The following is a 72089-nucleotide window of genomic DNA, read 5'->3' on the forward strand; positions in this document are numbered from 1 at the left end:
AGAATATCGAGCCAGCGTCAGACTCCAGCTGGAACGGATCGGAGCTGGTTTGGTCAACCGAACAGAGGGATCGGTCGACCGAACGTCCAAGATTCTTATAAAATGTGCTCGAAGTCAGAAGCTAATAGAACAACTTTCTGATCAATTCCTGTGCTACTCTGCAAGCTGCTCACGCTACTCATCTCGTCACCTCAGCAAGCAACATCGTCCGGAGTACCGACCTAAGCTTCATCTGCAATACATTGTCGGTATAATTTAATTAAAGCTTGCTTTGTACTTTTATTTAAGCAAGATAGTAGGGTGTTACTATCTTGCTCAATTGTACGATTCACTTCTTTCCGAGGATTTCGGAAAGAAGGATTATAGTGCTTTGCCCATCGGTGAGGTCAAGGACCGCGGGCCTTCGAGTAGGAGTCGAGCTAGGCTCCGAACGAAGTAACAGAATTGTGTCTCTTTCTTATTTTCGCTGCACGACTTTGATTTCAAAAGGGTAAAAGAAAAGTTTTAAACGCGCGATATTCACCCCCCCCCCTCTATTGCTTCAAACGATCTATCAATTGGTATCAGAGCCTCGTTAGCTCTGAAATAACTTAACCATTTTTCAAAGCATTTTTTAAACTTTTTCTTTTCTTCAATTTATTTTCTTTTAGAATATTTTTTTTCAAGCACTACTAATCCCAAGACGAAAGTCTTGGAAATCGGTTTGTTATTTTTTCTTTCTTGCAAGAATGATGACATCTTATCAAGAAGAGAGAAGTATCTACGACCCTCCGCTGTACAATCAAGTCTACTTCAATTCCTGGAGGCAAATGATGGAATGCTTCATTGGAAGCAACGATTTCGACAAATGGATCGCACTGAGACAATTTTCTCAAAACTCAGAAGCAAACACAAGGGTAATAGATATTTTAATTAGTGTTTTGACTAATAATGTTTTGTGTCAATTACAAGATTACAAGAACGCATTCGAGATGTGGACCAAATTGATCGAGCTTCACGAGACTTCGTCGAGGCTAGAAGATCAAGGCGAAAATGAATTCGAACTTGAATCCGAATCCGGAGAGTTATCCTCAGAACCAGATCTAGACCAAGTCAACTTCATCGCACTAGTGGCTGAGGAGGAGGCTGATGGATCTAAACCCGAGCCCGACAAAACACTCGAGCCTGATTTCGAAATGGCATTGGTCAAGGGGGGAATCCTAATGAGGGTTCAAAAGGTAATATTTTAAATTCAAAATTTAAAGAACACATAACATGTTTTAGTTACAGAGAAAAAGGACACTACAAAAATAAATGTCCGATGAGTCGATCTGCACAACCGGAGGCAAAGGAGGAGTCGAAGCCTAGAGTACGGAAAAGGAAGGACCACATCGAATGTTTCAAGTGTAAAAAGATGGGACACTACAACTCTCAATGCCCGGAGAGAAGACCCAAGGATTCAGGGGGAGCTAGTATGGTAAATAAATTTAAATTATATGAAAATTTACATGATTTAAATCCGTTTTGTTTGAATTGTAATATGAAATTAAAAATGCATGAAAATCCAACATTAAAATTACTTAACAAAAATAATCTAACTAATAAAAACTTAATTAATTCAAATATAACTAAAATTAACCAAATCAACCAAAAACTTAATCAAGACCCAGATCCAATTAATCAAAATTATTTAACAAAAAATTTAAATAAAAATAAGAAACTGAACTATAAATCAAAGTTTAGAAAATTAGAAAAATAAAATAATATTTTGAAAAACAAAATTAATATATTAGAAAATATTATTAATAATTTTATCAACTCACAAAATCTAGATTTAAGTTATAAATCAAAACCAAATCTAAAACAAAATCTAATTATAATCATGTACCTTTTAATTATGAAACTAAATAATAATAATAATAATAATAATAATAATAATAATAATAATAATAATAATAATAATAATAAAACAATAATAATAACAAAAATACTAAATAATAATAATAATAATAACAACAACAAATCAATAAAAGAACAGCAATAAATCAATAAAACAACAATAACACAATAAATAAACAACTAAACAATAATAAATCATGTATGACTTGTTTGAATTGTATGACTTGCCATGTTCATGCATACTTATCTATTATTTAACATGTCATGCATCTTTTCTTTATGCTACTAGTTTAGAACGGTTAGTTAAAAAGGTTTACCAAACTCTAACAACATAGCACCGGAATGGATTGGATGATAGTACGTCAAGAAAACTTTGTCGAAGGCATGTATGGAATTCTACCTGTTGCACTAGACTTAGTGGATCTGACCGAAACTACCCCTGTTAAATATGGGCTAGTTAGACCAAAGTTTAGTATTAAGTTTTTTGGGCAGGAACAGTTTGGAAAGTCTTCAGCAAGTGGTCTAATGATATTCAAGTAGGTCATATGTCTCGCCACTGAACTGAAACTTATCCTTAGGACGCCTGCTTGATTAACCCAAAGCTAAGTTTGAATCTAACATGGGTTCAATAACCTTTTTCAATAAAATCTAATTCAAACTAAATTAATTCAAATTCAATTTAATTCTAACTAAATTCAAACCTAATTTAATTCTAACTTAATTCAAACCTAATTCAAACCTAACTTAATTCTAAGTTAATTCAAACCTAATTTAATTCTAACTAAATTCATACTTAATTCAAATCTAATTTAAACCTAATTCAAATATGATTCAAACCAAATTATTTTTAAAACTTAATTAAAATTATTTTAAAAATTTAATTAATTTTTTTTAAAAAAAAAACTTAATTAAAATTATTTTTAAAACTTAATTAAAATTATTTTAAAAATTAATTAAAATTATTTTTAAAACTTAATTAAAATTATTTTTAAACCTTAATTAAACTTATTTTAAAACTCAATTAAAAACTTAATTATTTAATTATTTTAAACTTAATTAAAAACTTAAAATTAATCAAAATTATTTTAAACAATAAATAAATTAATTTAACTTTAACCTTTAAAAAGTAATTAATTAAACTTAAATAATCATACTCAATTGAAACTAACTTATGTTTAAACCAATTATTAATCTAACAATCAACTTGCAACCATAGCAATTAAAATCAATTCTTAACCTAATTAATAATAATTGAATTTTAAACTAATCGTTTATTAATTAGTTAATAAATTTAAAATCTCTAAACTAAATATTAGTTCAAATAATGTTATCATTTTAACCCAAAATTAATTTAAGTTAAACTAAAATTCAATTTAAGTTTTTTTAAAAAAAACTCAAAACTAATAAAGTCATCTCACACAATTATAGGATTACCATACTTGAAAATTTAGAATGGATGAGATGCTAAGAAAATTAAAATTTAAACTATTTTCATAAAAAGGATTTTGAAAACTTATAAATCTATTTTCTTATGAAATATTTTTCAAATCTTGATTGATGATTGATTGGTTGTATTATATATATATAATTATTATTATTCACTGCCTAAGTCTTTAGAACCTTAAGTCAATCATGACCTTTAGACACACATAGAAAAGTCTTCCTTGTGGGTAATAAAGATATCTAAAAAATAGTGTCCAGTTAAGGGGGAAAGACTTGGTTGAAGGACATATTTTTTATTCAAAATCATGCTTTTGAAAACATATTTTTTTAAAAAAATGTTTCAAAATACTCTTTGAAAATTGCTTGATAAAACTTCTTTACAAATCTTTTTGAAAAATATCTTAAAATCTCTTAATCAAATATTTTTTAAAATATATATATTACTTTTACAAAATTCTTCTTCAGGCATTATCTTTTCAAAATCATATTTTTCAAACTCATACTTTTTGAAAAATACTTTGAAAATTCCTCTAAAATTTTATGTTTCATATTTTGAAAAATTCTTTGCAAATTTTTTTTAATATTATGACATTCATATCTTAGTAAACCAGTAAGAAAAAAGAATTTTTGACAAAGTCCAAGCCTTGGAATATCTTTGTAAAATCCTTGAAAATATTTTTAGCCTTGAAATATTTTATATTTATTTTGAAAATGGTATTGAACTCAGATTTGAAATACTCTTTGAAAATAATGCTTGATAAAAATGCTTTACAAATATTTTTGACAAGTATTCTTTGAAAATTTTTGAAAGAAATTCTGAGAAATTTTTGCAAGCATTAAAACTTCTATATCATGGTTTTGCACAAATACTTTAAGTTTTGAAATACTTTTTGAGAGATTTTACATAGTGCATTCTTCCAAATTATTTTGAAAAAGATATTGCAAATTTCCTCAATTTTTTAATGGAATGAGGCTCTATGACTCATTTTTGAAAACTCTATTATACATCAAATGGGTGAGAGAATACCTTAGGTATATCTTGAAAATATTTACAAGTATTCCATCATTGTTGGTGTAAAACTTAGGGATCCTTAACAATTAAAGCCATTTATGGAGAATTCTTTTTGTTGTATGACAAAAGGGGGAGAAGAAGTGTTTAAGTTAGAAATCTAAATCTTTTTGAATTGACCTAACTTAAACATATTTGTCAAACATCAAGGGGGAGATTGTTGGTGCAATCGACCTCCAAGGTTTTAATGTCAGACAAATATGTTTAAATATGCTTAAGTATGTTTAAGTATGGAGTTTGATCTAGGGAAGTCCTAGTTATAGGCTAGGCAAGGGAAGTCCTAGTTGGAGGCTAGGTAAGGAGAGAAATCTCGGTATATCGTGGAAGCCAGGTGGATAGGTCTGGAGGACTTGATCCCTGGGTAGCCGAATACTGAGTCCTAGTTGTAGGCTAGGTAAGGGAAATCTCGGTATGTCGTGGAAGCCAGGTGGATAGGTCTGGAGGACTTGATCTCTGGTAGCCGAATACTGAGTCTTGGTGAGTGAAGCCAAGTGGAAAAAAATCCTAGGGGGTGGTAACCTTAGGTAACGAGAAGTCTTGGAGGAGTGAACTCCAAGCAAGGTTGATCAGATGGTTTCTGGTCAACCGCGCGCGGTCGACCGGACTAGCGGATCTCATTAAATCTAGGTTTAGGTTTACTATTGTTTTCTGTATTACTATTATTGTTGTTGGATAATATGGTATTGCAGGGAAAGTCTTAGTGGATCAGGCGATCAGACACTGAGCAGACAAAAGACCAAACATGTCTGGAGGATCATGTTTGGCAGGTAAGTTAAGGTATGCAACTGGAAGAGAGACAGTGAAGTCAGGTTCCTAAAGGGAACAACTTAAGGTCGCTGATCCAACTAAAGAAACCGGGAAGGTTTCCAAGTTGAGATCAAGACAGTTCTAACTGTCATACTCATGCATTATATATTACTGTGCTAACCTTTGTGTTGCAGGGATACTTTGCTTAACACTGTGTTGCAGGTTTGGCTGGATCGGTCGACCGAACCAGAGGATCGGTCGACCGAACCAAGATGACTCAGCATAGATCAGTTTAATCAGCAACGATCAGATGTAGAAGGAAAATACACTGATCGGTCGACCAAAGCTGAGGATCGGTCGACCGAACCATCAATATTAAAGGCGCAGTAAATGCAGATCACGGCAAATCTCGATGAACAGAGAAGGAGCATGTTCGGTCGACCGAACAGAGGGATCGGTCGACCGAACCATTGAAGTCCAGTTAATGCAGAATATGGAGCCAGCGTTAGACTCCAGCTGGAAGGGATCGGAGTTGGTTCGGTCGACTGAACAGAGGGATCGGTCGACCGAACGTCCAAGATTCTTATAAAATGTGCTCGAAGTCAGAAGCTAATAGAACAACTTTCTGATCAATTCTTGTGCTACTCTGCAAGTTGCTCACGCTACTCATCTCGTCACCTCAGCAAGCAACATCGTCCAGAGTACCGACCTAAGCTTCATATGCAATACATTGTCGGTATAATTTAATTAAAGCTTGCTTTGTACTTTTATTTAAGCAAGATAGTAGGGTGTTACTATCTTGCTCAATTGTACGATTCACTTCTTTCCGAGGATTTCGGAAAGAAGGATTATAGTGCTTTGTCCATCGGTGCGGTCAAGGACCGCGGGCCTTCGAGTAGGAGTCGAGTTAGGCTCTGAACGAAGTAATCGAATTGTGTCTCTTTCTTATTTCCGCTGCACGACTTTGATTTCAAAAGGGTAAAAGAAAAGTTTTAAACGCGCGATATTCACCCCTCCCCTCTATTACTTCAAACGATCTATCAATGCAGACCAAAGCAGAGTAGAGTCCGATCGAAGTCTGATCGGTCGAATGAATCAGAGGATCGGTCCACCGAACTTTGATGATGTGATACATATCAAACCGAGCCAAAGCAGAGAAGGAAATGTTGGTTACTACTCGGAAAGCCTAATGGTTTCACTGTACAAAAATTTTGTGCAAAGGTCTGAACCTTTTCCTAGCTACCATGTGTTCTTTTAAATTAAACTTGGATCGCCTGCGGAACTTAACACGTTTGATCCAAAGTTTAATTTATTTGTTCTTTTAGGTTTAAACTTGGATCTCCTGCGGAACTTAACACTTTCGATCCAAATCACCTAGGTTATTAATTCTATTAAATATTAATTTCCAAAATTGGCTTCCAGTACTGACGTGGCGAGGCACATGGCCTTCTTGGATATGGGAACAACCACCACCGACTAGACAAAACCTTTTAAGGAAAGCTAATATTTCATTTCCTTAAATAACTTTAAGTCAACCAAAAAGAATAATCAAATCACAAGGAAAAAGAAAAATAAAAGAACACAACATCGAAAATAAATTCGAAATACTAGAATCGCATGCCTCTTGTATTTGGTATTTTTACAAAGAAATAAAACTAGCATGATGCGAAAAAACATTACTAGTTGTACCTTTCTTTTGAAGACAAAGACCTCTTGATCTTCTACCGTATTCCTCTTCTAACCTCGGATGTTGTGTGGGCAACGATCTTCCGAGATGAGAACCACCTTTCCATCTTCCTTCTTTCTTCTAGATTTCGGCCACAATAAATTTCTTCAAGGATGAAGAATTTCGGCCACCACCAATGCTCCAAGGGATGCTAGAGACGAGGATTGCTTTCTCTTCTTCTTCTCCTTCCTTGATCCGGCCATAAACAAGAACTCCACCAAGAAGATAGGTTTCAGCCAACAAGAGGAGAGGAGAGAAATAGGGTCGGCCACCAAAGAAGAGAGGGAGGAAAAGAATAGAGGTTGTTCACCCATGAAGGCTCCTCCACCTCCTCTTTTATAATCCTTGGTCTTGGCAAATAAGGAAATTTTAATAAAAACTTCCTTAATTCTTTTGCCATGAAAAGGAAAATTTTATTTAATTAAAAATAATTTTTCTTCTCATTATTATAATGGCCGGCCAAACCAAAACTACAAGCAAATAAAAATTTTAAACACAAATTAAAACTTCCTTATTTGCTTCCAGAAATTTTATAAAAAATTTCTCCAATAATTTTTATCCCTTCATGATTGGTTAAAAGGAAATTTTATAAATTAAATCTTTCTTTAAACATGTGGATAATTTCTGGAAAGTTATCTCTAAAAATTAAAATCTCCTTTCAATCTACAAATAAGGAAAGATATCAAATCTTTTCTTAATCTTTTGTAGAAACTAATAAAAGAGAATTATTAATTTTTTAAACTTTTAAATCATGAACATGGTTAAAAGGAAAGTTTTTACCAAAATTAAAATCAACTTTTTAATCTACAAATAAGGAAAGAGATTTAGCTTTTCTCTTAATCTTTTATAGAATCTTATAAAAGGAAAGATTTAAATTTTTAAACTCTCTTTTAAATCATGTTATCCACATAAGAAAAATTTTAAAAATAAAAATCCTTTTATTTTAATTTGGGTCGGCCACACCAAGCTTGAACCCAAGCTAGGGCCGGCCACCTTGAAGCACCCATGAACCAAACTTTGGCCGGCCCTAGCTTGGTCTCCAAGCTAGCTTGGCCGGTCCCTATGGGATGGGTAAGAAGGTGTGTATAGGTGGGTATAGTACTCTATAATTAAGAGGCTACGATAGGGACCGAGAGGAGGAATTGGTTTTGGTCTCCCGATAAAATTAAGCATCCTGTGTTCGCCCCGAACACACAACTTAATTTTATCAATAATAATTCATTCCACTAGAGAACTATTATTGAACTACCGCACCAATCCCAAATTACATTTTGGGCTCCTTCTTATTATGAGTGTGTTAGTCTCCCTGTGTTTAAGATAACAAATGTCCACTAATTAAGTAAGTTACTGACAACTCACTTAATTAATATCTAGCTCCAAGAGTAGTACCACTCAACTTCATCGTCATGTCAGACTAAGTCCACCTGCAGGATTTAACATGACAATCCTTATGAGCTCCTCTTGGGAGCATTCTCAACCTAGATCACTAGGACACAGTTTCCTTCTATAATCAACAACACACACTATAAGTGATATCATTTCCCAACTTATCGGGCTTATTGATTTATCGAACTAATTCTCACCCATTGATAAATTAAAGAAATAAATATCAAATATATGTGCTTGTTATTATATTAGGATTAAGAGCACACACTTCCATAATAACTGAGGTCTTTGTTCCTTCATAAAGTCAGTATAAAAGGAACGACCTCAAATGGTCCTACTCAATACACTCTAAGTGTACTAGTGTAATTATATAGTTAAGATAAACTAATATCTAATTATACTACGACCTTCCAATGATTTGTTCCTTTCCATCTTGGTCGTGAGCTACTGTTTATAATTTATAAGGAGCCGATAACATAATCTTCTGTGTATGACACCACACACCATGTTATCTACAATATAAATTAATTGAGCAACTACATTTATCGTAAATGTAGACATTTGACCAATGTGATTCTTATTTCTAGATAAATGTTTATACCAAAAGCTAGACTTTTAGTATACATCCTAACAGGAAACCTAGTAGATCGGTAAACTGAACCAAGGGATAGGTCGACCGAACGATCATCACATTAAAGGCGCATTAATGAAGGATCTCGACAAACGGGGAAAGTGCATTGTTCGGTTGACCGAACATGGTTATTGGTCGATCGAACCATTAAAGATTATAAATGCTCGAAGATCGGATCTCAACGAAGAAGGAAGGGATTGTGTTCAGTCGACCAAACCCGAGGATCGGTTGACCGAATGGTAACGATGCTTATAAAAGAAGAGCTCGAGATCTAAGGTTGAGCATCAGTTTTCCAGTTCACCTATGAGCCAAATCCTTGTTTGTACAGCTACTCTGCAACACTTCTTCAAGCAAGCTACTACTCCGATCAAGTGTCGATGATCCGCAACGCTTCTTAATTGTTCGGTATATTTTTATTTAGTTTGCTTTGTACTTAACTTCAAGTAAGATAGTAGGTTGTTACTATCTTACACATTCCATTGTACAAATTGCTTCTTTTCGAAGATTTCGGAAAGAAGAGTTTTAGTGAATTGTCCAACGGTGCGATTAAGGATCGCGAGTTTTAGAGTAGGAGTCGACCTAGGCCTCGAATCAAGTAACCGAAATGAATCTTTTATTTTCCGCTGTACTACTCGTACTTTAAACGCTTCAAAAGAAAAGTTTTTAAAAAACGATATTTACCCCCTCCCCCTATATTGCATCTTTCGATCATTCAAACCTTACAATTTTTATAATTTTTTTTATTATTCTTAACTATAATAAAATCAATTTATGATTTATTATTCATATTTTTAATGTGATCAAGTATTTTTTAAAAAAAAATGTATTAATTAATATAAGGTTATATGTTATAGTAAAATTTAATATAATTTTTCTTTTTTTGTTTCTTATTCCAAACTCATAACCTCATGGATCCCTCTCATATTTCTTATTTTTTATTGGATATATCCATTTAAATCAATTCCTATTAAAATCATCTTATATTATATCATTATTATTTGAAAAGCTATAATTTTAACTAAGCTTACATAGCCCAATGTGAGAATTGCCTACGCTGGGCCGGACCAAGCAATCAACTGTGCCCTGTCATTCTCTCTTTCACTACGATCTTTCTCGATTAGAGTTTATCTACTTTCGTCGATCTGCTTATGCGATCTTGGAGATGAAGGACAGGAGCAAGAGCACCGCCAGAGCCTCCTTCGACACACCAGCCTTCTCCACCCACAGTAGTGTCGGCTCAGGCTGACCCTCCACTCGGATCGAACCTGTGGCGACGACCACGCCCGCCAAAGAGAACACCTTGGTTATGCTGAATCATTTTGAAATTCACGGGGACGACTAGGGAACGCCAGAAGTAGCCGTCGGGTTATAGAGGTTGTTTCCAAAGTTAATCTCTTTTTAATATTTCTTGCTCTGAGCTGCTCTATCCAATGAATGATTTCGTTGGGTTCTTGGTCTAGACAAGTAATTTTCGGTGTCAGCGCATGAGTTTTTCAGGGTGCGGATATTGGTCCAGGATGGATTTTTGGTCGGGTGCAGACTGGAATTTTGATTAATGCGTCAGTAACGAAATTCCATATAGGAATTTTTGCCTAGATCACTGAAATTGCAATAACTTCTGATATCTACATTGTTAAAAAATAACGACTCTCCATTTATTTTGTTACCGCAGAAGATTTTATTTGGGAATTTTCAGGATACTGAGGATTTTCTTAATCATTGTTCTGAGAAAAATTATATTGGTATAATGCTGGAACCTCAATAAATTATTGTGCAAACTGTTTCTGTTACAGGCCTGATTACTGATATTTTGATGCATACGGGAGTAACTATACCCTTGCCAATTTAATCTTGAATCAGTTTGTTGCAAATTTTTCCTCAATTTGTGGATCTTTTCAATTGTACTATATCTTGTGGATTTTATTTTTATTCTTTGAAGCAATCCACACCTCGCTGTTTTGGGTTCATTTTGAAGTTGCATATTTACTTGTCTAAAATACAACATGAGTCTATTGGCTAAAATGCCACCGTATATACTAACATTATTTGTGTCCGGTAATGATGGTGCTATTTGGTGTGATCTTTCAATGAACATTAAGTGGCTATAAATTTATATAAACTATATGTATGACATATATATACTTACACAATCAATTGGGTGATAATTTAATAAATGATAATCTTATTATTATCTAGGTAGAAAAATATATTGCTATTTGAGAAAAACATGAACATTCCATAAAAAATAATTGTAAGATAATTATTTTATGATGTTTTATGATGATAAGATTTATATTTTTATTTTATCAAGATCCTAACTTATATCTTTTTTTCAAATTTCTTTTATCATTTCATTTTTTTAATGAATTATCTATCACTGTACCTAATTCATTTATGATTTTTTTATCATCTTTACCTTCTAATCTAGGTATTTTGTTTTTTATACATATAAAATATTAATTTTTTTAATCATTGTATTTATTATTTTCATTATTTTATCATAGATGATTTTTAAATTTCATCTACCAAATATTAGATCATTAATTTTTATATAATATTTATTTTTATCTAATTTATAATTTGAAAACTCTTACCTATTTAATAGTGTTCTCAAGTTTACATATGAAAGTAACGGTCATACTTTACCATTAGACTCTATAATGAAACTGTTCTATTTTTAATACTACATAATACATATCTTTTGAGGAACCATATAAATTTAATATAATAATTTAATAGATTTATTTATTAAATATTTATCTTAATACTAGTTAATAATATAATATAATTCTCCTCATTTATCCGAATTTAAAATGATCTCCTCTTTATCCGGATTTAAAACGGGCTATGACCGATTAATTCATCATGCGCAGAGTTATATAGAAATTAAATTTACAGTTATTCCAAACTTAGTCCATTAGTCAGATGCTTAAAATTATAACACACTTTCTGTAGAGTGATTTTATTGCGTTTCCTATGTTACGTTGATAGTACATGAATCCTCTTTATAAAATGTATTGTACAATAGAAAATAATAAATTTTCTGTGGTAATTTATCAAATGGCACATCTAGAAATCTTAATTGACCAAAAGATATATGTTATTTTGGTATTTACCAAAGGGCACACTTTTTCAAGTGTACTTCTCTTTTTATCCTTCTGACAAATCTAATTTCTTTTGTCGTTTTTCTTTTCTCCCTCTTCTCTTTCCTATCTCTTCTCTCATCTCTCCAATGCATACTGCTTCTTTTATTTTTCCTTTCCTTTCTTTCCTCTTTTTTATTTGCATGCATGCATAACATAGGTCTGATATACAAATCATATCAGTACAACGACATTTAATATTTAGTTAATTATTTGATAACATTTTAATACATTTAGAGAAACTAAAATAAATCATGAATAACAAATTTAAACTCCTTGTAATATCAGAAATCCACAGAAATTGAAATAAGTACAATCAAAGCTCTCTAGGTCCATTAGTGAGTTTCGGTCAAACCCCACTAATGGAGCTAGAGAGCTCCGATTGCACTCATTTCAGTTCATGTGGATTCCTGATATTGCAAGAAATTCAAATATGCTATCCATTGTTTATTTTGACTTTTAGAATGTATTAAAATATAAGAATAAAAAATCAATAAAAAAACCTCCACATTAGGTCTGATATGAATCATATCAGGCCCACGTTGGGCCTGATATGGAATCATATCAGGCCTAACATGGGTCTGATATGAATCATATCAGGCCTAACGTGGAGATTTTTTGCTGATTCTTTCTTCTTATATTTTAACACATTCTAAAAGTCAAAATAAACAACGGATAACATATTTGAACTCCTTGCAACATTAGGAATCCATCGGAACTGAAATGGGTACAATCGAAGCTCTCTAAGTCCATTAGTGGGTTTTGACCGAAACTCACTAATGGACCTAGAAAGCTTTGATTGCACTTATTTCATTTTCTGTGGATTTCTGAGATTACAAGGAATTCAAATTTACTATTCATGGTTTATTTTGACTTTCAGAAGATGTTAAAATATAAGAAGAAAGAATTAGTAAAAAATCTCCACATTAGGCCTAATATGATTCATATCAGGCTCATGTTAGGCCTGATATAATTTCAAATCAGACCCAACGTGGGCCTAATATGATTTCATATCAGGCCTAACGTGGGCTTGATATGATTTCATATCAGGCATAACATGAGCCTGATATGATTCATATCAGGCCTAACGTGAAGATTTTTTGCTGATTCTTTCTTCTTATATTTTAACACCTTATAAAAGTCAAAATAAACAACGGATAACATATTTGAACTCCTTGCAACATCAGGAATCTTTAGGAACTGAAATGAGTACAATCGGAGCTCTCTAGGTCCATCAGTGGGTTTCGGTCAAAACCCACTGATGGACCTAGAGAGCTTTGATTGCACCCATTTCAGTTCCTGTGGATTCCTGATGTTGCAAGGAGTTCAAATATGCTATCCGTTGTTTATTTTGACTTTTAGAAAGTATTAAAATATAAGAAGAAAGAATCAGCAAAAAACCTCCACGTTAGACTTGATATGAATCATATCAGGGCCATGTTAGGCCTAATATGATTTTTTTTATAGTGCATTCTTATGTTTAGCTTGCAGTAATTGTACAAGTGAAAGAATGTACTACAGACTCAAACATAAAAATCATAATGAATTAGAGAAACAAAATACAGTATTTATGAAGAATTACAAAGACAAGAAGAATTGGAATTGTAAATTAAATACCTCTTATTTTCTTACAATGATACAAGCTGAAGTCCTCAGTAACATACCATAAGCTAGAAAGCATGCATGAGATAACATCTTGTTACTATCTCCATTTCTCATGAACTGAAGCAGCTACAACCTTGCTTTGACATCTGCCCTGTGGCATGATATTTAGCCGTACTTTCTTCTGACTTCAATAGCTCTTCACAGCACATAGCCTCAGTCGTTGCTCTCTTCTCTTTGGCTTCTTTGTGAGTCATAGCAATTTTGTTTTTCATTTTCTCAGCATATTTTGCTTTTTGTTCTCTAATTTTTGCTGTCCATATAGTGTTAGAGCAATCATAGACACATCCATTATGAAATGAAGAGTTCCTAAAATAGTTGAGCATTCCTAATAGAGTGAGACCCACATGGGTCTGATATGAAATTATATCAGACCTAACATGGGCCTAATATGAAGGTCTGATATGAAATTATATCATGCCCAACGTGAGCCTGATATGATTCATATCAGGTCTAACGTGGAGGTTTTTTATTGATTTTTTATTCTTATATTTTAACACATTCTAAAAGTCAAAATAAACAACGGATAACATATTTGAACTCCTTGTAATATCAGAAATCCACAGGAGCTAAAATGGGTGCAATCGAAGTTCTCTAAATCCATCAGTGGATTTTGATCGAAACCCACTGGACTTAGAGAGTTTTGATTGCACTTATTTCAATTCCTGTGGATTTCTGAGATTACAAGGAGTTTAAATTTACTATTCATGGTTTATTTTAACTTTTCTAAATGTATTAAAATGTTATCAAATAATTAACTAAATCTTAAATGTCGTTGTACTTATATGATTTGTATATCAGGCATATGCTATGTATGCAAATAAAAAAGAGAAAATATAGGAAAGGAAAAATAAAAGAAGCAGCATGTATGGGAGAGATGAGAAAAGAGATAGGAAAGAGAAGAGTGAGAAAAGAAAAACAAAAAAAGAAATTAGATTTGTTAGAAAAATAAAAAGGGAAGTACTTGAAAAAGTGTATCCTTTGATAAATATTAAAATAATATATATCTTTTGGTCAATTAAGATTTCTGGATGTTTCATTTGGTAAATTGCCGAATTTTCATGGTACAAAATTTATGACAGTAAAATATAATTAAAACTAGAAAATAGAAAATTCAAAATTTTCAGTTTCGAACGAAACCCATTCTTAATTTTTTTTTAAAAAATATTTATGAAATATTTGGGGCAAATTGAAATTTTCACTTTTCTCAAAACTGGAAAACCCCCGGAATATTGGCCGAAGGGGATAAGGAAGACCGAAGGGAACGAGAACGATGACGGCATCCATCTGCCTCCCCGCAGCCGCACTCCTTCCTCCTTCCTCTGTCTATCCTCCAAATTCCCGCCGCTTCTGTCACCCTTCTCCCTTGTCTCCATCAGCTTATTCGAGTCGGAAGACCAGGATCTACGCGGGGGCCGAACGGCCTCTGGAGGAGGTGTATAACGTCCGGGTGGAGCGAGGGTTATCGCCGGAGCGTAAATCGGTGCTAGGCGTCGGCAAATGGTCGATCTGGAAGACCGGCGGGCCTTGCCACCTCCCCTGGGACTGGCACGTGGACCAGCAGGTGTACGTGGTCAGCGGCGAGGTCCGGGTGGTTCCCGAGGGCGCCAAATCCGGCGAGCGCTACATGCGCTTCGTTGCAGGAGATCTTGTACGGTATCCAAAGTGGTTTGAGGCTGACCTCTTCTTCAACGGCCCTTATGAGGAGCGTTACAGATTCCTTGCTTACGGTGACGAGTGAAGCAGCCCTAAATGTTGAGGTAACCATTGATTACAACCTCCTAGCTCGCTTGGTTCCTCTGCAACAAACAGCTACAATTTCGTGCTTTTGAAATAGTATTTATTAGATTTTTTAAATGTTCTTTTGACATCGCGAACTATTGCGTTTACTAAGCCAATTTTATGGGTGTGTTGACAGGATATGGTATGTAATTCCGTTTATTTGAATATGATCGTTGTTATTAAGTGTGTTTTTTATCGTATACATATTTGCTTTTATTATAGGTAAAACTATAATTGAAGGTTCAGCTCAAAGAAAAAAAAAGGTTTCAGTTTAGTGATCACAATCATAATAAGTTTGAAGTTGTTGGGAGTGGTATGGTGAGTGCATATATAGAAAAAGCAGCTGAGGATTTAGGTTACAGAGTTAAGGAAGAGATACTGCCTACTAAATTACATGTGCTAAAATTGAAATGAGCCTGTGGATCCTGACGGAAATCTAAAAACTCATTATTGATGTAGCAAAATATCACCACCTTCAATGTTGGCCCTACTTGTTTTTACTCTTGCCAAATGAGTTTTGCTATTATAATTTTAGGTGGGTATTGAATGCATTCTGAGACAGTGTCGAAGTTCCTCATGGTTTCCCCTCAGGCATCGTTTTGAATAATTTGTGGAGTATGTATAGTGTTTCTGTTCCTCATGGTTTCCCCTCAGGCATGGTTTCCCCTTCAAGGTACCAGCTGAGACAATTTCTTTTTCCATTGCATTACTGGTTATTCCAATCATTTGCAAATGTTGCTAGAAAAGAACCAAATTAACGTCATTGGAGTCCTATCTTATGTTGAAATTATTTTTCCTGTGTGCTTGCTCTTCTAGGCTGATGTATCTTTCAAATGACCAAACTATCAGACAAGAAAGTTAGTTACAAGTTGAAAAACTGATAGAAGTTTGCTAGGTATACCATATCCATTCGGGCTGCCTTTTTTAGTACCTTAAATTTTAAATAAGCTTAATTTATATCTGGGCCTTGTTTTTCCATAAATGTAATGTTCAGAAAGGATTTTGTTGGTAGAAATACTAAGTTTCCATAGTTGCATGGGAGTTGCCATATTAGTATCAGTTGCTTGGTGGAACAAGGATTTTATCGATGTAAATTTTACTTGGATGCACATAACTCATCTAAGACAATATAAGACCCCTCTTTTCAATAACTAAACTTGATCAAGAAAATAGGAAACATACACAGATTAAGTTCCTTATATCAAACTGAATGTTGATGTAGGTGATCCAGTAGAAATACAATACTGTGACTAACAAATTAACAATTGCCTGATTGTATTGTGCCCAACTAAAATGGGCTCCTTGATCTGTTTATATAAATTATTATCCAACCCAAAAAATGATGGTTTCGTATTATTTTGCTTATCTTATCAAAGTCAGGACCTAGCTCGTTGTCAGATTTATAAAATGGCCAGGGAATAATTCTCAAAGCATTAGCAGATTTTATTCTGTTTAGGAATTTTCCTCTTGTAAGCATTGTTTTGTAATGTGCTTGTGTATACTGCATATCATCCAATAACTAGCTACCTAGGTGTTGACCTTTGTTCACAAAATTTTCCATGGATCATTCATGACAAAAAAGGAACTTCGCCTACTAATTTCTCCATTTCCAATGAGGCAACCCATGACAGAATCCTGACACTGTTATAATATTAAACAACTTATACAGTGTAGAGAGGATCAAAATTCAAGCCACTTTAATGATCTTATCTGGTATTGCCAAAATCTCAACGATTATTATTTAGCTTGAAAATTTAGGCAGGTACTTCCATTTTCAAAGCTTACAACCTTTATTGTGCATTTGTCTTATGCTAAACGGTTACTTCTATAAGATTGATACAGACTTGATCACACTATTAGATGGTTACAAAGCAATACATAGAAAAAGTAAATGTATTAGAGATGAAAATATGAAAATGGAGGTGTAAAGTTATTAGAAAGGATAAAGTCATTGAGTACTAATATCCATAAACAATTAGGTATAGTTTCAACAATAACAACAACCGAGCCTTATCCCACTAGGTGGTGTCGGCTGTATGGATCCTTTTACGCCATTGAGCTCTATCTCTTATTATATCATCATCTATACTTAAACAAATTTTATCTTGTTATATTGTTGCTAACCAAGTCTTTTTTGATTTTTTCTCTTACTCGTTTGATATGTGTATTTGTCATAATTTCACATCGCCTAACTGGAGTATTTATTGGTCATCTAAGCACATGTCGTACCATCTTAAACGTGTCTTAGAGTTTTCCCTCAATAGATGCAACTCCGACTTTCTCTCTAATGCTCTCACTTTTTATTCTGTTCATCTTCGTATGTTCACACATCCACCTTAGCATCCTTATCTAACTCTCATCTTCTACTCATGTGCTCGAGTCATAACCCAACATTCAGCTCCATATAACATAGTAAGTCTAACTGCGATTTTGTAGAACTTTCCTTTAAGTTTTAGAGATACTCTATGGTCACGTAAAACACCCGACACTCCCCTCCATTTCAACCCCCCTGCTTATATTCTATGTAAGACATCTCTCTCAATCCCTCGTTCGTTTTGCAAAAATGATCCTAAAGCTCTCGATTCCGGGCAACTCATAATCTCCTATCTTAGCAATTGTCTCATTACATATAATATTGCTAAACGTAAATTTCATATATTATCTTTATTCTACTCTAGTGTTCCCCACTAAGATTCTAGTTTAGCATTTACTCCTTCACGTGCTTCATCTATCAAAACAATATCATTTGCAAACAACATGCACCACGGTACTGTGTCTTGAATGTGTGTAGTGAGTTCGTTCATAATTAATGTAAAAAGATAGGGATTTAGACTTGAACCTTGATGTAACCCTATCTTTATTGGAAATGTTTTAGTTATTTCGCCTGAAGTCTTTACTCTGATTGTTACATCCTTGTACATATCATTAATTAGTTCAATATATGTTATATTAACATCTCTCTTTTCTAGAATTCTTCATGTAATTTCTCTTGAGACTCTATCATAAGCTTTTTCTAAGTTAATGAATATCAGGTGTAGATCTTGTTTTCACTCCTGATATTTTTTAATTAGTTGTCTAAGAAGATATATAGTTTTTATATTGTCGACTTTCCAAGTATTAACCCAAATTAATTTTCGGTCACCATGGTCTCATTCTTTAATCTTTTTTCTATTATTTTTTCCAAAGTTTTATGGTATGACTCATTAGTTTAATATCCCTATAGTTTGCACAATTTTGTACATCTCTCTTATTCTTATATAAGGGAGCTAGAGTACTTACCCTCTATTGATCAAACATTTTTTTCGCTTTCAATATCATGTTAAATAATTTTGTAAGTCATTCAATACCTTGTTTCCCTAGGCACTTCCATACCTCTATCGGAATATTATCTAGTCCAACGGCTTTTCCATTGTGCATCCAATTTAAAGCTTGTTCTACTTCTTAAGTTTGAATTCTACGATAAAATTTTTAATTTGTATATTCATTTGACCTATTTAAATTATCTAAGTTAAGTTGGTCATCTAAACCTTCATTAAAAAGTTGATGAAAATACCTCTTCCACCACTATTTTATTTCTCCATCGTTTACCATTACTCTATTACATTCATCTTTAATACATTTTATTTGGATCAGATCTCTTGTCTTCATTTCTCTCATTTTAGCTATTCTATAAATGTCTCTTTCCTCTTCTTTGGTATCCAATTTTTAATATAATCATTTAAAAGTTTCATTCTTTGCTTCATTCACTACTTTCTTAGTCTCTTTCTTGACTGTTGTATATTTTTTAAAATTTTTCTCATTCTTACAAATACATAATTCCTTATAATCTATTCGTTTTCCCCTCACTTTCTTTTATACTTTTTCTCATTCCATCACCAAAATTCTTTATTTAGTGGTGCATGTCCTTTTGACTCATCGAGCATACTCTTAGCTACTATTTTCAACTTTGATATCATTTTATCCTATATTGTATTAGAGTCACCATATATTTCACCTAATACTTGTACTCCTACCTTCTCTTTAAATGTATTTTGTTTTCCATCATTTAACTTTCGCTACTTAATTCTATGAGTCGTATATATTTTTTTTCTATTGATATTATGTTTGAGACGTATATCTAACACTACTAAGCTATGTTGGATAGTTGAGTTTTCTCCAGGGATGACCTTGCAATCTTTACAAATCTTTCTATCCTTCTTCTTAACAATAAGAAAGTCAATTTATGATTTATTATTCCCACTTTTGAACATAATTAAGTGTTAATCTCTTTTCTTAAAAAATGTATTATCTAATATAAGGTCATATGTTATTGCAAAATCTAATATAGCTTTCTTTTCTTCATTTCTCATTCCAAACCTATAACCCCATGTACCCTCTTATATTCCTCATTTTTCAATTCGATATGTCCATTTAGATCACCTTCTATTTAAATCATTTCATTTGGCAGAATGTTTTATAATACTTCATAAGTCGTTCCAAAACTTTGATTTGGTAACTTCATCTAATCTCACTTACGGTACATATACACTAATTATATTCATAGTATCTTTCGCCACTATTATTTTAAGGGTTATATTTCGATACCCTTTTCTAGTTACTCTAACAACTTCATCTTTTAACGTACTATTTACAACAATACTTACTCCATTTCTTACTTTACTCTTTCCTATGTACCATAACTTAAAATCCGAGTTATCTATCATCTTTGCCTTCTCGCCTACTTATTTTGTCTCTTGTACACATAAAATATTAATTCTTCTCCTAATCATCGTATCTACGATCTACATTGATTTACCAGTGAGGGTTTCTATATTTCATGTTCCAAATCTTAAACTATTAGTTCCTTATCATATTTGTTCTTATCCAATCTATGATGTAGCGGTCTTTGTTGATACGTTACAGTCGGATCCTGTAACGGTAATTCTTGCATATTTAACACTACATCCGAGTTTTGGAGATATAGTGGCCCTTATCAAGACATTACAATCAACCCTATTGATCCTGTCCGAGTCGCTGAATCGACGGACGCTGGGCACGTGGCGCTCTCCCCTATCTTCGGCCAGCTGCATCGACCTCTGGCGAACCTGCACAGAAGTCGGGCCGGGGAGGGGTCCCCGGCGACGACCCTCCGACGCTCAAGTCAGGCAAGCAGACAGTAGATATGAGGCTCCAACATGCGAGAGAGCGTACCTCCGGCGAAGGGTGAGGACCCTTATATAGGGCTGTGAAGAGGCATGTGCACTCATACCGAGGTGCACACGTGTTATGTGCCATACCTTAGTATGGGCTCGTGACGGGCTTGCCTCGACCCCTTTCATCGAGCACGTCATGATGGGACAGTGAGCCCATGCCTTAAGATCCCGCGATCTCCGCCAAAGGATGTTTCGTCCTTGTCTCCACGCCGAGCGCCCCGACCGGTCGGCGGTTTCTCACGTCCGACCGGCCTGAGCTTCGATCCGCCGGAGCTTCGGTCGCGTGCTGGACTGCTCGCAGATGTTTCATTTTTCGCCGAGCGGCCACCCGCCGGCTCTACTATACCGCTCATCATGAGCGCTTGAACCCGACTCCCGGGGTGTATCGCTCGCCGAAGATTCAAATTTGTTATCACCATCATAATCGCCCGCCAAGCTTCCGGTCAGCCTTTTACCTTCGACCTCCACGTGGTGTTGACTCTGCTAAATGGGGTCCCCATTCTTATCGCCGGATCACTTGCCTTCCCTTCAAGTCTAGTCGAAGGAGGCAGTGAGTCCGACACTATATGTGTCCGAGCGGCGGTCGCCGCCTTTCCGTAGCTTATAATATCCCGGGCCGTTCGGCCCTTCTGCCAAATTCAGCATTTTGGTTGTCTTGTCGCTCAACATGGATGTTTGCTTGTCTAGATCTTCTCGAAAATCACGCAAATCTTCTCCATTAAGTCGAAGCATGCGCGGTATGGGCGCATTAATTGTGCCTGGCGACAGAGCGCCACGTGGCTCTTCTCTCGTGGCGGTGATGACTCGTACGATGGGATGCTGGTCATTTTGAAACGGACGGCTAGATGATGGCTTCGTCTTCTGTGACCTACATCTGACGGACGAGGCTGACCAGCCTCGTTCGTATAAAGCCCTCATCTTCGCCTTTTACGCCGCATTTTCTGTTTCATCGCGTATTCTCCGTCGAAGGTGCCCGCTGCTGCCGCCTCATTCCGGTCGTCCCAGCTTTCGCCTCTTGGTGGTCTTTGGCTCTTTGGTGATCCTTCCTGTCTACCTTCCCTCAGTAAGCTTCTCCCTTCCCTTACAAGGCCTTCCCAACTCGTTCTGCCTTCTTTGTTCCCATTCTTTCGATTTCTCGCTGTCTTTTTGCTCCTTCGAGATGGCAAGCTCCTCCGAACCCGCTGTTGGTGTTCACGGCCCTTGGTACCTGATCATGGAGAGTCGGTTTGATGAGGAGGGTGCTCGGCGTCTTGTTCGGACGTACGGGATTCCCGATAACTATGAAATAGTTGTAGCCGACCCGACTGACCGACCACATGACCCGCCGATCGGCACAATCTGTTTCTTTTTAGACCAATTCCAGGGTGGCCTTAGATTTCCTACCCATCCCTTTATTTTAGAGGTTTGTAACTACTTTCGCATCCCGCTCGGCCAACTTGTGCCGAATTCCTTTAGGCTACTGAGCGGGATGGTCGTCCTCTTCAAGCTGCACAGTATCCCTCTTGACCCTAAAATATTCCACTTCTTCTACCCCAAATAATCCGAGTTGGGACTTTATTTTCCAAAGTAGAATAGGCTTTAAGTTTTTGACAATATAGCCACCTCCAATAAGCATTGGAAAGAAATTTTCTTCTACATCCGACTTCCGAGGCCACCTTTTCAACCAAATGGCAAACCGCCGACTCTGAACCTGAGCTCAAATTAACCAAGATATCTCCACGCAATGAATCGGTTGTCCGGTGGCCACAGACAAGATGTATTGCTTCTCGAGGTGTTGTATATTTTGGGTTATCTCCTGCTCGGCCAATCTTCCCTACCGTATGGGTAAGAGACTCTTTACTCCCTTCACCTTTTTATCTAACTGATTTTAATTTCTTCTATCAAGTCTAGCTCCAACTACCCCCATTCTAACTGCCGGTGGAGATCGAGGCGGCCACCAAAAAGAGCTCGCCGAGCTGGGTCTCATCCTCACCGCCCGGCGACGCGGAGGGGGGGCGCAATCAAACATGACGCCCCATCCGCTCAACAGAGGTTGAGGCGGATCCTGTTTCCTCGGCTCCAGCCGAGCATTCACCACTGGAAGTTCAGCGGAAACGTCGAAGGGACTCCACCTTCCGCCACCACAAGAGGGAGCACCACAGTGCCGATCGGCGAATCTCGCCCGCCGCACGCCATCACAGATCGGGACTCCGGCCCTCGCCATCAAGACCTTCCCGGCCTCCTCCCGGACTCGCCGCCACGTCGGTTGGGTGAAACTTCCACCATGGGGAGTCCTCGCAACAAGCGGCCGCAAGACCGGCCATCCAACCATCAGACCACCCTCCGATTCCCATCGGAGGAATATTTTGTCTGCCGACCGGCCATCGAGCCCCGTCCACGAAATAACCCTGACTGGTCCACTCGCCAAGCTCTTCGAGGACGCCCAGATCCAGGTGGCCCTCATGACGCCCAAGAAGCTCGGTGATAACAAGCCACTCGGTAAACCCATCTTTATTCCTGCGTACTGCTATTGTTCGATTCCCGATTTTATTATTTCTCAGTCACTGGTCGAGCAATCGCCACGAGCCATCTACCGCCGAAATGGAGGATCTCCGAAAACTTCAAGTGTCGGGGTCCGCTACCGAACGGAGAAACAAGCCTTGCCAGAAGTGGCCGATCCGGCCGCAGAGGTGGCCCGACTCAAGACTGGTGAAGAAGCGGGACGGACGTCAAGGCCGCTGGCCTAAGAGGCGAGCGATTCGATCCGGATAAAATGAAAGTCAAGTCCGCCCGGATCGCAATCTAAAAGCTAGAGGCCGAGCCGCACGCCGAGCGGGAGATCCGCCTACCAACACACCAAAGTCGCGATGGACTCAAGGCACCAAGATTCCCTAATTGCCTCCCGGCGGTGCTTAAAAGGTATAAGGAGGAGAGCCGAGTCGATTAGCACGGCCAAGAATATCTCCACTGGAGCGGTTCGGCGAATTGCGATGTGTCTCTTCTACATCACAAGCTGGTCAAGGTCACCAAGGCACTCAAGAAGAGTGGCCACCTTCCCGAGGGAATGCATATTCTCGCCTCCGACCTGGCGGCCATGATTGATGACATCCCGGACGCCTTTTTTAATTTTGAAGACCCGGAGTGAGGCGAGTTATCTCCAGTGCTTTTTGTATTTCATCCGCTCGGCAGATGCAAAAATTTTATTGTACGTGCCGTTCGGCATAATTTTTCTTCTAATGAAACGATGCTCCTTTGCTTGTCTTCCTACTCATTGTTCATAATATTCTTCTGTTTGCTTAACGTTCATGCTTAGAGTCAATCCTGCTCTTAAGCGTTCTCCCTCACGCGTCCGACCGGCTTGGCCCGTTGCATAAAGTCCGAGCGAGGAGGTCTACTCGCTCTACACGTATCCGGCCTGCGTGAAGTTAACAAACACCGAGTATCGAAGGACCAACCCCCGATCGGGCCTGAATGGTTTAATATTTGTAGTTTCCGCGGTTTCTTACTCTGATATTCGTTCATCGGCGCGGCTCTCGATCTTTAACGACGGTGCTCGTCGGCGCGGATGTTTATAGCCGATCGGCGCGGCTCTCGATCTTTAACGACGGTGCTCGTCGACGCGGATGTTTATAGCCGATCGGCGCGGCTCTCGATCTTTAACGACTTGCTCGCTTGGCCTTCCGCCGGAGGGTTTACTGACGCCTACTGCCTCGATATTTAACGCGTCGGTGCTCGGCCGATTATTTATAGCCCTACGGCTCGATGTTTAACGACGGCGGTCGCTCGGCGCGGATGTTTATAACCGATCGGCGCGGCTCTCGATCGACGGTGCTCGTCGGTCTTCCGCCGGAGGGTTTACAAACGCCGCTCCTCGATATTTAACGCCGGTTCATGGCGGTTATTTATAGCCACGCGGCCTCGATGTTTAACCACGACGGTGCTCGCTTCATGATGTTTATAGCCGATCGGCTCTCGATCTTTAACGGTGCTCGTCGGTAGCGGATGTTTATAAGACCGTCAGCTGCCTCGATTTTAACGACGGTGCCGTCGGCCGTTAAGGCTAATTTTAACGCTCCCGTTCGACTTAAAATATACAAAATTAGCGCCGTATTACACCACTTTGCTTCCCGCACGCGTGGCCTTCGATTTTGTGTCGATGATGGGTATCGTGACGTCCTATCGAATCCGGACGGGTCTTCGATCGTCGAGCGCCGACTTGATATTATACCTCCGGCCGAACGGCTCGGGGCCTGCCGTTCCAGCGCTGGCTCAATTTATCCCTCGAACGGCTGGGCCTCGCTCACGAGCTGCTCAGATATTATACCTCCGGCCGAACGGCTCGGGGTCTCCGAATTTTCGAGCGTGTGGCTTGTTCAATATACCTCCGGCCGAATGGCTCGGGGCCTTCGATCGTCGAACCTTTGGCTCGGATAATTTACCTCCGGCCGAACGGCACGGGGCCTTCGATCGTCGAGCCTTTGGCTCGGTTTATGCACTCCCGGCCGAGCGGCACGTGGTCTTCCCATCGAGTTCTTGGCTCGGTTTATACACTCCCGGCCGAGCGGCACGTGGTCTTCCCATAGAGCTCTTGGCTCGGTTTATACACTCCCGGCCGAGCGGCACGTGGTCTTCCCATCGAGCTATTGGCTCGGTTTATACACTCCCGGCCGAGCGGCACGGGAGTTCTTAAACTACCAATCTGAGCAACAGGTAATTGAAAGAACTGACCTATCGATCGACACGACTATGACCCAATTTCTCAACTCCCGAATACCCGTGGAGTGAGGAGCATACGTTATACTTGTCGAAACTTATTGGCCAGTTGCCTCGCCTGATGAAGACCCCTTTGTCGGACCGATATCGGGGCAGGAGTTGCTCCCACCTGAGGGCCGATTGGAACCTTATTTTACTCCCATTTCTAATGTTTCTCCGGTCAGTCCTCCTGGGTCGCTCGGATATCCGCTCAGCTTGAGCCTTTTGTCTCTGTTGCTCCACGAGCTTAGCTGCTCTTGCCCCCATTAGAGCGTCGAGTTTCTCCTGGGGGGGCATCACGATGTGAGGTCATCCAGCCTCGTCCATCTATTCCGCTCGGATACAGGCGCGTTCCCACAGACGGCGCCAAATTGATCCTGTCCGAGTCGCTGAATCGACGGACGCTGGGCACGTGGCGCTCTCCCCTATCTTCGGTGTAAAATACCGGAAATAGGCGGATATGAATAAGGGAATTTTCCGGAATTTTTGGACATTTTTCGGGAATTTTTCGGAGTTCGTACGGATGAGTTAACGGGGATCAAGATGGGGCCCGGAAAAGCCTGTTTAGGCTATCCAGTTTTAGTAAGGAAAAGTTTTATTTTTCTTTTCCTTTTTACTTTTCTTTTTCTTTATATTTTTCTTTATTTTCCTTAATCCCTCCGTTTCTCTCCCTCACGCACCCGAGCCCCATCCCGACGCCGCCTCCTTTCTTCTCCTCTCTGCCCTAACCGCCGGCCGGCGGTTTCTCTCTTCCGAGCGCCGACCGCCATCGCCTGTGACTTAACACCGTCGGGTGTTGCTCTTCAGCCCTCGCGTCGGCCTTCCCTCTCCTTTCCGAGGCAGCGCCGCCCACGGGAAACCAAGCCACCATCATGACACCCATCTCCTACCGTGCCCTAGACTCGGCCCGACATCACCGCACGGTTTCCGGCCGCTGTTGCCTAGATTCACCACGACCACCTCGCCTTAGCTCTTCACGCCACCGCCGGTTGTTGTGCCCTAGGTATCGTCACGGCCACTACGAGTTCTAGCCGCCACTACAGATTTCCTTCCTCTCTCAACCCCAGGCCCACGCCCACCGCGAGTTTGATCTGCCCTTTACCAAGTCTGGCTCCTCCTCACCGATGTGGTGATCTCAAGATTCTACCTTGATTTCGATCAAATTCCAAGAATGTGCTATTCGTGGATCGATGGTTCCAAGATTACCAAAGGGTCGGATCAAGAGCGAGGTTCAATCGTAAGAAGCGAGTAATTGTTACGTGTGATGAGTTTGATTCATGTATCGATTAGGAAAATATCGATTAATCCATGTTTAGGTATAATTGATACCTATTGATAATTTATTCATCATTAGGTTGTGTAGAATAATTATGTTATATGGATTTAGGTTTTGGAATCGATCTAACGGTGGATTGGGGATTAGGTAACTAACCCTAATTTATCGTTAGACTTTATTTAGATAAGTTGATGATTATTATTTAGGGTTTTTCTAAATGGTTTTAAGGATTTATTTAGCAATTCATTCAATTTTAGCTAAATAAAAATATATTTATCGATACAGGACTTTGACGCGAGACTAGTATCTCGATGTCGGATTGACATTCTATCGGAGGCGGGTACTTTCGACTTATGTCATTTGATATGCTTAGTAATTAAATTAACGTGTTGCATTAATTGTGTTTCTTATCTGTTTTGGTTAATCACTACCCAAATCTTACACGCTTGATTGATTGATTGGTTTTGCATCTGTATATTTTACCTGTTTATACATCCTTATAGGGGTAGTGATATGCCATGCTGACCGTGTTCAGACCTAAGTTTTTATACCTTCGTGTACCTTTGATTCGATATGATTCGACCTAGGTGCACTTTTCATATATACGGATTAGGTCGATGTTTATATGGTTATCACACGATCAGATGATCGACGTCTTTGCGATAGTCCGCTCCATTATTGTTGAGCACATCGCCATACATGGATCTGCACACACCACCACCATGGGTTAGTGGTCGATTCGGGATGAGTGTGTTGCAGCAGGGACTCCGCTGGTCCGCTCACGGGTAGTGTGACACAACGTGTTATCCTACAGGATTCCTCCCCGTCTTCGTGCACCGGAGTCGAGAGCATTAAGCTCCCCCATCTACGATTTGGGGTAGGAGGATAGGTGTACTCACAAGATCCCGTCCACTCGGTCACTCGTCAGGTAGTGACACAGTTGTCACTGTCCTACCCACTCGGCCTCACTTTTGTATGAGATGATCGACCGACGTTAGGGGTGACCAGACGATCATCGCATCATACGATGATCGTTTATTGCTCAGGTTTGTGTTTCACGCGATTTATACGTCAGATATTGTTGGATACCTATGTTTGACATGCATACAGGATTCCTTATCCCTGACCGTTTCGACCTTATACTCGGGACCTGGTTAGTAAGATTCTCTATTTATTTGGATCGTTCTTATCTTTCTTATCGGAGACCTGACGCATGATTAGTGCTAGGTGTTGTTTCTTTACTTTGCATATCAACTGCTAAGTGTTGGACTCACCCCGCCTCCATTGTTGTTATTTTCGTGTTGATCTTTGTCGGAGGGAGTTCCAATGCTAGTCCCCATCGCGTAGTCTTCTCCATTCGGTTTTTCGAGTTGTTTCATTTTAGCTTTTCGCTATCAGACTTTATGTTAGTTTTATTTTGGACTTACATATGGATATTGTATGGAATCTTTCCGTTGGATGAACTTTTCGTATGATTTGGATTTACTCTACTACATGCCTGCCTGAACGGCAGAAGAGGTAAGAAAAAAATCGGATTTGGGCTTTACGAGTGTAGTTGAGTAGGATGGATTTCGAGTCAGAGTGTTATTACTGCGTGATTGTGTCAGCCAGAGGCTGAATATATATATAAACTGCGTGGTGATTGATTTTATTTATTGTTATGATTCCAGCCGCCTGTGGCTGAGTATTTAGTGCTTGTAGAAATTTTTGATTGTCCGTCGTACTGGGGAGATATTGCCGAAATTTTCTCGGACAGGGACTCCTCTGGGGGCGTGACAATTTAGTGGTATCAGAGCCAAGTTTTACGATCTTTTGTTTCGTAGTTTGGATTTTGAGGATTTATCTGATACCAATTTATTTGGTATCAGAGCGGGTTATGATACCTGCTTTTGGTGTTCTGGAGATTTATCGGATACCTGTTGTTGGTATTCTGGATATTTGGGTTAGCCAGGTTTGCGAGTCAAACTGGGCATTATCGGATTTTCGATATGGTTATGTTTCGTTATTTATTCGATATATGTACGCTCGAATTTTGAGGTCAAATGGGACCGGTGACGGAACATCTCCGACAAAGAAATAGGTATGTTGTTATTTTGTGTTGGTTATATTGGTATTGATATCCGTAATTTAATTTAACATATATGAGACGATCTACTCAGTATTCGCGAGACGTGGTCCGGTCGACCACGCGAGGACCACGGATCTCCGATATGCCGAGATGCCCATTGTTAGTGAGCCCGCTACCGTGATGACTCGGGATCGGGAGCATCGGGCTCAAATCCCGATAGCTCCGTGAGATACCTACTGGCCACACCGAGCGGTATCCACGCCTACCCCGCTTACGCACCATCGTGAGTACCATCAGGTACCCGACGCTCCGGCAGCCTCACGGTGTATTCGGGACCACCGCCACTGGACCTCAAAGCAGACACGGTGGCACTGTACCTCCAGGTTTACAGAAATGCACCATATCCACCTTATTCTCACCGCACTCCTGCCACCACTTTGTTCCCTGTGCAAGACCACCGGCTTATGCTCCCAGATATACAAAGAAGATCGGAGTTCCTCCATGGATTTATTCAGCAGTACCACCTGTAGTATCGCCTCAGTGTTTCCGCCGCCTCGTCCGACATACCATCGATATTGCCATTGCGACGAGCTAGGATTCCAAGATCGGCCGAGTCGATGAAGACTCGTTTCACTCTTTTCCGCGGAGATCTCGATCCGAGTATGGCTCTGTCATGGATAGAGACTATGGAGCGACTTTCTTCTATACGGCTTGCTCCGAGTGGGAGAGCTGGCTGCTACCATTTACTGGATGAAGCTAATGCCCGGTGGGTTACTCGGCTCTATTATTGGAGCGCAACGTCACATGGACCAGTTCGTAGAGGCTTTTGAGAGCCGCTCTTTCCATCGCCCTATCGGATGTCTCACGACAGATTTTATGAGTCCGAGGCGTAATAATCGCCGATGACCGAGTATATCTGAATTCCTCCGGTTGGCTCGCTTTGTCGAGCTAGTCATGGAGGACGTAACTCGCATGATGCGGTTTATGATTGGATCGATGGTTATCTGCGTATACGACTTGGGATTAGGGATTACATCTTACTCGATGCATTGAATCGAGCTTTGATGATAGAGTTAGCTCGGCGAAGATATCCGGACGAGAAAAGAAAGCATACGGTCGACATCGTGGCGTGTCCAGCAGACTCAGCAGATGCCTCGAGTAGTCGCAGACGGTCGGTCGAGTTCTTCCGGGCGTCTCGTGAGGCCTCGTAAATCGGCGGTCTTCTTGGGACGTTCCTTTTCTCACAGAACCCAGAACCCCTTCCTGATACTCATTGTTTCGAGATGTAGATCCGAGATCACCTCACCCCTTGCTCTGGGGCGATCGGTTTGCTTTTATTGCAACCTGCCGGGCACCAGAGCCAGATTGTCATCAAGGCTCGGCCTCCGGAGGTCGGTCGGAGGGGGTCTAGTCGATCGGGCATATCGAGGAGGGCGAAGCCCAATCTTTCGGGAGCAGCTCCTCCAGAAAGATTTGGCATGCTTGGACAGAGTACTCTGCTTCTTTAGCACCCGAGTTTTGCTCCGGGACCTTATTATCCGACTCGAGACTCGATTCTGACCGGTGCAAAGATCACCATCATCCTCTCGCCTTATCTGCACATAGTCCAAGTGGCGAGCTTACCGGGCAAGATTACCACCTCCTCCTCCGCCGAGACCGGTCGTGTTCATGCTATTACGAGAGGATGCTCGGTGGGCCGGATCTGTTTTCCATGATCGATTTCCATTTATGCATTTATGATATTTTGATTGATACTGGTAGTTCGCACTCTTTTATATCCCGTACTTTTACGCGGAGATTGGTAGATTTCCCATCTGTTAGGTTGCGGCGATTGTCTCCTCACCGTCTGATACTTTAGACGCCACCCAGAGATCGAGGTGCCGTTAGACTTTGGCAACATGATACTTACGGTAGATCTTCTAGTATCGAGATGGTCGAGTTTGATATCATTCTTGGTATGGATTGGTAGTGTATCATGCTACCGTTGATTGCCGGACGAGGGTGGTCACCTTCCGGCCCCCGAACCAACCCTCGTGGAGTTTCACCGGCATTAGAGACGACATCTCGATTATTTCGGCGATTCAGCGCAGGTCCTCACTACCGCCATGGTTTTCTGTTGTCGCTGATCGACCGAGGGAGAGTAGTTCGCGACTCTCCGCGTTCTGCTGTCCGGAATACCGGATGTATTTCCAGGAGCTGTGTTTGCCTCTAGAAGGCCGGTGGAGTTCGCTATTGAGTGATTCCGTGAACCGCCGACATCGAAAGCTCCGTATCGTATGGCACCAAAAGAGTTGAACGAGCAAGGTTCAACTGAGCTTTTGCAGGGATTTATTCGCCTAGTGTTTCACCGTGGGGTTTTGTTTGTCAAGAAAAGGATGGTACACTGAGGTTGTGTATTGACTACAAACAGCTAAATATCCATTACCTCGGATCGAGGATTTGTTTGATCACCTCGGGTACATCACAGTATTCTAAGATTGATCCGCGATCCGGATATCATCGCTGAGAGTCGAGATTCCGATATCCGTAAGATGATTCCGCACTGATATGGTCATTATGAGTTTTGGTAATGCCATTTGGGCTTACCAATGCTCGGGTGTTTATGGACTTGATGAACGCGATCTTTCCGGAGTATCCTGGATCGGTTTGTTATCGCTTTCATTGATGACATATTAGTCTACTCGCTCCGAGGAGCATGCAGCATCTTCGCACGATCTTAGAGATTCTTCGACGACATCACGACGCCAAGTTCAGCAAGTGTGCATCTCGCCTATCCTCGATCGGTTTTCCGGGACACGTGGTTTCTAGCAGAGGTATTTCACTGATCCTCGAAGATCGATCGTCACCGGTTGGGAGCAGCCGAAGTCAGTTCCGGAGTGGATTGGCCGGATATTACCGACGATTTGTCGAGGGCTTCTCGCATTGCTATGCCACCGACACGTCTTACCCGGAAAGGCGTGAAGTTCATATAGTCCGAGGATTGCGAGACCAGCTCCAGAGCTGAAGCGGAGATTAGTGGCTCCGGTTTTGGTTTTACCTTCCGGAGAGGATGGATTTGTACTTTACACCGACATCTTTTGGGTGCTGTTTTGATGCAGCACGCAGAGTAGTCTCTTATGCTTCTCGTCGGTGAAGGAGCATGAGAAGAACTATCCAGCTCATGACTTGGAGTTAGCTGCCATCATTTATGCTTTATGGCGCCATCATTTATACTGTATCACATTTGAGATTCTCACCGATCATAAGAGTCTCAAATACATTTTCACTCGAAGGAGCTTAATCTCCGACAGAGGAGATGGATGGAGTTCTCAAGGGACACGATTGTACCATTAGCTACCACCCAGGAAAAGCTAATGTGGTTGCGGATGCATCAGCAGGAAGTCCAGAGGACTTTGGCTTGCACGGACCTTGATCACGGACTTGATTCGAGCTTTCTCGAGTTAGATCTTGAGGAGCGGGACCCAGCAGGTGGTATTCTCGTTACCATGGTTGCTCGATCGTGACGAGGATCCGAGAGGAGCTAGTGATCAAGATTTGCGCTTATTAGCAATCGAGATAGCTTCCAAGGCGTGATCGAATTTACACGAGACGAGGAGGGTATCATATACTTCCGAGGCAGATGCGCACCTCGGCCTCATCCGGTCTTACAGGAGTTATTACAGAGGCACACCGTTCTCGATTTGCGATCCATCCAGTGGGACCCGTATGTATCGAGACTTGAGATGTTCCTATTGGTGGAACGGTATGAAGAAAGACATCGCGGTAGCTAGATGTCTTGTTTGTCACAGGTGAAGGCTGAATACCAGAGACCTGCAGGATTACTTCAGCGGATTCCTATTCCCGAGTGGAAGTGGGATCACATTACCATGGACTTTGTGGTAGGGTTGCCGAGGACACGAGGAGGACGCGATTTGGGTAATCGTTGATCGATTAACCAAATCGCGACTTCTTAGCGATTCGGAGGACCGATTCCCTGGATCGATTGGCCGATCTATATCAGACTACATGGTGTTCCATCGAGTATCATTTCGGATAGAGATCCACGGTTCACGCGTCTCGTTTCGGCGAGTCTCGCAGCAGCCTTGGGCACACTCCGCTTCAAGATCCTTTCCATCCCGGATGCATGGGCGATCAGGCGGACCATTCAGACTTTAGAGGACCCTGCCGAGGTCATGTTATGGATTTGAGGCGCTGGGAGGACCATCCGCCATCGTAGAGTTTCGCCACAACAGCCTTCCATTCGGCTATTCGGATGGCACCGTTTGAGGCGTTGTATGGTAGACCTTGCCGGACACCCGCCCTTGGGATGAGGTTGAGAGGCCCAATTGTTGGGACCTCAGAGTTCAGCAGATGCAGAGTTGGTCCGTCTTATCAGACGGAGGATGTCGAAGCGCAGGACCGCCGGAAGAGTTACGCCGATCGGAGACGCAGACCACTAGAGTCTCTGTGGGCGACCATGTATTCTGCGAGTTTCACCCACGAAAGGGTGAAGAGATTTGGCCTCGAGGTAAGCTAGCTCCAGTACATCGGTCCCTTCGAGATCTTGGAGAGGATCGGGGTGGTAGCACTACCACCGTCCCTGTCAGGTGCGCGATGTATTTCATGTATCCATGCCGAGGAGATATGTGCCCGATCCGACGCATGTGCAGATATCCAGTTCCAGTTCAGCCGACATTACTTATGAGGAGGTTCCGACGGATTCTCGACCGAAAGACCATCCGGCTGGTTAAAGTCGGATGGCAGCATCATTCGGACGAGGAGACTACTTGGGAGCTCGAAGACACTATCCGAGCTCGATATCCCCATCTTTTCACTTGAGGTATGAGATTTATTTACCGTTCAGCATTTATACTCTATAATTGTTGTTAGTACTTGCTGATGGTAGATAACGAAATTTGGGGACCAAATTTTTATAAGTGGGGGAGAATGTAAAATACCGGAAATAGGCGGATATGAATAAGGGAATTTTCCGGAATTTTTGGACATTTTTCGGGAATTTTTCGGAGTTCGTACGGATGAGTTAACGGGGATCAAGATGGGGCCCGGAAAAGCCTGTTTAGGCTACCCAGTTTTAGTAAGGAAAAGTTTTATTTTTCTTTTCCTTTTTACTTTTCTTTTTCTTTATATTTTTCTTTATTTTCCTTAATCCCTCCGTTTCTCTCCCTCGCGCACCCGAGCCCCATCCCGACGCCGCCTCCTTTCTTCTCCTCTCTGCCCTAACCGCCGGCCGGCGGTTTCTCTCTTCCGAGCGCCGACCGCCATCGCCTGTGACTTAACACCGTCGGGTGTTGCTCTTCAGCCCTCGCGTCGGCCTTCCCTCTCCTTTCCGAGGCAGCGCCGCCCACGGGAAACCAAGCGCCGGCCACCGCGACACCCATCTCCGGCCTGTGCCCTAGACTCAGCCCGACATCACTGCCGGCACCGGTTTCTCAGCGTCGGCCGCCGTTGCCGTGCCTAGATTCACCGCCGACCACCTCTGCCTTAGCTCTTCACCGCTGCCACTGCCGGCCCCAGTTGTTGTGCCCTAGGTATTGGTCACGGGCCACTACGAGTTCTAGCCGTTTTCACGGCTGTATTTCCTTCCTCTCTGCCGAACCCCAGTGCCCACGCCACCTTGCCTGCTGAGTTTGATCTTTGCCCTTTACCAAGTCTTGGCTCCTCCTCACTGATTTGTGGTGATCTTGAAGATTCTACCTTCGATTCTGATCAAATTCCAGCAAGGTGCTATTCTGTGGATTGATTGGTTCCAGCATCACCAGTGGTTGGATCAAGAGCAGAGGTTTGAATCAAGGTAAGAAGCAGAGTAATTGTTACGTGTTGATGAGTTTGATTCATGTATTGGATTAGGAAAATATTGGATTAATCCATGTTTAGGTATAATCTTGATACCTATTGATAATTTATTCATCATTAGGTTGTGTAGAATAATTATGTTATATGGATTTAGGTTTTTGGAATTGATCTAACGGTGGATTGGGGATTAGGTAACTAACCCTAATTTATCGTTAGACTTTATTTAGATAAGTTGATGATTATTATTTAGGGTTTTGCCCTAAATGGTTTTAAGGATTTATTTAGCAATTCATTCGAATTTTAGCTAAATAAAAATATATTTATTGGATACAGGACTTTGACGCGAGACGAGTATCTCGATGTCGGATTTGGACATTCCTATTGGAGGCGGGTACTTTTGACTTATGTCATTTGATATGCTTAGTAATTAAATTAACATGTTGCATTAATTGTGTTTCTTATCTGTTTCGGTTAATCACTACCCAAATCTTACATGCTTGATTGATTGATTGGTTTTGGCATCTCAGGTATATTTTACCTGTTTGTACATGATTATAGGGGTAGTGATTCACCATGTTCAGGACCTAAGTTTTTATACCTTCTCTGTACCTTTGATTCGATATGATTCGTTGACCTAGGGTGCACTTTTCTATATATACGGATTAGGTCAGGATGTTTATATGGTTATTGCCATGCATCATTCATGTTGTGCGATAATCCGCTCCATTATTGTTGAGCACATCGCCATTACTGGATCTGCACACACCACCACCATGGGTTAGTGGTCGATTCGGGATGAGTGTGTTGCAGCGAGGACTCTGTTAGCACCGTTGGTCCGCTCGGGTAGTGTGACCAACGTGTTATCCAGGATTCCTCCCGTCGAGTACCGGGAGTTGAGGCATCAAGGCCCCCATCTATGATTTGGGGTAGGAGGATAGTGTACTCTGAACATCCCGTCCACTCGGTCACCCATCGGGAGTAGTGACGACAGTTGTCACCCTACCCACTCGGCCTCACTTTGTATGAGATGATCGATCGCGTCGGGGTGACCGGACGCATCATCGCATCATACGTGATCGCATTTATTGCTGTGTTTGTGTTTCACGATTTATATCTGCGTATTGTTGGATACCTATGTTTGACATCATACAGGATTCCTTATCCCTCGGACTGTTTGACCTTATACTCGGGACCTGGTCAGAAAATCCCATCATTATCTTTCTTTCTTATCGAGACTCTACGTGATTAGTGCTAGGTGTTGTTTCTTTACTTTGCATATCAACTGCACCCCGAGTGTTGGACTCACCCCGCCTCCATTGTTGTTATTTTCGTTGATCTTGTCGGGAGGGAGTTCGCTAGTCCCCACACGTAGTCTTCTCCATTCTTGGTTTTTCGAGTTGTTTCATTTTAGCTTTTTCGGACTTTATGTTAGTTTTGTTTTGGACTTACATATGGATATTGTATGGAATCTTTCCGTTGGATGAACTTTTCGTATGATTTGGATTTACTCTACTACATGCCTGCCTGGAAGAAAAAATCGGATTTGGGCTTTACGAGTGTAGTTGAGTAGGGTGGATTTCGAGTCAGAGTATTATTACTGCGTGGTTGTGTCAGCCAGAGGCTGAATATATATATAAACTGCGTGGTGATTGATTTTATTTATTGTTATGATTCCAGCCGCCTGTGGCTGAATATTTAGTGCTTGTAGAAATTTTTGATTGTCCGTCGTACAGGGGAGATGCTGCCGAAATTTTCTCGGACAGGGACTCCTCTGGGGGCATGACATTCGGCCAGCTGCATCGACCTCTGGCGAACCTGCATAGAAGTCGGGCCGGGGAGGGGTCCCCGGCGACGACCCTCCGACGCTCAAGTCAGGCAAGCAGACAGTAGATATGAGGCTCCAACATGCGAGAGAGCGTACCTCCGGCGAAGGGTGAGGACCCTTATATAGGGCTGTGAAGAGGCATGTGCACTTATACCGAGGTGCACACGTGTTATGTGCCATACCTTAGTATGGGCTTGTCAGATGGGCTTGCCTGACCCCTTACTGCTACAGTCTGAGCACGTCATTGATGGGACAGTGAGCCCATGCCTTAATATCCTGCGTATCTCCTGCTGTCAGAGGATGTTTCTGTCCTTGTCTCCATGCCGAGCGTCCGACCGGTCGGCGGTTTCCTTACGTCCGACCGGTCGGAGCTTCCTGATCCGCTCGGGAGCTTCCTGGTCGCGTGCTCGGGACTGTTCGCAGTGTTTCATTCTTTCGGCCGAGCGGGCCACCCGCTCGGCTCTACTATACTGTTCATCATGAGCGTCGGAACCCCGACTCCCCGCCGGGGTGTATCGCTTCCGCTCGGAAGATTCAGCCGGTTATCACCATCATAATCAGCTCGGCCAAGCTTCTGGTTGGCCTTTTACCTTTCGACCTCCACGTGGTGTTGACTCTGCTAAATGGGGTCCCCCATTCTTACCGCCGGATCACCTATAATATGTCCCTTCTGAAGAACAACCTAGCATTAGCACAATAGTTTAATAGATCCATTCATTGAACATTTGTTATAGTTTTAACACTAGCTGACAATCTAACGCAACCCTCCTTCTTTATCCGGACTTGGGATCGGCTTGTCATGAGTGGAGTTAAAATGAGAAAAAAGATTGAGATGGTCAAAACATCTTCAAAGGTATCCAATAGATTTTTAGTTATAAAATTATAATTCTTAAAGTTGAAAATGTTACTCAATATACTCAATTTAAGAAAATGACTAATTGAATTAAATATTTCTAGCTACTAGCCTTGCCTAGAATTTGGTGGGGTCATAGGATTCAATTTAACTAATTCCTAATAATTGGGACAAACGTGACTTAATAATGCCGATGACAATGTTGATGGCATAAAACATTTTTTATAGAACTCAAGCAATGCTCTCTAAATTCTGAAACGAAGCTTTGGTCGGTAATTAATCTACTTTGCATGTTTAGAGTTGATACCCAATTTTTGGAAGAAAAAATAATCTAGAATTCTTTGGGCTGGATATGAGCCCTTGTGAATAGTGTCTTATTCATCTAGATTTGTTTCAAATCGGAAAGGGATTTTTCTAATTCTTTCCTTGTCTCCTATTATTTTCATCAAAGAAAATAAAGAAAAAGAGAAGCTGAGGAAATTCTTCCATGACTTTGTTTTATGTACAATTAGTTGCTGATTACTACTGACCGTTACGTGTGCATGTATAATTAGTTATCTCAAAGCATGGTTTTCTTTTGATGTTTGCAGTAAAAACTGCAGGTGCACAACCGGAAAGCTAGTATCAAGCGTGCAATCACAACTATGAATTCAAACAACGTCGACTTGCATTTATCTTCTCTGTGTGCCTGCTATGTGCAAGGTTTACTGAACAATATTGATGTAAGCATCAACTCTTCTGAATTCAGTACTTTTTGCAACATCAATTTGACAAAATATTCCTTCATTTAAGCTTAACATATATTTTTACAGTCCATGCAAATGTCGAATCTTGTTTTTCCATGAATTGCATGAGCATTCAGTATTTGATTTCATTGACTTCATCGACACCCAGTTATTAGTAGCCGTCCGTGATTTACCTCCTCCGTGTTGGTCCGGGGACCGATTAATAGGGGCGTTGGGGGCGAGCGTATTCGCCTTTTGCCACAATATCTAATTTCATCAACTTCATTGAATGGTGTTTTTGAGTAAAGCATACAGAAGCCATTACATTCTAGAGGAGAATGAAAACATGTTAACACACTTATTGTCACAGCCACTTAAATTGATACGAATTGTAGGGAGTGTGCATTTTTTATAGTTTATGATATTATTATAGAAGACATTGATATTATCCTAGAGATGTGTGATGATTTTGATGAGCCTTTTAAGAGACAAATGATCCTTGTGAATTGAACTCTACTAGTCCCAAGGTGGGAGTTTGGAATCCATTGTGTTGGCCGGTAGCAAATCACTTCGTTAGCATTGCCTCCTGCAACCCTACCAGAAAATTTCTTTTAGGGAAAAAAATTTTCTTTTAAATTAACCGATTCAATCGGACCAATCATGCTAGGATTCTTGGTCAAGTTGGTCAGGTTGGTCTGATTAGGGCAAGTCAATAAGTGTAGGCTAGACCTAGCTAGACAATCGATATAGTGGACCAAACAATCAAAACTGAGCCAGTCAGTTAAAGTTGGTTGGGCAAGTCAGCAACATCACCATTGTTTTCGAAGTTCAATCTTTCATTATCCTGGTGATGAACTCAACCAATTCGACTAAACCTTTAAATAACTCTGCCAATTGACATCCACTTCATCCCTTCCATGTGACTTTGACCGAATTGGGAACTCCATTTGGCCGATCCTAAGCTCAATCAAAACTCCACTTAACCTATATTTCTTTGCCCACGTTTTCAGGTTGAAGTTAGAGTCTGTTCTCAATAACTGGCAGGCTTGGTGTAATCTTATGTAAAAAATACTGCAAAAATATATGACGACTAGTCCCTTGTTTAATTCAGTTTCAGTTAGAAGTGACAGACATTATTGTTTTTTTTTAAATTTATTTTTTATCTTTTATTGTTAATCTGTGATAGGATAAATAATAATAATAATAATTTAATTTATTTTTTATCTTTTATTGTTAATCTGTGATAGGATAAAAAATAATAATAATAATTTTGACAGTTCAATTCCTTTGAATTGTGTGCTGTTGTCGTTGTGGTAGAGAGAAGGAATAAAAACTTTCTTTTGATTGATATTTTTTCTTGCGTAAAAACACAAAGAGTATTTTTTTTATTAATTATCAAAATGACGCCGAGCAAGGATTCTTTATTTAGTGGATCAGGATCCTGATCCATCATACTGATAGGTGGTATTTAATGGACTCTCACTTGTTAAATAGATAGGAGTTATTGAATCCATTTATCACTATCCTTGATTCAGAAGTGGATTAGGATAGATGGGACTAGGATCCCATCTGAATGACGCCTTATTCATTCTATTTTAGTTTCTAAACGTATTTTTATTTTTTGATATTATTATACATAACGCCTTATTCCCCATGATTTTATTTTAGTTCAAACATATTTTTATTTTTGATATTATTGTACAAAATATGGGATCATAACTACTATTGGAACTCCGTAGTTATAAAAGTTACAATTTGCTATAATTATGTAATATTTATGATTTTATAGCTATTATAATTTTATCAGTTATGTTAATGTCTATATTACTAATTATGAATTGTAGTTGTTGTAATATAATAGTAATGATAAAAAATGAAGTGTCAGATAGATTATATAATAAAAGTCAATTTTTGTTAATTATCAGAATTAAAATGTGCATGTTACCGAAGTTAACTATCGTAATTGTTATAATTTTATAGTTGTTATAATAACATTGAATACAAATATTTTTTAAAATAAAAATGAGTCATAATAAATGGCAAGGTGTTTTAACCATAACTGGAAAAGAAATACCCTTTTAACTTATTCCAATAAAAAAACTCTTTAAATATTTGTTTTGATACATTCTTCTCCCCCATTCTTTTATTTTATTTATGTTTTTTTAATACAGTTTGGGAATCCTAGCAAATGTCATATATTCTCTCATTCGGTGGATTTTATCCCTGTAATTTTTTTTTTCCAACGAAGGAGTCGTCAGCGTAAATGGTGATCTGTCAACTATCGCCCCTAGCACATTTCGCCCTTGGCATCTCCGTTAATTTATCCCAGACTAACATGAATACAGAGGAGGTCAAACTTATAATAAGAACATTCATCAGATATCTTATTCAAATATTTTATCTTAATTTTTACATTAACTACTCTATCTATTTCTTAAATTATATATTTATAATCAATATTTATCTAAATTTAAAAAATTAATTTTATTCTCTAAATATTATATTATAGAGGAGAAAGAAGAAATAGGGAACCTGATATATAGTATATTAAAAACTATATTCAAATTTAATAAATTAATTTTTTTATCCTAAATTATATATTTAGAATAGAGAAATAGGTGTGAATATTCTAAAATATTTTATACATTGAAAATTAATTCTAAAATATATTAGAGTAACTATCTAAGTAAATATCAATTGTTTATGAGCTAAATGAAAGGATTATCCATGAGTTCTTAAGTTGAAACTTGGTGTGTTTGAATATGTCTTTCTTTATATCTTAGTCATCTATACAACTAAAAGATGTTGGACTTCTTGACTGTCCGCTACGAGCGCTTCCTGATTTATCCTGGTAACCTGTGAAAAATATTTATGGGTCGAACCAGTGATGTCAAGATTAATTAATGAGACTAAATGAATTTATCATTTTTTTCAAATAAAAGGATTTTCGCACTAAGGGCTATGGTACAACACGACGTATCTAGGTTGTCACCTAAGCATCCATGGTTCAATCCCTAGTGATGGTGAATTTATAGGAATTTTTCCTCTAAACGGGGTGCACAATCAAAAGATATTGGACTTTTGAACTGCTTGTTGTGAGCACTTCCCAATTTACCCTGACGATCGATTTCTCTTTAATAGATAGCAAATTTCTCCTTAATAGGCCGTAGGCCTGAGCATATTAACTATCTGGTAAATAAAAAATTTATGTGGAACTAAATCGATCATCTCAAATTTGTTCAGTGAGATCATTGGAGCCCGTGATCTTGGTGTATTGATTTTATTTATATGCTTATTGTGCGTCCATAGTTGTTTTCTATTGCTGATCACCAGCATCAATAACCCCATCTTCAAAGTAATCTTTAATGAGAATTCGAAATAACCTAAGCAAATGCAATAATGCTGTTACATTCTTACCACTAATCTCACTCGTTCTTTGAGATCACAGGCTTTCAGATAGTAAGGTAAACAAATAAACCAAGTTGCATAATAAATCACTTATAATGCATATGCTTGTGTTCTTCAGACTAGAAGGATAGTCAACCTCAGCAAGAGTAGCATGCTACTTTGGTTCGAATGAAGAGTCTAATGGATGAACCATTGCAATTCTAAAGTGATTCAAAAATTAATACCACAGGAGTCCATCCAGATTAAATCTATATGAGATTACAATGACTAGCATGCAGCAAAATATAATAATAATAATAATAATAATAATAATAATAATAATAAAAAAGCAGATAACACCAAAATATAATAATAATAATAATAAATCAGATAACACCCAACTATTAGTAATGACAATAGTATAATAACTAGTAATTTACCATTGCAATCTTGCAGAGGTTCCTCAAAATGAAGACAGAAAATCCCAGAAAGTAATTTCTTTTTTAAAAAAAAAAAATCCGCTATTTTAACAGTCCCCTAGTGCCGACCCCACGGATTCGGCCCACGGATATGAAAGTAATTTCTTTCAAACTTGAACAAGAAACGAATTAGAATCCTTTAAGTCAGTCTTTTTCAACACAAGTTGAACACTGGTTAATCCATTTCCTTCTTTTCTGTCTGACGAACAATACAACATGGATAGAGATAGAATAGAGTCAGCTACAAGTTCAACCTTCTGTAGAAACATAGAACAGAGTTTGTGTAAGGTCTCACAACATCTTGCCATATCACAGATTCTGCAACCCGGCATTCTCATAAAAGATAATGAAACTCTGCATAAACATGGTAAAATGTATGGTTTCCAGAAAACTGTGAACCTTGAAATCAAAAAAAGTTTCACCTGAGGTTTCCTGATAATGTGTCTCCATTGATTTACTAAGGCTATAATGGACCAGAAACCTCAATACAATGCAAAGAATGAATAAAGCAATGAGTAACTTGTAAATGGACCTTACTATTTAGAACTTATTGTGCAGGAAGTTGCAGTTTAGTTTAACACCAACTGGGCATTGTAAAAGTAATAGTTGTATAGTTCTTTAACTACAATAACAAAACCTTATGCCAACTATTCAAAGTATTTCGAACTGTATCATCCAACAATCTTACATTTTGGGAGAAACTGAAGTCGTTATAGGTTACATATCCAAAATTGCCAATTCAAGGATAAAAGTAATAATTGGAACCAATGACTCTGTCCTTAGACTACAATAGATAGGTAGTAAAGACATATAAGTAGCCATAAACATTACAATGCACAGTTAGATTCTATCAAAACCTCATCTACACGTGCTAGTCTACTAGAAATGTTGATGAGGTGTCGCATTGAATGAATGGGGAAAAATAGCAATCTGATACCATGATTATCAAATTAAGATTAAAAAAATATACAACCAACTAAGAATAAAAGTCCACTGGATTTATCTAAGCACACAACCCAACAAAGAGGCGAAAAAGCAGAACTAGCCTAAACAACAAGCCTAGATGACTTAGTTCAATCTTCTTCTCTTAAATGAGTGAAGTGTGCCTCCATCAACATCATAAGAACCAGATGTGCTGCTTCTACCTCTCCTCCTCCTGTTTGGAGATGATCCCACACTTTGAGGTTCTGCTGGGGCCTCAGAAGTAACAACATCACCTTGAATCACAGCCATGGTGCTAGAAGCAGAGACCTGATCAGCAGACAATGCTACTTCAGCTAGAGGCCTGCTAGTGAGAGCTTCAGTAGTTGGAGGATCAACCGATGTAGAAGCACCATTTCCATCGTTGCGATTCAACCTTCCAACTACTCTCTCAAAGTCAGCTGCGATAGAAGTTAAGCGATCAGTGCCACGTTCATGCATAAATTGGTGCCAAAGATCAACACCATCTCTAAAAATAGAATCTGTCGTACTTCTGTTTGAGTTAGGCACATTGTTTGCAGGCTGTCCAAGGTCTCCAGCTATGGATCCACCTTCGGAATTCATATCCCTTTGCAATCTTCTTGCCCTGAGCCTAATTAAAGCTCTGCGTTGCACATTTTCATACAATTCTTGGAGATTTGGGTCTGCGTGTGATTCATATCTACTGCCAGTATGCAAATGCTGATCCAGAAAGCGTCTCCATGTTGCCGCAATTCCCTCACCCAGTCTCCTTGAAACAGGCCAAAATTGCTGCCTAAAGCTCTCTAATCTATTTCCACTTGGCCTTGGTGGTATTTTAAGAGTAGAATCTCCATCTTCCGCGCATTTCTTCTCAGCACTTGATTGTGAACTCCCTCTACCATAAATAGGTGTGATATTTGATTCATTTACCTCTCCCTTGCATACAGGGCATTCCTTATGTTCTGAATGGACATGCAGCCACTGATATAAACATGGCCAGCAAAATAAATGACCACATGATGTAACAACAGGTTCTCCAGCCATATCAAAACAGATATTACACTCAAAGTTAGCAACATTTCTTCCTTTGTCTTCACCTTCCTCTTCTGAAGCATCTGCTGGAGTGTTTTCGGTCTTTACTTTATGTTTCCCATTGCATTCCGAAGGTCTTTGGGAGATGACTACATCAGGAACTGGCAGCTCAGTATTAGGTAATGACGGGGATCCAAAACTAAATCTCTCTCCGACCTGCAGAAGTGTAGACCGAAATCTTCTGGTTGGCCGTCGATGACTAGTGTCGAGGAACCTCCTGAAGCAAGAATCTGATGGCCGAAGAAGCTCAGGCTGCGACGACGTTCCACCTTCCACAGGCAGGAATTCACGAGTTGGAGAAGAAAGTGCTGGATAAAGGCTAAAGCTAGCTGTTTCATGTTCTTGTGAGCTTGTGGAGCCAGTAAAATATGGCGGCAAATAAGCCACGGCAGCATATGGGAATGTCGGTGGCGATGTAGGATCATAAAGAGTTTGAGGGTTGACATCCTGAACTGAGCGTTCTTCAGTGTCCTGTGAAGCCGGTAAGGAATGGAGAATCGGAGGAGAGTACGAGGCATCAGCTCCTTCAGGTTCAGGGGATAGTCCAAACTGCCAATATCGCCCAAAAGAGGGGTAGTAGGGGGGGTCCGGAGTGCCATCACTATCCTCCGGAAGAGCAACCGGCAACTCAGGGTTGTACTCCTCGTGGGAGGGAGAGTACGGAGGATGCGACTCCGATGGTTCCACAGCGCCAGACATAGGAATCGAAGAACCCCTTTCCTCGACGGTGGTGGTAGGAGACGACCAGGGCAACGAGTTGAGTGAGAGATCAGACCCTAGATCGCGACTTCGAGAAGGCGGAGAACGAGGCAGACCCAAATAGAGGTTCAGATCCATCCTCCTGCAACCACAAAAAAAAAAAAAAACATCCCAGTAAAATCTGCGGCCAGCCAAACAAAAAAGTTCAAATCTTGGCCCTCCGGAACTAATCTAGGGTTAGGGTTCCACATTGGCCGACGATTCTATCCTAAAACGAACGATCTGCGCGTATTGCGTCAAGATCAAAACGCGAATCGAAGACAGATTTCCACGGCGAAGAAGAAAACGCGATCGCATAACATGAAAGCGAGCTTGGATTAGGGAAGACTCACCAAGATTTGGGGGCGGAGCGGCGACGACTCGGTATTGGGGCATTGGGTTTTCCTTTTTCTTTCCTTTTCGGCCCCCCGCAGCAGCCACGGAACGAGAAGAGTACCACCCATCCTCCCTTTATAGGGACTGACGACTCGGCGGAGTAGATGTGCCAGCTCATCTTTGAGCTACGCTGCACCGTCCGATCAGATTCGAGATCTAACGGCCAACATCTTAGACACACCGCCAAAAATGGAATGGAACGGAGCGGAACCCAGTTGGCTGATATGATAATCTTGGTTACCTGTCAAAACGACACCCGTTCTTCTACATGCTTATTGATTTGACGACCGTTTGGGATCCGTTGCTTTGCCGAATAATCATGAAGGTATCGAACAGGGCTGAACCGGAGCGATACGTGCAGTAATAATGGATTCTTCAAATCTAGAGAAGTGTAATTTGCGGAACTTCCCTAATTATGCTTTTCTAATAGGAGTGAATCTTTCATCTAATTATTATTATTATTTAATTATTTTCAGTTGAACTGAATTGGAATGTGAGAGGGGCACTGAACATTGACTCTCAATTAAGTCCCAAAATTTTCATGATTAGGTTCTTAATTTGTATTTTCCCTTCATAATTTGTGTGTAAAAACAATGTATTAGTCTTATATGTCCAAATCATCCTACTCGTCCAATTGGCAACGCTAAAGAGGTATTCAATGGAAGTCCTATGGATCAAATGTGCAACAGATAGATATTGTTGCACGACTCCAAATTAATATCTCACAACGACGCATCACATGGCAAATGGATTCCTTCAACACTATGGAGGCGTTGCATTTTCTTGCATTAATGGTGGAGTGCCTATCCATCTCACAACATTTTTGAGCAATCTTCTATGAATTGTCTTCCATAGGAAGATCTTTGATATGTTTGAAGATATTCTTATTGCTAAATCCTCTTCGGCAGTGGGTGTAGATTATCATGTTGGGACTCTTGCATCACATGCCAGAATTTGCATTAGTGAGGCATGCATTTGAGAAATGTGGAGGAAAATTAGTTCACTTTTGAACAACCAGAGAAACAATATTTTCAAGTGGTCGAGTTCAATCGGAATATTTTGATGTATTTAGTAAAACATTTAAATTTAATTTGTATTTCTGATGTGCACGTCGAGTATGCATGGCTTTAGCAATATGCACATTCATTTCAAAAAGTTTGGTTGATTTTGACAAAGTTGAGTCAATTTGTGCTCAATGGATTGAAGATATGGAAATTAGAGTGTTGGAGCTTTGCAGAAGCTTATAAAACATCCTAAGGTAAGGAGCAATGAGCGATCATGGATGTGATTGTGATATCATGAGTTTGATAGCTCCAAGGCTTTGTATGAGATGTATTCAGAGCCGTAACTTTCATAAGGCCAGAGAGGCAACCGCCTCAGGCCCAGCTCAATGAAGGATCCATTTTTTTTTAATTATAATAAAAAAATGTGAGACATGAATCTTAAATGGTCGTTAAACCTATTCTCATGGCTCCGAGGCATACATCGACGCATGACTCTTCTTTGCACGTAATTTATTCTTCGATGTTGCTCTTCTTTGCACACAATTTTTTCTACAATGTTCTTTCTACCAAGGCATGGATCTACGGAATAAGAGGTAATCATAATCTTCTTCTTCGACCATCTTCTTCGTCTTGCAACACGTGACACTAATTGTAACCTAATTGTGCAACAAAGATCATTTATGCGACCTAATCGCATCGATTCTCGCAGTGGTTATCTCACTCGACGCGGGCTGGCGGTTGGCCTTTGCTCGCGTGACCTAATTGCGTAGCGTGGGGCTATCACACGCTACCTCAGTCGCTTGTGATAATTGCGACCTAATTGCATGGTGGTCACTACTTATCGCCTTATTACTGCTTGCGGCTACTGCATTGGTCTTAGTATTACAGGATACACTAAATGAGCTATCAATATTGTCGATTGAGAAAGAAAGAGTCCGACAATTGAATTATACAGATTTAATAAATATTTTTATCTTTAAAATATCTAGACGAGTAGTGTTTATATAATTATTTTAAATATTTATTAACTTTTTATTGATGTAATATATTTATTTTTAGTTTATTTATATATTTAGTATATATGTTATTTGTAAATTGAACTTTATTATTAGTTACTGTAGTAAAAGTGTCACTTTTTAATATGCGCTTCAGGTCCCGTCAAACACAGGTACGACTCTGGATGTATTCCAAAGATAGGAGGAACAAATGGCATAAATCAAGATCGAGAAGCTTGGTTCATCTAATGGATCACAGGTCTGATACAAGGTAGGCTTTAGGGTGGCCTAGTGAAAAATGAACCGGAGGAAGAGGGGGACTAGATGGCATAAAACAAGTTTGGAGAACTTGGTAAATCAGATGAACTAGAGGCATGATGAGGCAGATTTTAAAGCGAGTAGCATCAATGAAATTGAAGACCTAGAAACATGAAAACATTAGAGATTACATGAGTGAAATGTAATTTTGTAGTCTGTGCTTTAGGGTAACATCATTGAGGATGATTTATTTAGTTAGGTAATGATAAACTATTGATGCAATTAGTCTCCAGAGTTTCGATCTTTGATAATGTACTTAAGTCCGACCAATTTGACAAGGCTGGATCCAAACAACACTTGATGTTTGGAAGAAAGAAATCTAGTCAATACTAGATGACTAGCAAAGGTAAGTCTTAAAGGTTAGGCAAGTGAGAAGTCTACTATGTGGCTAGTCTTAACTGGAGGCTAGGAAATGAGAAGTCCTAGTTAGTGAAACTAGGTAGTGGAAGCCCTAGTGAGTGAAGCTAGGCTCTAGTGAGTGAAACTAGGTGTTGGAAGTCCTACTGAGTGAAGTCAGGCAATAGAAGTCCTAGTGAATGAAGCTATGCTCTAGTGAGTGAAGTTAGATGGTAGAAGTCATGGTGAGTAAAGTTAGGCGGTAAAAATCCTAGTGAGCGAAGTTAGGTAGTGAAAACCTCTAGGGGGAGATAACCCTAGGTAATGAGAAGTCTTGGAAGAGTAAACTTCAAGCATGTATGATCGCATGCTTTTCGATCGAACGTGTGCGGTTGACCAAACCAGCAAATCTTGAAAGCTACTAACATTGATTTACTTTAATATTTTATATCTATTGTGCTAACTTGGTGTTGTATGAAAGTCTTAGTTGATCAGACACTAAGCAAGACCAGAGAAAGTTTAAATAGGTAAGGAGGATCAGATGTTTGGTAGGTAAGGTCAGGTAAGCAACTAAAGGAAAGACCCAATGAGAATGAGCCTCAATGGAGCTATAGACGCTAGTCCAACTTAGATCCATTTTGGAAGTCTAAGTTGAGGCCAAGACTAGATCATGATTTTGATAAGACAGAATCTAACTCATAAATGTTATTATATTTCATACTATTATTTGTTATGCTAACTCTATGATGTAGGAAATTAAAATTTTGATTGGAGTTAGGGCATTCCATGCGCCAAGAAGGGATCTAGATGTACAGGTGACTAGAGAAGATCTAGGTGCTTGGAATGACCCGAATCTAGCTTCACATGTAGATGAGTTGGTACATGCTAAATGGCTATCCTACGTCAACTTCTAGGTGTCCGGGATTGGTCCAGGCACCCGAGAAGTGATAAAGGCAACTCAGATAAGGCTTCATCGAGGTGCAGCCACGTCAATAGTCCAGGCGCCCGGAAGGGATCCAAGCGCTAGGAGATGGATAATCTTAGTGATGAAGGTGGATCAGATAAGCTTTAGTGGAGGCATCTGGGGGTGGTCTAGGCAACTGGAAAAGCCAATAAAAGCAACTTCAACCGGCAACTTTAGATCATCAATTCATACAACATTTCTACATGATTTCTTGACCGTTCAACTGCTCCAACTTCATACTACTGTTGTGCTGTAACGCTACTACACCCGACTACTACGAACGAACCAACACCAACGCACAAGTGCATTCAGATTTTGTCTAAGTATTGGGTAATAGTTTTGCTTAAAATTAATTATTGCATAAAGAAAGTGTAGGATCGAAAGCGCTAAAAGGGGGGTGAATAGTGCTCGTGGCTTTCACTTTTGTTTGTTTCGGAAAACTCAAAGTAAATGCACAGTAGAAATAAGAGAGAGACAAATAGAACAAAGACACCAAGGATTTACTTGGTTCGGAGCCTGTGGCGACTTCTACTCCAAGGTCCACACAGGAGAGTGCTTTCGATGGGAAATCACTAGTCAATCGAAATAAGTACAAGTACAATGAGTGATTACAAGTAATTTAAACTTTAAAGAATACCAACAACTTGAAAATATGGATCTTCAGCGCGATGGTTGTCGGAGCAGCTTTTGAGCGTCGAGGAGGTATTTTCTGAGCAACTCAAAGAAGTGAAAGTTGTTCGTTATGTTGTACCGAAGCTTCTGGTCGAGGCTACTTTTATAGGCTATTCTGGGCACCCGGAACCCCTCCAGGCGCCTGGACCACGTGGCTCGGCCACTCTACGTGTGTCATATCAGCTTGCAGATAACTTTTGGGTTCCGGGCACCTAGACTGACTCCGGGCACCCGGACCAGCTCAGGACGCCCGGACTGTTGGTGCAATATCCCTCAGGTCAAGGTTGACCTGGGTAACCAAGCTGAGTCTTGGTTTGGGTTTAGATGTTTGACAATAAGATATTGATTGAAGAAGAGTCAAGTAGGTCAAGGTTGACCGGATACTTGACTGGGAAGTCCTAACTGGGATGTTAGGCAAAATGAAAGACCTAGTGAGTGAAGTTAGGCAGATGGAAAACCCTAGTGAGTGAAGCTAGGTGAAAGTCCTGGTGAGTGAAGCCAGGCAAGGGAAAATCCAGATGGATCAAGGATGATCGGACATCTGGCGCTGGGAAGTCCAAGTAGGTCAAAGGATTGACTGGATACTTGGCATGAAAGAAAAGTCCAAGTAGGTCAAAGGGATTGACCGGATACTTGGCACAGAGAAAAGTCCAAGTGGGTCAAAGGGATTGACCGGACACTTGGTAAGGGAGTCCTAGCAGGTCAAGGGAGTGACTAGATGCTAGGCATGACATACCAACAGGTCAAGGTTGACCGAATGTTGGTTTGGGACTTGGTTTTGGACAAAAATCAAGTGCTGGATCGATCAGTGGATCGATCCAGGATCTGGATCGATCAGTGGATCGATCCAGACCTGTCCCAGCGAACAGAGAGCCTCTGGATCGATCCGTGGATCGATCCAGAGGTCCCAATCGATCAGTGGATCGATTGGGACGCGGCTGCTTCGCGCGATAAGCGCTGGATCGATCCGTGGATCGATCCAGGCGCTTTTTCCAGAGCACAGAGGCGCTCTGGATCGATCCGAACTGGCGATCACGAGCTTTGAGAGTGCTGTGGAGGAGCTGGCGAAGATCTGAGATGAAACGATGAAGAGATGCTGCAGCCAACGCACGCCTGCAGCTCAAATACGACGCAACGGTCGGATCCCGATCGATTCGAATCTTCCCAATCGATCGGGGAGGCTTTGGATCGATCCACGGATCGATCCAGAGCGCCTCTGTGCTCTGGAAAAAGTGCCTGGATCGATCCACGGATCGATCCAGCGCTTATCGCGAACCGCTCCAATCGATCCAGCGATCGATTGGGACCTCTGAATCGATCCACGGATCGATCCAGGCTCGATTGGAATGGCGGATCGATCCATCGATCGATCCGATGATTTTGTCCAAAACCAAGTCCCAAACCTCCCAAACCAACATCCGGTCAACCTTGACTGTTGGTATGTCATGCCTAGCATCTAGTCACTCCCTTGACCTGCTAGGACTCCTTACCAAGTGTCCGGTCAATCCTTTGACCCACTTTCTCTGTGCCAAGTATCCGGTCAATCCCTTTGACCTACTTGGACTTTTCATTCATGCCAAGTATCCAGTCAATCCTTTGACCTACTTGGACTTCCCAGCGCCAGATGTCCGATCATCCTTGATCCATCTGGATTTTCCCTTGCCTGGCTTCACTCACCAGGACTTTCACCTAGCTTCACTCACTAGGGTTTTCCATCTGCCTAGCTTCACTCACTAGGTCTTTCATTTTGCCTAACATCCCAGTTAGGACTTCCCAGTCAAGTATCCGGTCAACCTTGACCTACTTGACTCTTCTTCAATCAATATCTTATTGTCAAACATCTAAACCCAAACCAAGACTCAGCTTGGTTACCCAGGTCAACCTTGACCTGAGGGATATTGCACCAACACGGACTAGTTGCGGGCCTCAGACCAACTATCTTCAGTCCTTATTTTCTGCAAAACAAAGTTAGTCCAGGCAAAAATAATATACATATAATATGAAATTATGACAGCCTTTCACTGTCTAGTTCTGACTTTGAGTTTCTTCAAAACTCTAGGTCGAACCGACGCCTACTATTCCCTCTTGGGGGAACGCATCCTCACCTACTCCTCTCAAGAGAGTTTATCTATTGCCAGATCTGTCCTCCAGACCGACTGAACTTTCTGCTTAGGGTTACCATCCCTAGGACCTAGGGTTACCACCCCCTAGGACCTAGGGTTACCACCCCCTAGGACCTAGGGTTACCACCCCCTAGGGTTTTCCACCTGTCTACCTGCAGCTAGGACTTTCCACCACCTAGAGTTACCACCCCTTAGGATTTAGGGTTAACACCCCCTAGGGTTTTCCACCTGCCTAGAATTCACTAGGACTTTTGCCTAAGACAACTTAGGACTTTCTTACAAACTCAACAAACCTTGTTAGATAACAAGACAATTTAACTTTAGACCCTTTGACATAATCAAAACACAGGTTCGATCGTCGGATACTTCCCACACCAATAATCTCCTCCTTTTTTATTATGGCAACACGGTTCAAAGTTAAGTAAAACATAACAAGATAATTAAGGCATTTAAGCATGAGCATAACTAAAATAATAAAAAATTTCCTTATGCTCTGCCTTTCATTTAAATTCTTAACTTTTTCTTAACTTTGACTTTTCTTTCCTCCTTTAACATAAATCAAAAATAATAAACAGAGAGAAGGTTGTTTTACACATAAAGATAAAAAAAATATTTATTCTATTTAAGCCCCCCTGAAGCGTAGCACTTAAAAAACTTAGCTAATTTTTAAGCGTTTGTAAATGAGTCAGAAAAAAAAAATCTTAGCTAAACTTAGCTTTTTAAAATAAGTGCTTTGAAACATATTTAGCTAATTTAGAAATGTTTTGAAAATACTTAATTTTTTTTTAAAAAAAACTTAGCTAATTTTTAGCTTTAAAAATAATTATTTTGTCAAGTACTTAACTTTATAAAGATTTTGAAAAGGGCTTAGTTAAAAGTACTGAGCATAAAAAGGATTTTAATTAAAGCTTAGTTTAAAAAATTTGATAAAAACTAAGTTAAGTACTTAACTAAAAAAATTTTTGCTTAGCTTAAAAATAATTTTACTTAAATACTTAGCTTTTAAAAGTAATTTTTGCTTAAACACTTAGCTTTTAAAAGTAATTTTACTTAAACACTTAACTTTTAAAAGTAATTTTTCTTAAACAATTAGCTTTTAAAGATAATTTTACTTAAACACTTAGCTTTTAAAAATAATTTCTTGTAAAAATACTTAGTTAAGTAAATAATTTTTTTAAAAAAGAAACTTTATCAAGTACTTATCTGTATCAAAACTTAGTTTCTATCTTTTCAAAAATAATTTATTTTTCTTTTCAAAAATAATTTGAACTTCCTCTTTTATAAAAGTTTATCTTTGAAAAGTAATGCTTTAATAAAAATTAATGTCTCAACCTTCCTTTCATTCTCCCTTAATTAATGCCAAAAACATATGAATATTTTTTAGGGTATCCTAGAGTCCAAGAATGTAAAATAAACATAAAAGTTATTTATTTTCCTAATTTTCCATCTCATCTCTTCTAGGTTATCAAGCATATTTAGTTTATGAGTTTGTATATGATGGAGTTACGTTAATCTTGAAGATGATTTTATCTATAATTTTGAAAAATATTTATGATATTTCAAATATAATTTAAGTTTAATTTGGATTTTTTTTTAAAAAAAACTGAATTTGAGAGTTTAAAATATATGTGTGAGTTTTGAATGACTTTGAATTTCAAATTTTGGAATATAAGTTTGGATTTTGAATAAGTTCAAATTTCAAATTTTAAAATATAAGTATAAATTTAAAATTTAAGGATTAATTAGCATTTGGAAATAATTGAAATTTTGAAGGTTATTTATAATTTGAAGATCAATTAGATTTTAAAGTTAATTAATATTTGAAAATTAGATTGTGAAAGTTAATTATAGTTTTGAAATTAATTAAGCTTTTAAAATTAATTAGACTTTTAAAATTAATTAATTATAGTTTTGTAATTAATTATCATTTTGAAATTAATTAAACTTTTGAAATTAGCTAAACTACTTTATATATTAAACCTAGGACCATCTCACCCTTTTCTAGATTTTCAATCAAGGAACCTTATAGGTTTTGTGAGATGGTTAACTTTATCTTTGATTTAGATTATCATCTAATGATTGATTTACATTTGAGTTAGACTCAGGTTTCACAATCAGCCAATTAAATATTCATTTAAAAAATTTGTTGGTGCAATATCCCTCAGGTCAAGACTGACCTGGTTGACCAAGCTTGAGTCTTGGTTTGAGTTTCGATGTTTGACAATTCAGTTGTTCATTTGGGGAGATTGTTTGGTGTAATTCCCCTCTGATCAGGGTCTGATCAGGTTGGTTGAAGAAGAGTCAAGTAGGTCAAGGTTGACCAGATACTTGATTGGGATGTCCTAACTGGGATGTTAGGCAGAAGGAAAATCCTGGTGAGTGAAGCCAGGTGAAAGACCTAGTGAGTGAAGCTAGGCAGAAGAAAAATCCTAGTGAGTGAAGCTAGGTGAAAGTCCTGGTGAGTGAAGCCAGGTGAAAGACCTAGTGAGTGAAGCTAGGCAGAAGAAAAGTCCTAGTGAGTGAAGCTAGGCATAATGGAAGTCCTGGTGAGTGAAGCCAGGCACGGGGAAAATCCAGATGGGTCAAGGTTGACCAGACATCTGGTGAAAGTCCAAGTAGGTCAAGGGAGTGACCGGATACTTGGCACGATGAGGAAAAGTCCAAGTGGGTCAAAGGGATTGACCGGACACTTAGTGAGGGAGTGCTAGCAGGTCAAGGGTGACCGGATGCTAGGCATGATGAACCAACAGGTCAAGGTTGATCGGATGTTGGTTTGGGGTCTTGGGACTTGGTTTTGGGCAAAAACCAACAGCTGGATCGATCAGCCGATCGATTGGCTGGAGCCCAATCGATCGGCCGATCGATTGGGGTGTCCCCGCGAGAAGCCTTCGTCCCGATCGATCAGTGGATCGATCGGGAGGCAATCGCGAGCGCACAGTAGCCTGCTGGATCGATCAGTCAATCGATCCAGAGGTCCCAATCGATCAGTGGATCGATTGGGAAGCTGTGATTTGTCGCGATGAGCCCTGGATCGATCCGTTGATCGATCCAGGCATTTTCCGAGAGCACAGAGGTGCTCTGGATCAATCAGTGGATCGATCCAAAGCCTCCCCGATCGATTGAGAGCAATTCAATCGATTGGGATCCGACCGTTGGCGTCGTTTATAACTGTAGGCGTTCGAGAACTTCAAAACAACTCACGACATTCATCTCAGATCTTCACCAGCGACTCCACAGCTCTCTCTCAAGTTCAGATCGCCAGTTCTTGAAGATTCTTGGAGGTTCTTCCAAGTCAAGAGGCAGATCAAAAGCAAGAAGAGAAGTTAGGGTTAGGGTTTATTGTAAGTTTTTGCTTGTATTTCATATCCTTTCCTTTCTTCTTGTATTGAGAGTTTGTAAAGGCTTCTCCACCTTCGGTAGTTACCGTAGAGGAGTGTGTTTCATAGTGGAGGGTGCGTGAGTGTGTGGATCCTTGGATTAGTCACCTCTTGTGAGGTGGATACCAAGTAAACCATCCTTGTTAGCGTTGTATTTTGTTTCTTGTACATTTTCGCTGCACATCTTTGAAGAAACAAGCAACGCCAACCACGAAGCACGCGACGAGCTATTCTCCCCCCCCTCTAGCTACTTTTCAGTCCCAACAAGTGGTATCAGAGCGAGGTCGCTCTTCACCGGAATCATCGCCGGAAGGGGCAAATAAAACCAACAAAGCTAGAGGGTGAAGAAGTTGAAGCAAATTCATCAAAAGTCAAAGATTTCAAGAAGCTCAACTTCAAGATGCAATTCCAAGATAGACTTGGATTTGACACAAGGGTGGCTCCACCGTACACATCCACAAGCTTCGATTCTTGGAAATCAAGAATCGAAAATCTTCTTATGATGGAGATAGAGCAATGGTTTCCTCTTATGGAAGGCTTCGAAGCTCCAACGAACTCAAAGGGAAAAGTCCTCAAGAAAAGCAAATGGAGCAAAGAGCAGATTCAAAGGAGCGAGGCAAATGATAAAGTGACCAAGCTTTTGGTCAGCTTATTGCCTAGCCACATTTTGGCTCAAATTGGAGAATTCAACGATGCCAAGGAGCTTTGGAGCAAATTGGCAACAATCCATGAAGAACCCTCCACTGTACCAAATTAAGAGGAATCCAAAGAGGGCGACTCATTGGAGCAAGATCAAGTGGAAGAGGACTCCAAAGTTGAGAGATGCTCAACTTCTAAAGAAGAAGAAATCCAAGAAACATCATCCTCAAAGGAGTACAACCAAAAGAACAAGGAAGGAGCATATTCCTTGTTTAACGTGCAAGAGGATGAAGAAGAAGAAGAAGCCTCCACCTCTAGGTTTGAGGGGGAGCAAATTTCGGTGACACCGGATCAAGGAGAAGAAGAAGTCTCCACATCCGGGTCAAAAGAAGAAGAGGATGAAGAAGCTTCCACCTCCACAAGTCAAGCTAAATCAAATGGAGGAGCATCACTATCGGATCAAGAGGAAGCCTCTACATCCACATCACATGGAGGACCAAGTGTCATCCCTACATGTGAAGGTATAAATATTTCATTTAAAAATAAAAATCATATTATATGTTTTGAGTGTAGGGAGAATGGGCACTACAAGAGCAAGTGTCCCATCTTGGCCAAGAAGAAGGGCCAAGTGGCACCCAAGGGCAAGGAGAAGCCCAAGGAGACCATCCCCATAACAAAGAAGAGTAAGGAGCACATTGTGTGCTTCTTGTGCCAACAAAGAGGGCATTACCGGAGTCAATGCCCTAAGGGGAAGAAGGTGGTCAAGGCTCAAGGAGGAAGCTCAATTCAAGGGGGAGCCTCTAAGGTAAAAAGAAAGGTATCTTTTATTGAGCCTACCCCTTTAAATTATGGTAAAAAAACATAATAATTCTAATTTATATCATTTCAATGCTATTTATCATGAAAATAGGAGGCATGATAAAATTAAGGAAAGTCATGTAGCTTTTCATGCTAAAACCACTACACCTAGGGCTAGGAATGTAGATAAAAATCTAGGCAAGAACAGGAAGGTCAATAACTATAAGCCTAGAAATAAAAACATTCAAGGATTAAATAGAAAACTTAAATCTAGGGATTTATGGGAAGAAAATCAAGTCTTGAGTGTTAGGACCTTCGGATGCGGCTAGAGAGGGGGGTGTGAATAGCCGACCCCAAATTCTCGTTTCTTCCTACAATTTGAGTTAGCGCAGTGGAAATAAAAGATAGAAACGAAAATGGAGAAGATCAAACCTCAAATGCGACGATATAACGAGGTTCGGAGATGATACTCCTACTCCTCGGCGTGTCCGTAAGGTGGACGAATCCTATCAATCCGTCGGTGGATGAGACCCCGGAGAACCGGCTAATAAAAACTCCTTCTGGGTGGAGAAACCTCGCCACAATCTCTCTTGCAACAGCAAGATCAGCGTACAAGAAATACAGCAAGAAGCCAAGAACAATATGAATGTAAAAATACTAGTTTGCTTGCCTTCTTGTCGACTGTTGATGAATCAGCAACTTCACGGAGGCCAACCACAGCAGCAACTATCAGTTGGAGACCCAGCCGAGGGAAGCTCACACGAAGCTTCAGTAATGGAGAGCTCAGCAAAGCTCTGATCGCAAGGAACAAGAAGGAGCAAGAAGAAGAGATTCACTCTACTATTGAGGCCCTTGATTTATATGAACCTTATATGAACCTGCGAAGAAGAAGAAAGAAGAAATCTAGCCGTTGTGTCTCAACGGCTAGACCTGGACCGATCAGGCTCCACCCTGATCGGTCCAGGATGGATCTGATCGGTTAGGAGACGATCAAGCCCTACGCTGATCGGTCCCCAGACCGATCCCAACTCTCACAGAGAGTTGGTTGCGATCCCTGATCGGTCTGTGGACCGATCAGGCCCTAGGCTGATCGGTCCCCAGACCGATCCCAACTCTCACAGAGAGTTGGTTGCCAGAGCCCTGATCGGTCTGTGGACCGATCAGGCCATTCCTTCTCCCAATCTATTTGGTTACTGATCGGTCACCAGATCGATCAGGTGACCCAGTGTACCACTGGATCGGTCAGCAGACCGATCCAATTTCCCAGCCTTAAACCTAAAGAATTCCTGATCTAGAGAACGAGCTACCGAGCCCTCTCTGACCTAGTCCGGAGAACGAGCTACCGAGCCCTCTCCGACTTCCACGTCCGGTCCAGAGAACGAGCTACCGAGCCCTCTCTGACCTAATCTGGAGAACGAGCTACCGAGCCCTCTCCGACTCCATCCAGTCCAGAGAACGAGCTACCGAGCCCTCTCTGACCTCCCATGCCAAGCTTCCATACTTGGACTTTTCCCCGTGCCAAGCTCCCTGCTTGGACTTTTCCCGTGCCAAGCTCCATCCTTGGACTTTTCCCGTGCCAAGCTCCCTACTTGGACTTTTCCGTGCCAAGTCTCCATACTTGGACTTTTCCGTGCCAAGTCTCCATACTTGGACTTTTCCCGAATCAGGTCAACTCAAGTCAGGTCAACTCAAGTCAGGTCAACTAGGTCAACCTTGACCAAAGGTTGCACCCACAATCCCCCAAGTTCCTATTCTTGTCAAACATTAAAATATAACTTCTCTATTCTTGTCAAACATCAAAATATACCTCGAGTTAGGTCAACTCAAGTCGGGTCACCCAGGTCAACCTTGACCTAAGGTTGCACCAACATTGAGGTCAAGACTTGATAAAATGGAAAAGACCCTAAAAAGGATGGAAAATATCCTTAAAGGGCAAAATGAGCAAAATCTAGGTTTAGGACGACAAGGGTCATCCAAGGGCCATAGAGGTTTGGGATACAAACCTAAAACCAAAAAGGATGTACCTACTTACCATAGAGTTCCATATAGCTATGGAACAAAGCCTAAGTCTAGAGGTCAAGTCAAGGATACAAGGGAAGTTATCCCTAGAAGTATCTTTGCAACAACAAATGTGACTAAGACTTCTAAGAAGTCTAAGAAAGTCACAAAGAAGGTCACAAGGGAAGCAATCCCTAGGGTTGACCTAGAAAATATGACCAAGGCCTCTAAGAAGCCAAACAAGGTCACTAGGAAGGTATCTAGGGAAGTTATCCCTAGTGAATACCTAGAGCATCCAAGGAGCACCAATAGGTTTTGGGTTCCTAGGAGCATTTTCTCTACCCCATAGATGAGTTAAAAAGTGTCAACTCTAAAAAGAAGGGTAGTTAACCCAACTTTGAAGAAATTGACACTCAAGGAGCATTTTCAAGGTTATTATTAACTTTTGAAAATGAAATAGATTTATGAATTTACTCTTTGGAAGAGTAAAATGTGCCAAATTTGAGAAGTATTGATCTTATTTTAAAATGACACATATTGGGAAAACATAAGGAAATACCAAGTTGAGATTTTGGTATTTTCTTAGTGTCACTCTTGTGGAAAAATGAAATATGCCAACATTTGCGGAATAAGTTTAATTTAAATTAGCATAGATTAATCAAGAGAATTAGAAATGTCAATTTAGGTTTTGATATTTACTTGATACGTTTAGAGGGCAATCTAGGTTAGATTTTAAGTTAGCTAAGATTAAGGATACTTAGATAGGTAATCTAGGTATTTTATTTATGCTAACTTGCCATGATTTGCTTGCCCATTATATGCCATGACATCATGATTATTTTTGCATTCATGACTTACTATGAAAAACATAAAAATACCATGTCATGACATACATACATCATGTAGTTATAGGAAATTTTCTTTTGAAAATTATTTCTTTTTGATGTATGTCATAACATTATCATGCATTATGTTTATTTCCTTAAAATTAAGGACAAAAGACATTTATCAACAAGTATCAACAGTGGTAACAAATGGTACAAGTGTATCAACAAGTGACATCCTAGGTGGATGTTCAAATCTACAAAATGCCTAGATAGATATGCATGATCCCTAGATTAGGGCAAAATCAACTTTTACATCTCACAAAGACTTATAAGATGACTTGTATCTGTTTTGTACACAATAGATACAAGTGAGATGTTAGGATGATGAACAAAACTCAACATGCTGATTTAGTGCATTCTTTTGAGTTTTAAACTCATCAAAATACATAGTTATGTGTTTTCCCATCATTGGGAAAGCTAATGTACAAGTCATGTGCATTAAGCCCAAGGAACATGGTGGGATATTGGTTTTGAAAATATTTTTAAAATGCTTTTGGAAAACCTTGGTGAAGGCTATCTTTTGATAGTAATCATCATTGAATAGTTAGACACAAAACTTGAAGAAAATACTAAAGTTTTTGTAACTTTTCAAGTTTGTGTCAATCTTTGAAAATATGATGTATTTTCATAGAAAACTATTTTTTCATGTATACCCTAAATAATGTCTACACAAATTTTCACAATTTTTGGAATTTTGTAGAATTTTCTAGGGGTTTCTGAAGTTGACTGAAATGAAATTTCAGCAACTATCAGACCTCAATCGATCACCCGATCGATTGAAGGGTCTCAATCGATCGGGCGATCGATTGAGAACAGGCTTCTCGCGAACAGAAGCCGTCTGGATCGATCCACCGATCGATCCAGCCCTCATGAATCGATCAGTGGATCGATTCAGCATGGTCCGATCGATTGGGACCCAACTCCAATTGATCAAAGTTGTTGATTTTGGCTGGTAAAGCCTGATTTCAGCATTTTTGAACCATGGTTAGTCTAGGTAACCATTCCAAACCCTTAAAAATACATTTGTATACATAAAAAAGGTGTTTTCATGGTGAAAACAAGGATGAATTGGTTAAGGGAGACAAAGTAGAAGTTTAGGTTGAAGTTTGCTTCAAATATTGAATATTTGAACCTCAAAACTTCTAAATTTGGGTTTCCTAAAGGTTTAGGGATTCCAAGTCATTGTTGGTGCAATGACAGAAGTTATCACCGTGTCTTTAGGGGGAGGGACTCTTTAAAGACATGAAAACTATTTTTTTTATGAACCTTGGAAGGTGGTCAACCTTCTTTTCAGACCATGCTCAAGGTTGAGCGTTTGAACTTTAATGGGGAGTGGATATCCTCATTGTTCAAGTGGTTTAAGTTTAAAATACTCAAGGATGGGCATTTGACTACATTAATGGAAGAATGTAGGGTTAAGGATAATGAAGAGTATGAGACTTTCATTATCGTGTTGATCACAACGAGTGAAGTTGTGAACAACGATGAGCAACTCTTCAGGGGGAGAGTCTCAAAGGGCGAGAGTATTCAATAAGTGAATTTGTTGATGTGTGCCCAAAGATGGGGCATTTGTTGATGTGTGTCAATAGGGGGAGAATGAAGGGTTTAAGTTAGGACTTCATTACCTAGAGGGAGTTTGCCCTCTTAGGAGGAGAATGAAGGGTTTAACTTATGCCTTCATTACCTAGTGGCATGAAGGAGGTTGAGGCTATGGGATTAGCCTAACTTAAATGTGGTATTGTTAAACATCAAAAAGGGGGAGATTGTTGGTGCAATATCCCTCAGGTCAAGACTGACCTGGTTGACCAAGCTTGAGTCTTGGTTTGAGTTTCGATGTTTGACAATGCAGTTGTTCATTTGGGGAGATTGTTTGGTGCAATTCCCCTTTGATCAGGGTCTGATCAGGTTGGTTGAAGAAGAGTCAAGTAGGTCAAGGTTGACCAGATACTTGACTGGGAAGTCCTAACTGGGATGTTAGTGTTAGGACCAAAAGTAGCTAGAGGGGGGGGGGGGGGGGAATAGCTCGTCGCGTTCGCTCGGTGCTTGGCGTTGCTCGGCGTTGCTTGTTTCTTCAAGAATATGCAGCGGAAAATACAGAAACAACTACAACCACGCTAACACTAGGATTTTACTTGGTATCCACCTCCAAAGGAGGTGACTAATCCAAGGATCCACACCACGCACGCACCCTCCACTATGAAACACTCCTTTTCGGTAACTACCGAGGGCGGAGAAGCCCTACAAGACTCTCGGTACAAGAAGAAGGAAATGGAAACCAAATACAAGCACAAAGCTTACAATGAATGCAGAAAACCCTAACCCTAGCTTCTCTTCTTGCCTTTGATTCGCCTCTTGACTCGGAGAGCTTCCAAGAACCTTCAAGAACTGGCGATCACGAGCTTTGAGAGTGCTGTGGAGGAGCTGGCGAAGATCTGAGATAAAACGGTGAAGAGATACTGCAGCCAACGCACGCCTGCAGCTCAAATACGACGCAACGGTCGGATCTCGATCGATTCGAATATTCCCAATCGATCGGGGAGGCTTTGGATCGATCCAGAGCGCCTCTGTGCTCTGGAAAAACGCCTGGATCGATCCACGGATCGATCCAGCGCTTATCGCGCAAAGCAGCCGCGTCCCAATCGATCCACTGATCGATTTGGACATCTGGATCGATCCACGAATCGATCCAGAGGCTCTCTGTTCGCTAGGAAAGGCCTGGATCGATCCACTGATCGATCCAGCTCCTGGATCGATCCACTGATCGATCCAACACTTGGTTTTTGCCCAAAACCAAGTCCCAAGCCTCTCAAACCAACATCCGGTCAACCTTGACCTGTTGATACATCATGCCTAGCATCTGGTCACTCCTTTGACCTGCTAGGACTTCCCACCAAGTGTCTGGTCAATCACTTTGACCCACTTGGACTTTACTCGTCGTGCAAAGTATCCGGTCACTCTCTTGTCCTACTTGGACTTCCACCAGATGTCTGATCATCCTTGATCCATCTGGATTTTCCCTTGCCTGGCTTCACTCACCAGGACTTTCACCTGGCTTCACTCACCAGGATTTCCTTCTGCCTAGCTTCACTCACTAGTACTTTCACCTGGCTTCACTCACCAGGATTTCCAATCTGCCTAGCTTCACTCACTAGGGCTTTCCTTCTTCCTGGCTTCACTCACCAGGACTTTCACCTGGCTTCACTCACCAGGATTTCCAATCTGCCTAGCTTCACTCACTAGGGCTTTCCTTCTGCCTGGCTTCACTCACCAGGACTTTCACTTCTGCTGCCTAACATACCAGTTAGGACTTCCTAGTCAGGTATCCGGTCATCCTTGACCTACTTGACTCTTCTTCAATCAATCTTGCATTGTCAAACATCGAAACCCAAACCAAGACTGAAGCTTGGTCAACCAGGTCAACCTTGACCTGAGGGATGTTGCACCAACAATCTCCCCCTTTTTGATGTTTGACAATACCAACACTATCACTTACAATACCACATGTAAGTTAGGCTAATTCCATAGCCTAAACCTTCTTCATGCCACTAGGTAATGAATACATAAGTTAAGCCCTTCATTCTCCCCCTAAGAGGGCAAACTCCCTCTAGGTAATGAAAGCCTAACTTACTCCCTTTCATTCTCCCCCTATTGGCACACATCAAACCATCTTTGAGCACACATCAACTCGTGCCTCAATTTTGGGCACTCTTCAACAAATGCCCCATTGTTGAAAACTCTCCCCCTGAAGAGTTGCTCATCGTTGTTCACAACTTCACTCGTTGTGGTCAACACGATAATGAAGGTCCCATACCCTTCATTATCCTTAACCTTACATTCTCCCCCAATGTAGGCAAATGCCCATCCTTGAGCATTATCCACTAGAACCCATTTGAACAATGAGGATATCCACTCCCCATTAAAGTTCAAACGCTCAACCTTGAGCATGTTCTTAACGGAAGGTTGACCACCTTCCAAGGTTCATGAAAAATAATTTTCATGTCTTTAAAGAGTCCCTCCCCCTAAAGACATGGTGGTAACTTCTGTCATTGCACCAACAATGACTTGGAATCCCCAAAACTTTAGGAAACCCAAATTTAGAAGTTTTGAGGTTCAAATATTCAAAATTTGAAACAAACCTCAACCTAAACTTCAACTTAGACTTCCTTAACCAATCCATCCTTGTTTTCCACACGAAAACACCCTTTTTATGTATACAAATGTATTTTCAAGGGTTTAGAATGGTTACCTAGACTAAAATAGGTTTAGAGTGCTGAAATCAGGCCTTCCCAGCCAAAATCAGCATCCTGGATCGATTGGAGTTGGGTTCCAATCGATTCAACCTATCTGAATCGATCCACTGATCGATTCAGGATGTGTGGATCGATCGGCTGATCGATCCAGCGAGCTTCTGCTCGCGAGAATTGCCTTATGAATCGATCCACGGATCGATTCAGGCACTCCAATCGATCCATGGATCGATTGGAGCTCTGATAGTTGCTGAATTTCAAATTCAGCCAACTTCAGAAACCCCTAGAAAATTCTACAAAAATCTAAAAATCATGAAATTTCGTGTAGACATTATTTAGGGCATACTTTATCATGGAAAAATAGTTTTCTATGAAAATACCTCATATTTTCAAAGATTGACACAAACTTGAAAGCTTACTAAAACTTTAGCGTTTTCTTCAAGTTTGTGTCTAACTATTCAATGGTGATTACTATCAAAAGATAGCCTTCACCAAGGTTTTCCAAAAGCATTTTGAAATAATTTTCAAAACCAATATCCCATCACATTCCTTGGGCTTAATGCACATGACTTGTACATTAGCTTTCCCAATGATGGGAAAACACATTACTATGTGTTTGATGAACCTAAAACTCAAAAGAATGCACTAAATCAACATCTTGAGTTTTGTTCATCTTTCTAACATCTCACTTGTATCTAATGTGCACTAAAACACATACAAGTCACCTTATAGTCCTTGTGAGATGTGAGATTTTAGTTTTGCCCTATTCTAGGGATCATGCATATCTATCTAGGCATTTTAGAGATATTAGACATCCACCCAGGATGTCACTTGTTAATAAGTGTTGTTAAATGCCATTTGTCCTTAATTACAAGGAATTAAACTTAATGCATGATTATGCTATGGCATACATCAAAAAGAAATAACTTTCAAAAGAAAGATTCCTATAATTACATGATGTATGTATGACATGACATGGTATTTTTGTATTTTCATAATAAGGTATGAGTGCAAAAATAGACATGATGTCATGGCATATGATGGGCAAACAATCATGGCAAGATTTAGCATAAATAAAATATACCTAGATTATCTATCTAAGTATCCTTAACCACTTAGCTAACTCAAAATACCACTAGTTTCAACTTAAACCTAGATTGCCCTAAAGTGCTTCAAGACAATGTCAAAGCCTAAATTGGCATTTCTAATTCCCTTGATTAATTTATGCCAATTGAAATTAAGCATATTCCTCAAATGTTGGCATATTTCATTTTTCCACAAGAGTAGCACTTTTAAATTAAGGCCCGGATTGCATTAAATTACCTAAGAACATACCAAAATCCTAACTTGATAGTTCTTGTGAATTTCCCAATACGTGCCATTTAAGATTAAAATCAATTCTTCCACCATTAGGCACATTTTACTCTTTCAAGGAGTAAATAATAATTCCATTTCATTTTCAAAGGTTAACACAACCTTGAAAATGCTCCTTGAGTGTCAATTTCCTCAAAGTTGGGTTAACTACCCTTCTAATCGGAGTTGACACTCTCTAACCCATCTATGGGGTAGAGAAGATGCTCCTAGGAACCCAAAACCTATTGGTGCTCCTTGGATGCTCTAGGTATTCACTAGGGATAACCTCCCTAGATACCTTCCTAGTGACCTTGTTTTGCTTCTTAGAAGCCTTGGTCACTTTTTCTAAGTCAACTCTAGGGATTTCTTCCCTTGTGACCTTGTTTGTGACTTTCTTAGACTTCTTAGAAGTCTTAGTCACATTTATTGCAAAAATACTCTTAGGGATGACTTCCCTAGTATTTTTGGCTTGACCACTAGACCTAGGGTTTGTTCCATAACTATATGGAACTCTATGGTAAGAGGGCACATCCTTCTTAGCCTTTGGTTTGTATCCCAAACCTCTATGGCCATTGGATGGCTTTTGTACCCCTAAACCTAGGTTATGCTCATTTTGCCCTAATAGGATATTTTCCATTCTTTTTAGGGTCTTTTCCATTTTATCAAGTCTTGACCTCAAGACTTGATTTTCCATCACTAAGTCCTTAGATTTTGGTTTTCCATTAAGTTCATGAGCATTTTTGTGTCTAAGCTTGTAGCTACAATCCTTAGAGTTCTTGCCTAGACTTTTACCTACATTCCTAGCCTTAGGTGTAGTAGTTTTAGCATGAAAAGCTATATGTTTTTCTTTAACGCTATCATGCTTTCTATTTTCATGGTAAATAGCATTAAAATGATATAAGTTAGAACTATCATGCTTTTTACCATAATGTAAAGGGGTAGGCTCAATAAATGTTACCTTCTTCTTTACCTTGGAGGCTCCCCCTTGACTAATGCCTCCTTGAGCCTTGACCATCTTCTTCCCCTTGGGGCATTGACTTCGGTAATGCCCTTTTTGGTTGCAAGAAAAGCACACAATGTGCTCCTTGCTCCTTTTTATTCCGGGGATGGTCTCCTTGGGCTTCTCCTTGCCCTTTTGTGCCACTTGGCCCTTCTTCTTGGCCAAGTTGGGACACTTGCTCTTATAGTGCCCATGTTCCCTACATTCAAAGCATATAATATGATTTTTATTATTAATTGAAATATTTATACCTTTGCTTGTAGGGATGACATCTTTTCCTTTGGATCCGGAGGTAGAAGCTTCCTCTAGATCAGACCTTGATTCTCCTCCATTTGATTTTTCTTGACTTGTGGAGGTAGAGGCTTCTTCCTCCTCTTCTTCTCTCGACCCGGATGTAGAAGCTTCTCCTTCTTCTTGATCCGGCATCACCAAAGATTGCTCCCCCTCAATCCTAGAGGTGGAGGCTTCATCATCTTGAATATGAAACAAGGAGTATGCTCCCTCCTTGTTCCATTCGTTGCATTCCCTTGAGGATGAAACTTCTTGGATTTCCTATTCTTCGGAGGTTGAGCATCTCTCAACCTCGGAGTCCTCCTCTTGGTCTTACTCCAAAGAGTCACCCTCTCTGGATTCTTCTTGCTCTTGTACAGTGGAGGGGATCTCTTCATGAAGCTTGGCCAATTTGCTCCATAGTTCATTTGCATCTTCAAATTCTCCAATTTTGCAAAGAATGGTGCTTGGCAATAATTTGACCAAAAGCTTGGTCACTTTGTCATTTGCCTCGCACCTTTGGACTTGCTCCGGGCTCCATTTGCTTTTCATTAGAACTTTGCCCTTTGAATTTCTTGGAGCCTTGAAGCCTTCCATTAGAGCAAACCATTGCTCTATCTCCATCATAAGAAAATTTTCGATTCTTGATTTCCAAGAATCGAAACTCGTAGAAGTGTATGGTGGAGCCACCCTTGTGTCAAATCCAAGCCCATCTTGGAATTGCATCTTGAAGTTGAGCTTGATAAAGTCTTGAACTTGAAGAATTTGCTCCAACTTCTTCACCCTCTAGCTTTTCTTGATATGTTTGCCCCTTCCGGCGGTGATTCCGGTGAAGAGCAACCTTGCTCTGATACCACTTGTTAGGACCAAAAGTAGCTAGAGGGGGGGGGGGTGAATAGCTCGTCGCGTTCGCTCGGTGCTTGGCGTTGCTCGGCGTTGCTTGTTTCTTCAAGAATATGCAGCGGAAAATACAGAAACAACTACAACCACGCTAACACTAGGATTTTACTTGGTATCCACCTCCAAAGGAGGTGACTAATCCAAGGATCCACACCACACACGCACCCTCCACTATGAAACACTCCTTTTCGGTAACTACCGAGGGCGGAGAAGCCCTACAAGACTCTCGGTACAAGAAGAAGGAAAGGGAAACCAAATACAAGCACAAAGCTTACAATGAATGCAGAAAACCCTAACCCTAGCTTCTCTTCTTGCCTTTGATCCTCCTCTTGACTCGGAGAGCTTCCAAGAACCTTCAAGAACTGGCGATCACGAGCTTTGAGAGTGCTGTGGAGGAGCTGGCGAAGATCTGAGATAAAACGGTGAAGAGATACTGCAGCCAACGCACGCCTGCAGCTCAAATACGACGCAACGGTCGGATCCCGATCGATTCGAATATTCCCAATCGATCGGGGAGGCTTTGGATCGATCCACGGATCAATCCAGAGCGCCTCTGTGCTATGGAAAAACGCCTGGATCGATCCACGGATCGATCCAGCGCTTATCGCGCAAAGCAGCCGCGTCCCAATCGATCCACTGATCGATTTGGACATCTGGATCGATCCACGAATCGATCCAGAGGCTCTCTGTTCGCTAGGAAAGGCCTGGATCGATCCACTGATCGATCCAGCTCCTGGATCGATCCACTGATCGATCCAGCACTTGGTTTTTGCCCAAAACCAAGTCCCAAGCCTCTCAAACCAACATCCGGTCAACCTTGACCTGTTGATACATCATGCCTAGCATCTGGTCACTCCTTTGACCTGCTAGGACTTCCCACCAAGTGTCTGGTCAATCCCTTTGACCCACTTGGACTTTACTCATCGTGCCAAGTATCCGGTCACTCTCTTATCCTACTTGGACTTCCACCAGATGTCTGATCATCCTTGATCTATCTGGATTTTCCCTTGCCTGGCTTCACTCACCAGGACTTTCACCTGGCTTCACTCACCAGGATTTCCTTCTGCCTAGCTTCACTCACTAGGACTTTCCTCCCAGTCACTTCCTTAATCTGCCTAGCTTCACTCACTAGGGCTTTCCTTCTGCCTAGCTTCACTCACCAGGACTTTCACCTGGCTTCACTCACCAGGATTTCCAATCTGCCTAGCTTCACTCACTAGGGCTTTCTTCTTCCTGGCTTCACTCACCAGGACTTTCACTTCTGCTGCCTAACATACCAGTTAGGACTTCCTAGTCAGGTATCCGGTCATCCTTGACCTACTTGACTCTTCTTCAATCAACCTTGCATTGTCAAACATCGAAACCCAAACCAAGACTCAAGCTTGGTCAACCAGGTCAACCTTGACCTGAGGGATGTTGCACCAACAGTTAGGCAGAAGGGAAATCCTGGTGAGTGAAGCCAGGTGAAAGACCTAGTGAGTGAAGCTAGGCAGAAGAAAAATCCTAGTGAGTGAAGCTAGGTGAAAGTCCTGGTGAGTGAAGCCAGGTGAAAGACCTAGTGAGTGAAGCTAGGTAGAAGAAAAGTCCTAGTGAGTGAAGCTAGGCAGAATGGAAGTCCTGGTAAGTGAAGCCAGGCACGGGGAAAATCCAGATGGGTCAAGGTTGACCAGACATCTGGTGAAAGTCCAAGTAGGTCAAGGGAGTGACCAGATACTTGGCACGATGAGGAAAAGTCCAAGTGGGTCAAAGGGATTGACCGGACACTTGGTGAGGGAGTGCTAGCAGGTCAAGGGTGACCGGATGCTAGGCATGATGAACCAACAGGTCAAGGTTGACTGGATGTTGGTTTGGGGTCTTGGGACTTGGTTTTGGGCAAAAACCAACAGCTGGATCGATCAACCGATCGATTGGCTGGAGCCCAATCGATCGGTCGATCCATTGGGGTGTCCCTGCGAGAAGCCTTCGTCCCGATCGATCAGTGGATCGATCGGGAGGCAATCGCGAGCGCACAGTAGCCTGCTGGATCGATCAGTCGATCGATCCAGAGGTCCCAATCGATCAGTGGATCGATTGGGAAGCTGTGATTTGTCGCGATGAGCCCTGGATCGTTCCGTTGATCGATCCAGGCATTGTTCGAGAGCACAGAGGTGCTCTGGATCGATCAGTGGATCGATCCAAAGCCTCCTCGATCGATTGGGAGCAATTTAATCGATCGGGATCCGATCGTTGGCGTCGTTTATAGCTGCAGGCGTTTGAGAACTTCAAAACAACTCACGGCATTCATCTTAGATCTTCACCAGCGACTCCACAACTCTCTCTCAAGTTCAGATCGCCAATTCTTGAAGATTCTTGGAGGTTCTTCCAAGTCAAGAGGCGGATCAAAAGCAAGAAGAGAAGTTAGGGTTAGGGTTTATTGTAAGTTTTTGCTTGTATTTCATATCCTTTCCTTTCTTCTTTTATTGAGAGTTTGTAAAGGCTTCTCCGCCTTCAGTAGTTACCGTAGAGGAGTGTGTTTCATAGTGGAGGGTGCGTGAGTGTGTGGATCCTTGGATTAGTCACCTCTTGTGAGGTGGATACCAAGTAAACCATCCTTGTTAGCGTTGTATTTTGTTTCTTGTACATTTTCGCTGCACATCTTTAAAGAAACAAGCAACGCCAACCACGAAGCACGCGACGAGCTATTCTCCCCCCCCCCCTCTAGCTACTTTTCGGTCCCAACAAAATTGGCTTCCAGGTTGTGGCGAGGCACTAGGCCTTCTTAGGTATGAGATCATCCACCACTTCTAGACAAAGCCTTTCAAAGAAATTGGATATTTAATTTCTTTTTTGAAACCCCTAGGTCTAACTAGCCAAGTGTAAATCATGCCTAGGTCCTTATCTAGCCTAGTTTAAGCATGTATAATAAAGCAGTAAAAACAAGCATCAGACAAATTTATTTATCGATAAAGATGGTCTTTCTATTGGCTCCTTCTAGATCATAGCCTCGATAGGGTCTATCAAGGTAATGGATCTGATCCTTGGAGATCCAATATTGACCAAGTCCAACTTGATTGACCAAATTCGACTTGGGGACCCATTCTTGGACTATTTTTCTATTAGTTTAATTTACAAGTGATAAGTAAGACTTATATTTTCGTTTAGCCTTAAATCGAAGTCTGGATCGATTGTAAACGACTCTTTATTTTCCAAGAATCAGATCAAGATTCTTGGAGCCCAAGGTGAACCGTTCCAACGTGTCCTTAAGTTCTTTAACTTGAGTTTTTAAATTGGAATTTTCTTCCTCAAGCTTTTGGACTTGAGTTGAACTTCCATTTTGAATTGGATCATTCAAAGAACTTAGTTTAGTCTCCTCCTTAAGGATTGTTACCTCCTTTTGGAGTGACTTGACTTGGAGGTTGGATTTTGCTAACTTGCGCATAAGATAATTAACTAAATTATATAATTTGTCTAACTGAGAAGATCTTACAGTGGGGTTAGGCCCTTTAGAAATGGTTACGGATATGTGGCTTCACTCGGACTCAGTTTCTGATTCGCTCTTGGTTTCTGATTCGTCAATTTGTTCCCGGCCTGTAAGCGCGAGGAAGCTCGTCTGTTCGAGCTCTTCGTCGGAATCTTCGGAGGAAGACTCATCCCACGTCGCCTGTAGTGCTTTTCTTCTTCTTTTGCTTCTTCGCTTCCTTTTGATTTGGACAGTTGGGTTTGATGTGCCCCTTCTTATTGCATCCGTAGCAGGTTACCTCGGACTTTACTCTTGGACTTGATTGTACCATCTTGCACTGAATTGCCTTCTTGATGTCCTTCTTGGTGAATCCTTTCTTCTTCTTGTAGAGTTTTCATACTAGGTTGATGAGTTTGGCTGTTATCTCGTCATCGTCGTCTTCTGAGTCTTGTTCTTCTTCGGACTCGGGTTTAGTTCTGTGCTTTGTTTTTGCTTCCTAAGTTCTAGTCGTACATACAATCAAGGCAATACCTTTCTCGACTCTAGTAGTATTAGTCTACTCATGTAACTCAAATTCAGAAAATAGTTCTCCTAATTTAATTAACGACAAATCCTTAGATACTTTGTGTTGGTTGCTACTCGGAAAACCTATAGGTTCCACTGTACAAAAATTTTGTACAAAGGTCTGAACCTTTTCCTAGCTACCATGTGTTCTTTTAAATTAAATTTTGGATCGCCTGCGGAACTTAACACGTTTGATCCAAAACTTAATCTATTTGTTCTTTTAGGTTTTGACTTGGATCTCCTGCGGAACTTTACACGTTCGACCCAAGTCTCCTTAAGTTATTAATTCCATTAAATATTAATTTCCATAATTTGTTCCCAGTACTGACGTGGCGAGGCACATGGCCTTCTTGGATATGGGAGCAACCACCACCGACTAGACAAAACCTTTTATAGAAAGCTAATATTTAATTTCCTAAAATAACTTTAGGTTAACCAAAGAGAACAATCAAATCACAAGGAAAAGAAAAAACCAAAAGAACACAGCATCGAAAAATATATTCGAAATTCTAGAACGTAAGCCTCTTGTATTTGGTATTATTTCCATAAATAACTAGCATGATGCGGAAATAAAAATTACTAGTTATACCTTGTAGAAAAACCTCTTGATCTTCTACCGTATTCCTCTTCTAACCTCGGACGTTGTGTGGGCAACGATCTACCGAGATGAGAAACCACCAACCACCTTCTTCTCCTCCAAGCAAGGTTCGGCCACAAAGGAAGAACTTCACCAAAGAAGAAAACCAAAATACTAACCAAGCTCCAAGAGATGCTAGCTTTCTCTCCTTCTTCTTCTTCTTCTCCGAGTAGTATCCGGCCACCACAAGAGCTCCAAGGAAGGGAGAGAGGTTCGGCCACCACAAGAGGAAGAGAGGGAGAGGATGGCCGGCCACACCAAGGAACAAAAGAGGGAGAGAAAATAATAGAGGTTGTGTCTCTTGAAGGCACCCCTACCCCTTCTTTTATATTCCTTGGCCTAAGCAAATTAGGAAATTTATTTACAATAAAATTTCCTTAATTTCCTTGATATGATTTATTTGAGAAAAATAAAATAAAATTTCCCAAATAAAATCTAATGGCCGGCCACATCAAGAGGAAGCAAATTGGACAAGTTTCAATCAACAATTAAAACTTTCCTTATTTGTTTCCGGAAATTTTAAAAAATAAAATTTCTCTTTAAAAATCTCTTCATGGTTAATAAAAGGAAATTTCTATAATTTTAATTTTATTATCATGTGAAT

General features: G+C 40.4%; 2 protein-coding genes across 6 annotated transcripts; one reads left to right on the forward strand and one right to left on the reverse strand.

The window, feature by feature from the left end:
* The first annotated feature begins 14913 nt into the window (after positions 1-14913).
* Positions 14914-37980, forward strand: LOC121998308. 4 transcript variants are annotated; one of them, XM_042553164.1, is made up of 2 exons: positions 14914-15445; positions 37808-37980. In XM_042553164.1, exon 1 carries the CDS (start codon positions 14959-14961, stop codon positions 15424-15426), a length of 468 nt encoding a protein of 155 aa, XP_042409098.1. In that variant the 5' UTR covers positions 14914-14958; the 3' UTR covers positions 15427-15445; positions 37808-37980. The 4 variants fall into 4 exon arrangements, with proteins under 4 accessions (XP_042409098.1, XP_042409097.1, XP_042409100.1 ...); XM_042553163.1 differs by having other exon boundaries at positions 37796-37971; XM_042553166.1 differs by lacking the exon at positions 37808-37980 and adding an exon at positions 34861-34883.
* Positions 37981-42715: 4735 nt separating this feature from the next.
* Positions 42716-45108, reverse strand: LOC121998309. 2 transcript variants are annotated; one of them, XM_042553168.1, is made up of 3 exons: positions 44922-45108; positions 43269-44671; positions 42716-43178 (listed from the first exon to the last, which is right to left on the reverse strand). In XM_042553168.1, exons 1-3 carry the CDS (start codon positions 45080-45082, stop codon positions 42865-42867), a joined length of 1878 nt encoding a protein of 625 aa, XP_042409102.1. In that variant the 5' UTR covers positions 45083-45108; the 3' UTR covers positions 42716-42864. The 2 variants fall into 2 exon arrangements, with proteins under 2 accessions (XP_042409102.1, XP_042409101.1); XM_042553167.1 differs by having other exon boundaries at positions 42716-44671.
* Positions 45109-72089: the final 26981 nt, after the last annotated feature.

The sequence above is a fragment of the Zingiber officinale genome, chromosome 6A (genome assembly GCF_018446385.1).
Source record: "Zingiber officinale cultivar Zhangliang chromosome 6A, Zo_v1.1, whole genome shotgun sequence".
Classification (NCBI taxonomy): Eukaryota; Viridiplantae; Streptophyta; class Magnoliopsida; order Zingiberales; family Zingiberaceae; genus Zingiber; species Zingiber officinale.

What these genes read in the sequence shown, in the direction of transcription:
- LOC121998308 (XM_042553164.1), top strand. Translation starts at nt 14,959, where the DNA reads ATGACGGCATCCATCTGCCTCCCCGCAGCCGCACTCCTTCCTCCTTCC.
- LOC121998309 (XM_042553167.1), bottom strand. Translation starts at nt 45,082, where the DNA reads ATGAGCTGGCACATCTACTCCGCCGAGTCGTCAGTCCCTATAAAGGGA. An exon ending in CGCTCCGCCCCCAAATCTTG is followed by an intron (nt 44,672 to 44,921) that starts GTGAGTCTTCCC and finishes TTGTGGTTGCAG; the next exon opens with GAGGATGGATCTGAACCTCT.